The sequence below is a fragment of the Punica granatum genome, chromosome 6 (genome assembly GCF_007655135.1).
Source record: "Punica granatum isolate Tunisia-2019 chromosome 6, ASM765513v2, whole genome shotgun sequence".
NCBI lineage: Eukaryota > Viridiplantae > Streptophyta > Magnoliopsida > Myrtales > Lythraceae > Punica > Punica granatum.
Window position 1 is genome coordinate 5,478,254 of NC_045132.1, and position 64,731 is coordinate 5,542,984.

A 64,731-nucleotide genomic window follows, 5' to 3' on the forward strand; every position below is an offset into this window, starting at 1 on the left:
GAACTGTGATCATCTTTTAAATAGATTTCTAGGATATGAACGGTCGTGCTTCTTTACTTGGTCCAACTAGCACGTGCATATCCCAATGCTCGACTTCATGCCATGCCTCGTCATCCTGGAATGCTTCCGCATGCCCGTGCGAAGGGTTCTCTAACTGGATCATATCAATTGATTAATAAGAATTAGATGCAAAATCTCTGTTGTAGTCGGGTTGAAATTGAGCGACCCTATACTGAATCCTCTCCTCAAATGGTTATTTGATTCAAAGCCAATTCTTTCATTTTATATAACAAAAAGCACTTTCAAGTAAATGAGAGTTTATTATCTACGAGTATGTTAGAAAACGAACTATTTTTGCAATATTATAGATAACTTACCATCAAAGGTAAAAAAAAGGGGGGGGGGGGGGGGGGGGGGGGGGGGGGGGGGTGGGTTTGCACTTCTTGGTAAGTAGAAAACAAGGACTCAAACCCCCACCTAATGCATATAATTAAGGGTTCAACATTATATTCGTTTCATGATTATTGCAGTCTCTTTTTATTTATTTATTTGTTTCCTATTTCAACTATTAATTCACTTAAAATTGATAATGACTAGATTACTCAATTGAGATTTGAAAATTGATCACTTAAAAATGGTCAAAAGTGTTGGCGTGTTCCACGTGCATGTGGAACCATATTTCAAGTCTCTGGTCATGTCACCTATAGTCCTCCTATTTTATATGCAATTTTTTTTCATTCATAATAAAAGCATATAAACTTACTACGAAATAAAAAAGAGAGAAAATGATAAAAGGAGTACGAGAAATTCTATCGATAAAAGTTGTATTCTTTTAGTTCTAATAAAGTCGAAAGCAGAAGTTACTGCACTAAATTCATTCTCTTTATACACAATATTATTAGATTATAAATGGAAGAAATTAAATTTGAATATTGACACTATCACAAGAAATTTAATATGGGGCTTTCCAAAGTTCCTGTGTATCCTCAATGAGACAAATAAATCTTTACTAGTATGATTAGTTTCAGAGTTAAAGTAATTTTTATTTTGATTTTGATTTTGATTGTAAAAAATGATAAATGAGATGAGATTATAAATTAAACTTGGGAAACGTATATTTTTGTTATGTAATGTGTTGAGTTAAAGTTAAAGTTAAAAAACTTTAACTTACAATCCAAACATCATTTACATATCTCTTCTACCAATCTATGACCAATTCGATCAAAAGGGATTACTTGAGCAGTATCCTCATATGCAAAATCTGTTCTCGTTTGCTTACATCATGAGTTTGCTTCCAGCAGAAAAAAGCATGAAATGAATCATAGCGTGCTATGATGGATTCCCCGAATTGAAACACGTGCAAAATTTTCTTGTACATCTCTCAATTATTTACGCCCATCCACGTGGAATCTCTCTTCGGGCAACAAATAGATATCCAAACCAAGTCTCATTAAAACCATAGGATCCGCTTTCCAACATAGGACTTGTTTTTTTTTTTATTAATATCCGTACATGCTCACAATGGCAAAGAATAAAAGCTCTTGACGTCGGGTGTTAGTATGAAGCATGCGATACTTTTTCGTCAGAACTGGCCGTGAGGTACTTATGCTCTCAAATTAACACTGATGTCATGTGATGATACAAATCAGTACTGAACTCCAGATCTAGCTGAGGGCAAAACTTCTTCAACACAGCGCTCACAATTACATTTACGCTCTGATATGTTATAAAAGATTTATTGGGCCTACAAATTCTAGAAGCAAATTAGCCATGAATTTTGAAGTGGAAACAAGATCCATATTGTTTCTTAGGTTATTTGGTATAGTGTATCTATATATATATATATATATATATATTACTTGATACTGTTTTTAGCAGTCAAGATATCATGAATTCTCCCTCTCCCCCAGTCATGTTCATCTCTCATGTTTTAAAAATAAAATAAAATATGATTTTCCCCTTGACATCCCATGAGCCGACGTCTACAATCAGAATCAAACTTATATTAGTGTGTTTGATTTTAGAGTTGAGTTGAGTTAAGTTTTGATTTTAATTGGTTTGTAATGATTGTGATGTTGAATTATGAGAAAAAGTGTGAAAAAGTAATAGTTGTAAAAAAGTAATGATTATATTGTTGAATAATGAAAAAAGTAATGAATAATTGAGAGAATTTATTATTAAAAATTAAATTGAATTGTTAAAAAAATTGAAGAAGAATGAAAAAGTAATAATTGTGTTGTTGACTTTTGTTGTGTAGGAAGTAGAGTTAAAGTTAGAGTTAAAATCTTAAAATCACATTGCGAAATCAAACGAGAATAACTGGTCTTTCTTATTTATGAAGAGGAAAAGAAAATTGCAAGAACGTGGCTTAACGGCAAGGGCGGGCTTTACCGGTAGGAGGGGTTTTGAACTCATTAAAGGCACCTCACAGGGAGGGCCGAGTCCACAACCAAACGGGAATAGTATCAATCTCACTGTGGAGAATACTCGTGCTTTCGTTAAAATAAGAAAAGAAAGAGGAAAGTTCGGTGAGATACTTTCGGTGCGTTTGATTTCAGAGTTAAAATAATTTTGATTTTGATTTTGATTTTGATTGTGAAAAAGGACAAATGAAATGGAAGTATAAATTTGATTTGAGAAATGTGTGTTTTTGTTGTGTAGTGTGTTGAGTCAAAGTTAAAGTTAAAATTTTTGACTTAGGAAATGTGTGTTTTTGTTGTGTAGTGTGTTGAATTAAAGTTAAAGTTAAAGTTAAAGTTAAAATTTTTTAACCAAGGAGTTCAATTTTTATATACAGTTAAGGAGTTCAATTTTTCTTTTTTTTGGGAGGACAATATATAAAATCATTCAAGAAAATATTTATAATATATATAAAAACTAATGTATCGACAAAACGAAATGCATTTTATTTAGATATGAAATTTTGGAAATGTCTCCACGAATTATATAACAAGGATTTTCATTCTTGGGAAATAGTAATCTTTTAACTAGCTCATAAATTTTCCAAAACTCAAAATTAAGAAATAAATAATTTCACTCTCGATTAAATAGGGAAGCTAAAAGTTTTTAATTTTTTTAACCTAGCGAAAAGAAAGTTTAAAATTTTGTCTAGGACTATTAAGAAAATCTACGCCAAAATTAATTAGAAGAGTATCTCGGGGGTATATAAAATTTTTATGGGGCCAAATTTTTAACTTCAAATTTAAATTAAATATTGCAAACTATCGGAGGGCCAAACAGCCCATTTTAACAAAGATGCCCGCCCCCCCAACTCAAATTATATAATACGATCAGAGTCGACCTTGATCAATAATTTATGTATCATCCCTCGGGTGATTCTTTTACCTTTTTGATTAAGTAGGTCATTTGACAATTAATTTGATTAAATATCTCTCCTGTAAATTGTATTCTATATTCCTGAAATAATTATTTATCGATATTATCCCGCAGCCACATTAAAAGCGTTATAATTTTAAAGAAAAATAGACCGATCAACGAAAATTAGAAAGACGATTTATTTGCTAGCTCTCGACTTGAAAAGTCAAAGTAATGAATTCATTTTGCATCGGTAGAATTCCATGTCCTCACTTTTCTTCAACAAAAGATGTCGGTAATTTGATCAGGATAATAAAATTTTAAACTTTTAAATTACCAGGCGAATGCAAATGCGCTACACTATACTCTCTTCTTTGTAAATAGTGATTTAGATTCACTTATAATTAAACAGCTTAAAAAGGAAATTAAAAGGCATAAAGGAAATTAAAAATGGAATATATATATATATATATATATATATATATTAAGGGGTTCTGTGGTGCCTTCTTATCCTGTTCCACATGTCTGTTGTTAACTTATGGGAACGGACAACTCCACTTTATCTTTTCCATTCTCAATTTACCGTCAAAAAATCGCGATATCTCACCGTTTTACCAAAGAAAAACCCATCCGCTGTCACTTTCACCCGTTCCCGACCGCCAAAAACTAAAAAAAAAAAGAGGCCACGCTGGCACAAAAAAGATTCTCTGTCCCCGATTCACCGCTCCGCACCGCCAAGCCGAGCCGGTCCGCCAGTTTATCGGCTCACATGGCTGGCCCTGCAGCTCCAGCCGCTTCTTCACCCACGAATTTTTCCTTTTTTTTTTTTTAAAGTTTCCTCTTCAATTGCAACTTGCAAGAAGGTCGATGCACATAATAAAAGATAGGAGTTCATTAACTACATATCTACTCGACTCTATATTCTCATCAAAAAAATGAAAAGAAAGTTCTAAGTCATGCTATTAGCTCAAAAGTTCGAGTTTATTGTGACTCAATTTAGTTCTCTAATTAATAATAATACATGATTAGATTGCAAATATGAAATCTAAAAATAGAGAGTTTGTATAGGAAATAATTTTGACCGGTTACTATGTTTAGCATAGAATATTGTCTACCTACACCTACTTTGAGAAATATTAGCGGTTGTAGCATAGATTGTTTAGCTAGACCACGACTGATGCCAAAAAAGAAAAAAAAAGAAAAGAAAAAAGATCAGGTTGTAGAATTATTCATAGCTATGATGAACTTGAGTTAGACACCATTGAGTATCAACTTTGCCTCGCGCACAAAAATTTCTCCAAATCAAACTGAGAGGTTTTTGGATCGGACACACGCAATTTTTGATCTTCTCAGATTGATTTGATACGTGTAATTTCTTTTTCATGGATATGCCTTAAAATTTGTACTTGAATTCCTTTTGAATAACAAAAGACATTTAGGGGGTAAGCCACAGGATCTGGATTGGTATTTGAAGATCATCACTTGTCAGGCAAGGACATTGTAGTCGACCTAAAACTTGTATCATTCACGATATTTGGTATATCTCATTATTCATTAAAAGAAAAAGATATTCGGTATATATTTGCATCTCGTTAACCTTTTTTCCCTCCTTAAAGGTTATTTCTATGAGTCAATTGCCTAGAAGTCCTAATATTTGTTATCAATTTCAAATGTATCCTAACATTTTATTTATTCCAAAAAAAATTATGGTATTCCATATATTCTATTACTGATCTTGTTAATCTTGTTAAGGTAGGTAGAGGTTTTAGACCTCAACGATGTTTAGGACAAAAATCTGGTGGTCAGCTGTGAACCATTGTGATCATTTAAAGGTTCAAAGGTTGGGATTAAAAGTTCAGATTTTTTACGCAATTAACCCTTTTAAAACTGAATCACAAATCAAGAATGATATTTCCCTATTGTCCAATATTCTCGTACGATTGCGATGTGTTATGTCAAGAGGTGGTTGTGTTGTTGTATTGTTTATTCCAACACAACCACAACTACACCCACTGCATGAAAGTACATAAGAGTTTTTCTATTTATCAAAAGAAAAGGACAAAAAACAAATGAAAAAGTGGGGTTTTCTCCCCAAGAAGTAGAAATGAAAGCAACAAGGTCCAGAAGAATTAAAATAGAAAAAGTAGAATTTGTCCCCACACTCACAAATTAGTTCAAATAAATGAGGTCATAGTCAGAAGAGAAATTCGATATTAACTCTACAAGAGATTATGGAAATGGAAGCATGAATTATTGGAGTTTGACAAAGAAATATGGAGAGGGATGTTCAAGAATATGGAGGCAAGAGATGGGACCAAACAGGATATTAGACCACTGGGGACGACAGGGAGAGAATAACAAAGAAAATGACGGCCACGATTTTATTTTATTTTTTTCGTTTTCGTTTTCTTGTTTTAATCAAAATATGAAGCATTAATAATATTAATTAGCTTTTGAAATAATAAGCAAAGGAGAAAGTACTCTTGTATATGATAAGCATATCACATTAATTATATGCGTCTACATATTCTAAATGAAATAGAAAATTTTGCCTTTCTAATTATATTCTTTAACTCAACGGATAGAAGAGAATATATTTCAAAAGATATATTTTAGTTTCGGACGGCTAAGTATAAGTTTACTATATGATGTCTAATAAATGGAAAAGTAGTACATGTTATAAAATGATGTAAAGGTAAATGACAAAATAAAAGTATTATGTGTGGGAGTAAGGATTAAAAAATTGTATTTTTGTTCTCTGAATTTTAAGTATGTTTGTCTCTCTAGGTCTAATTATTGTTTTGGGTTGTCCATATTTTACTTAGTATTGATATTAATCCCTCCAATATAGCTGCAATCTCGATTTTCAAATGCCAAATTAAGATATTCTACTAAGAGAATATATATGCATTCAGGTTGAAATCTTCTAGCTGAAATTAAGAAAGCAAAGTCACTCTTCTGAATTTTAATTTACAATCATATTCTCTTGGAGAACAAAATTTAAAATTTCCTATTCGCGTGATTATGTAATGTTATTTAATTAAGTTTATAATATTAGTAGTCTATTATGTCGTGGGTAATAGGGAGATACACATGAAGAAGAGAATGACTTTTTTTAAAAATCAACATATTGATGTAGTATTTGGATTAATACTTTTGCTTCTCGAGTTCCATGTCGGTATGGTCAAATGGGAAACGCAATGCATCGCTTACAAGAGGTTGGCTTTTCGTCTCAAATAATTAGGTGGTTCTACATTATATGTAACTTCAATTTAAACCTCAAGTCCTTGTCTCAGTTATGCTACATTCTGATTAATTTTCAATTCTCAACCAATCCCATGTAATTTAGGAGAAAGTGGTCCATCAGGAAGGAATATTTCTCGAAATGCACCATCTCGCTGTTTAATGAAGGAGCTGCATTAATCACGCAAATGACGATATTTTGGATGATTAGACGGCACATTAGGGTCCATTCTTTCATTCAACGAAGTGACATCATCAGCAGCCAACAATTTGGTAGTTCAATTAATCAACACAATCAAAATCGTTCACTAACAAAGTGAAATTAGCCCCAAAAACTCGGTAGACCGAAACGAAATAAACAATAAATCAAGTCTTAATGCAGCACTACCTGGAAGAACTCGAGATAGCAACCTCATCAGTTCTGTGATGGGTTAGTTCATCTATCTATACTTCCACAGACATTTCCTTGTTGATAATATTTTGTTTTATGAGAGAACGAGGTATATACACATACTAATCACCGTTGATATATCGGTTTAACCCGTACTACAAGGTGTTTCCGATGATCAATTTCGAACCTCTACGCAAATCTAAAATCAGTCTAATAAGATGATTTTTTCTCAGCAAAAAAATAATAATCTGGAAGTCCAATGAGTTTTAAATAATTCTAATCCGAGTCAACTTTTAAGGGTAAAAACTCTCATATACATTGATTTTCCTCATTCATAAGATCCGAATTCAAAATCTTGTTTAAAAGGAAGAAGTGTTAAGAGGCTTGAAGTTGAACTAATCCACATTAATCGTCCTCAAAAGAATTTAGTTTGCTATAAATTACATTCTCATAATTCCCCTTTATTTTTTATTTTTACGGAAGGATTCCGAGTGAACAATCACGGGAAGGCAATGGAGATGGAGGACTGAAAATATCTGTCTCCTTTTCCTGTTTTGATGATGCGTTGATGATATATACTCGATGTTCCATTACCGCCCTCCTATGATGTCTCGACAAGTATTTGTTAGAAGGAACGTCGTCGGTATACAAAAGCTAGTAGCTAATAAAATATCGTAGGTTTCACTGAGGACGACGTGGCAGGCACTGGTTGGTGGATGGCTTGAGGACTTTACGTAGAAGGGAAACAAAGGAGGGGTTCTTTGTATATTTTATATATTTTGTTCAAGTACCTTATTGATCATTAAGTGCCCTCATCTGTTATTCCTCCCATTGTGCAATTTGTGCTCCTTTTGTTAGATATTTCCGTACCATTATGCTGGGGCATGCATGTGTATGAGATACTTACAATGTGCTGATGGATTGTTTGAGTATACATATTCAACGTGCGGGGACCTATAGCGTGGGGTCTCGTGGCCAAGTGGGCAATTATCTACTGAAACTACTAAGATTCAAATATGTTGGGGGACAGCGCAATAATTTCCACTTAATTTCCTAATATGGGTGTGGATGGAGTACTTTTGCCATGCTAAGGAACAATGCGGATCAATTAAGGTACGCACAAGCTAGCTAAGCACAGTGACTGCAATTAGAAATGAGATTTAATACGGTGACATTACTCTTGACTTAAGATTAGAAGGTTTTAGGTAGAAATAGTACTGGGGGTCCGAAGTGCAAGGTTATTAGAGACTTATTGGATCTCTGGCTACCTATTCTGTAGGGAGTTGTCGGTTGGAAGCTGGTACTTGTAGGGTGCCCCCCGTGACTTTTCATCCCGTCAGCTCTTTTCCTTTTTTTAATTTTATTTCTTTTTACTTTTTCAAATAGATTTTAATATATAAAATCCACGGCGGCGAGACTTGATTGCACCGCGTGAGCCCAATTACAAACCATCTGCTCCATATGAATTGACCTCTCAATTCCGGATTAAATGAACTTCTAACATATTTCATTTGCGTTATATTCAATATATTTCGAATATGCACATGTATCCTTTATATGTAATAATATAATTTTTTAAAAATTATTGAAAAATTTTAAAAAATTTCAATAAAGGAAAAGACTCCTTGAGATATGTGGTACATTTTTTTGTTCAATATGCTAATAAATATCTTATAAAACAAAGACAAAAAAGCAGTGTTATCAGAGTCGGACAGGATGATGAACCGAAAGGGATATAGGTTCATGGGCTTATGGGTCCAACCGGGGGTTCGATAGGTCAGACCGTACATTTAATTAAAATAAAATAAATATTCATATTATTAAAAAATTATGATAATTAAGATAGAAGTATGATGATTTCAAAGAAATATAAGGATAGTGTAAGAAAATATCTATATTTAATATTTCTTACTCCAAAATAAATATTGGATTTTAATAAATACTTAAAAATAGAGTTAAAAGAACAAGAAGGTAGTGGTGGCTTAATTGGTAGCATGGTAGTATGAGAAGTAATGGATCATGGGTTCAAATCCTTATACAACCTAGCAATTTTTATATTAAAAGAACTAAATATGAGACCCATAAAACCCATAGAACTGGCTGGTTTAATGAAATTTTACTAAAAAATCGACTGGTTCAATTGGTCTGACGGCTCAAATATGCAACTTGAGTCTTTGGGCAGATCGGACCGGACATGGTGCAAGTTCCTAGTCCGACCGGTTGAATCGGTCGGTCCGATCCGGTTCTAATAACAATGCAAAAATGTTCATTTTCCTATACCGTAACCTCTACATGGTATTGCCGCTCTTCATATATACCTATATATATTTCAAGTTTTATCGTTTTACTATATAGATGTTATTTTATTTAGATATAGCCATTTACATATTGATTCGTCGTTGATCAAAATTTTTAATTCCCTAACTCTCATTCACAATTTGTAATATTTACCGTTTATTCTTGGTAATATATATAATTTAATGTCATTATTTAGAGTTTTAGGGTATCAACTGGTTAAAATTATACAAATAATGATAAGGGGTCCATGTGAACCCGATGCGTCTCATTCCCCAAAAATTTCTTTATAATTTGAAAAATTCATATGAATAAGCGGTTCGACACTTGTTTTCCTTAAGCAGGGTATTTGATTCGAGTATTGTGAATAGAGAAAATCCATACTGGTGCTAGGAGAGCTTTATCCCTTTAGTGGACTGACATGACTCAAATTTAATTAATTAGGGCACATTATGCTTCCAGAAATCAGGGTACATACTGAATATATATATATATATATATATATGTTTAATTACAATTCTCATTTGTTTTTCTCCTTCCTTTCCAAGCCTATCTTCTTGAAAATTAATCAAAATAGAACATGTGCTATTTATATTCTAATAAGTTACATTATAATTGTTTTAGTGTATTATATATAGATATACATGTTGTTACTGTATATGGATATTTTACATGGTATCAAAACAAATTACACTTTCGCGTGCCCATGTAAACTCACACCACGCCAATGCAACGTTGAGTGCAGCTAAAATGCGCATCGTGTTAGTCCCCTCGCCCGAGAATAGAAGAGGAGTTCAACTCGATGTTAATTGTTGAGAACATGTGTTTAAGGGCACTTGAAAACGTGTAAACACGTGAAAAGAGAAAAATTCACACGTTACACGTGAAGGTGGGTGTTGAGAGGCAAACTAGCCTAAAATCCCACATCGAAAAAATGAAGGAATATCCATGGATTTATATGTGATTTAAGTACTACCACTTAATAATTATAGCTTTTAAACTAGAGATGAGCCAAATTACTTATTAGCTTAATGAATACTTCACATGGTATCAGAGTAGGACGATGAGACTTGTTGATGGTGGGGCGACGAAGACAACAACAACGAACCTCTTAAGCCAAAAAGGCTCAAGTCAATCTCGATCGGCCTCTAAAGCCAAAAATGCTCAAGTCAACCATTATTTCTTGACTTCTAAAGCCCTGGAGCTCGAGTTGATTTCAATCATTGTCAGGCAAAAGAACCCAAGTCAGTTCATTGTTATTCTCGTCGGAGGAGCGCATGCCATTGTCATACTCGATCTCCTCTAATTTAGATATCGGAGGTAGTGCGAGCAAGATGACCATTTGACTGCGCAACATGAGTATTGGAGATCATAATATTTTATTTTAGGAAATAGAATATTTGAAAATAAGATTGTATGGGATTGATTATGTTAGTTGAAATCTTTCGGATTTTCCACATCCGATTGATATTATCTTGATATTATTAGATTATTTATTTCATATCTTAGTTACTGTATCAAGACTATAAATAGGTGAGTTATCTTTTATATCTTATTGAGTTAGTCATCCTGTGATTTTAGCCTATAGCTACCACGTTTTGATAACTCCATTATCTACTCTCATCTTATATTAAATTTTCACAGTTACACCTTTTTTCCAATGTTTTACACCATAGTCGAAAGTTTTTTTTTAACACTTCCATCTAACCAATGTATCAATTTATCTTGAAATAACATATCATCTGTCAAGCAACACTTAAAATTATTAAACTAAACCCATTTCAAGTAATAATAAATGAAGTTATATTTAAATAGTTCATATATAATTTCTTAAGAAAACTCATTTTATATATATGTACTTTTACGCTCCTTTTTAGTTAAATACTTTTTATCATTTTTCTTGCTCTTTTGTTTGCATCCTCCAAAATAATTTAGGAAAGAGTATATTCTATTTACTTTTCAAATATATTGAATTATAATAATTTTCTTGTTGGTTATTTTTATATTTGTTTACTACATTCCAATATTATTAACTTTCTTTTGATCATTTTCTCTCCCAATCATCAATATTTACTATTGTCAGTAGTATTCTTTGTTACCAAAATAATATAAACTTCTTAAATTAAATGCATTCCCAGAAGACTTAAATAATAAAAAGTTAAGAAAATGATTTGAAAGTAGACAGATAAGTTAAACTATATTGTGAACGGATGATACTTAAAGATTGAGTACATATTTAATAAGTGTATGAATTTTCTAAGATATAGAGATTTTTTTGGAACAATAAACAGTATGTGAAATCGTTAAAAAAAGTAATAAAATCAAGAATAATTTATTTAAAAATAATAATGTCCATATTAATTAATTAAAGTTTGATGATATGGCAAGATTAACAATGCGATGCAACCTATTTATTGAAAAATTAAAAAAAATCCCATGCAATTGAAGAAATAATATAATACACACCTACCATGAAAGTTTTTAGGTTATAATTCGGTTATTTTCTTTATTATGGAGTATTGAACAATATGTAATCTAAACTACAGTATATATAATAAGGATATAGTTTTTTTAGATTAGACAGTTGTGACACCTTAAAATCTCATATATAGTATCGAATCGCAGGTTGGATACACGTTGTGCACGCATTTGCGCCCCCCCCCCCCCCCCCCAAAAAAAAACGTTTAATTGATTTCATGTGATAGGCTTTCAAAATTAATCCAACCCATAATTGAGGGGATATTAAATAATAAATACCTAAATCACATGTATCTAGCAAGGTTAATAGTTTAAATTAGATAGTTGTGGTACCTCAAAATCTCAATTTTTTTTCATAAAAAGAAGAATAAAAAAAATAATTAATTTGCCCTTATATATTCTTAAAGCTAATTAGGGAACATGATTTTTTACCCACGGCATCGCGCGAGTATTACTACCAAGCATAAATTGAAGTTTCTTATTAAGATATAGGGCGCTTGTGGCGTCATGTCAGTCTGGGGTGGTTAATGTCCTACTTTAAAAAAGAAAGATTGTGCTTAACCTTTCCTTTTATATATGAAACTATAAGAGTTGTGCAAGAAATTTGTCCTAATAAAATTATTCACAGAAAAGTAAGATGGCCATATGGCCTTATAGGGTAGAGAGGAAGAGGGAATGATGATGGAATAGGAAAGAAAATAGGAAGATGCAGGAAAAAAATGAAGAGAAGGAAAGTTACATTAGCCACTTTTATTTTCCCTTCACAATTGTATTGATGCGCTTTTTTATTTAATAAATCACAACTTGCATTAATTTTACGATGTGCATTCTTTGAAAAGAAAAATTTATATCAAACTCCCCTTAATTCATATAAATATATATATCATACTCCCCTTCTTTAGTATAACAGTAATAGATAATATTATAGAACAAAGAGCCGGATTCATATAGTTTGCAAGCAAATAGAAAATAGAGAAATCTTAGGATTTCAATTAATTTTTACGAATGACCTCATAAGAAATTCAAAGTGGTTTACGATGTAGCATCTCTCTGTATTCCATTTTCGATATGTGGTAGATGTAATCTACACCCTCATACATTGAGCCTAAGATACTTAATATGTGAATTTTTTTTAATGGACTACGAGATGTTCATAGTTTGTCCTCTAAGACTAAATATCACTGCTTTTGGGGTCCGCTCCCCCTTGGCATGAAATGCTTACAATGTGTATTGCATGTAAAATCTGCGCAGTGACATCCATTAAATCCGATTATAAGTTCAAGCAAATATGAACTTGTTGCATATAAATATATGCATTTTGAGAAATAAAGACTATCGAGTTCAAAATTCAATTGAAAAATATGAATACATAGAATTGTAGACATTTTCAAAAATAAAAAGTAGACAATAAATTATAATTATTTATTGTTTTAAGAAGGTGACGAAATCCTAAATTTAAATCTGGCTTAATTCTTCTGCATGTGTTTGTTTTAATTTAATCAAATAAGTGTTTAAAAGTTACTCAATTATAAGAGAAAATAAATGGGAGAAAGAGGAAAAGATGAGAGATCATGGTCTAAACTATATAATCATTAAGTCAAAAACCACTTAATGAATAAGTAGAAAATTTTGACTCGATGAAAAAGGTCATTTTTCACTTATTGGTGCTCTTAACCCTTTCACATGTGTGTTTGATTTTAGAGTTAAGTAAAGTTGAATTTTAGTTTTAATTGTGTTATTGAATTATGAGAAAAATTGTGAAAAAGTAATGAATAGTTGAGAGAAAGTAATGATTGTGTTGTTAAATTGTGGAAAAAATAATAAATAATTGAGAGAATTTAGTATTAAAAATCAAATTGAATTGTTAAAAAAATTGAAGAAAATGAAAAAATAATAATTGTATTGTTGATTTTTGTTGTATAGCGAGCATAATTAAAATTGGAGTTAAAATTTTAAAATCTTGATTGCAAAACCAAATATGGATTCTCATCCTTATCATTCATCATTCTTCCTATATACATTTCATTTCTTAACTAATTAAATGCTTCATTTCTAAAACCTTAATTTATCAAATACTAAAATAAATTACCCGTGCAAGGCCTGAAGCATTTCTGCAAGAGGGATTAATACTTTGGTGATCGGCTTGGCTTGGTTGAGCTTTGGCTATGGCTGATAATGGGCGCTTAGACAGTGATGTGGACGGGGGGAGGCCACGTAGGACGGTGGCTGTCGGCCGTGGCCTCCAATCGTGCGACGGACCGCATCATTGCATTCATCAGACTTCTGGTCCCCACCCACTAATTATATATACACTATTACACACACTTTCTCTCTCCAAATTAAACCGAAAGAGCTTGGGCGGTGAGGCGAGTAGAGAAAATATATCGACCACCAAAAAAAAGGAGGGGCCGGAAAACAAGAAATGTATTTATATTTATATATTTATTGGATGAACTTAGACATAAGGATTATTATATTCACACAAATTAACTTGGGCTATTTAATTGGAAGTGATTTTTAAAATTGTAAGCGGGATGAAGCGGTTTAAGAATAATTCAAGTTTGAGTTCGCTCAAATCTGTACGAGTACAAATGAGAGCATAGTTGAGCCAAAGCTCCTTTGCTTTAATGAACCGGTCTTTTCGAGGTCGAATTCGGATGTTCATATTCGACCAAGGTTGAGCCTCACAGCTTGTGAGGAAACAATTAAGCCAAGCTCAAGCCTTCTAGATTCAGGCTTGATTCAACTTGTTTATACCCCTAATATTTAGTAAGAGGTCCAATCGAACTTTGGGAAGTTTCATGTAAGTTGACACTTAGTGATTCAATGGTGGATTCCTATAACAGTTGCCATGTTGGACAAAGCTGTCAAAACTCACGCTGTAACCGTCTACTACTCCAAACCCTCTATTATAATCGACAAAAAAAATCTTTAAATATGTGAAGACTCTTCATATCTGGTGTACATGTTGAGAGAAATGAACTGAAAATCAACCAACAAAATGTAAGCAATTGATTCAACTGGTTCCATTTTATTCCTTTTGGTCATGCTTAACAAAACATGCACATAATTGAGTCATGAGGTCACTCTTAGGCGGAGAATTACTCAAATCAAATATTGAAATTAGATTTTCAACGCTTAATCAACTTGTTTGATTAGCCTTAACGAAATTGCCTTAATTTATTAAGTTAGAAAACCTGTTAATCATTAAATAACTCCAAACCTACTAATTACAAAATCAATCAATCAATATGTACAGTAAAGGAGAATTGGCATATTTAATGTGCATCAATTAACCCTTGTTTTATTATTAAATTAAATTAAGTAAAAATATAAAAATGTGTAAAATATGCTTATTTAGTCAAGTATCTTAAGTATCTAGACTCCATAAATCATGAAATGTATCAATATATATAATTTACACAAAATATTAATAAACTTTAATTTTGTTCTTTAGGAAATAATAAGTATAAAATCTTGAACACTTTATATTTCAAAAATAAACATAAACTTTTTAATATAACTTCACACTCTAAAATATTTCAAATATAAAAGGAAAATTGTGTATGTTGTGAGGAGTATTAATCTATAATCTATAATAATAACAACAACGACGAAAACGACGACGACATTATAAAAGTGTAAAGCTCAAAAAAGTGTTTTTCAATTTTTTAAAATTTCAGTTTTATCCTTCAATGTACATGAACATATTTTGTCCATTAAACGTATTTGGACAAATTTTAGTTTTTGTCGCATTATTATAACTGAAATACCTCTTCGAATGGTATGTCTTGATAACTACAATTTTTAGGCCTCTTCCTAATTCAATAATTTAATTCTATTATTCTTATTATTATTATTATTATTATTATTATTATTATTATTATTATTATTATTATTATTATCATCATCATCATCATTATAATCATATTTAAGAATAAAAAACTCAATAATTGTTTCTCCACATTTCTTAATTCTAATTTTCCCTTTTGTATATATTTCTATACACATTTTTCCTCCATTGTAACATTCATTGTATTTAGACGTATCTATTGATTCTAATGGCATCTTTTTCTCCCATTGTAACATTCATCGCATGTAGACGTGACTATTGGTTCTAGTAGTATTCTTTGATTAAGCATAAAAAATGCATACCTCTCCATGATGCCCTTTCTAAGCATATTAACCATACATGCCTTTCCAACTATACGAAACACAAACCTTGGAAACATTATTTAAATATCATATCATCTTTTATATTACTGCACAATGTACAAATATGAGTGTGAACGCATTAAAATATTTATTTATAATTAAAAAATCTAAATTTTTTTATTAATTATTTAATACTATACAAATTTTAAAAAATTAAGACTTATTAAATAATATGTAGATAATAATTTATTAAAATTAATTATAAAAATTAAGTAAGTTAAAAAATCGAGAAAAAAATCATTGAGTAATCCATGCATTTTGAGGCCTTCAAGTCGAGCATACCTCAACTCCATTTTCATATATATACATATATATACACACACATACATACGTATGATCTGTATTTACTATAATAATAATAATAACAACAACAATAACAATAACAATAACAACAATAACAATAATAATAATAATAATAATAATAATAATAATAATAAACAAGTGTCACCGTGTACCCAAAAAAAAAAAGGTGTCACCAAAATTCGTAAACGCTCAGGCTTAAGGCACTAAATTTTTTCCCACAAACTAACATTTTTTTTGTCTTTTGAAAAGACTTGTTTCTCCAATTAAAAACGATTAATAGTGGTAACTTTTTTTGTTTTTTTGCTCGAAGGTTAATAATGGTACCTTATCACTTGTCTTCCTCCATGTAATTTCAGATGTCAATGGTGCTCTCTCACTTCATATAATAATCCAAAATTAACGATGAAACCTAACACTATGGATAACTTTGAGTAAGGGGTTTCGAGGGTTTCGGAGGGGAGGGGTTTAGACGGTTATGGAGGTTTTAGGAGGGGAAGGATTTGGAGGTTTTTGAAAAGGTTTAAAACCCTTGTTTGGTTAGACTTCGTAAAGGATTGGAGGATTTTGGAGTTTTTCTATAATTTAATATTAGACCATCGTGCTCTCATGATCAATCAAAGAAAAAAGAAAGAAAAACTATTGTTATATGCAACCAAGCTACGTACAGGATATTTTTTTTTTTGCTGAGTAAGCTACGTACTAGACAAATGTTATAATTGGATCATTGTATAATTGGACCCTTCTAATTAGTAACTAATTTTTATAGGCATATACTTATGAAGAAAATGAAATTTTTCACCTGCAAAAAAAAATTAAACAAAACAATTGGAAATAACAACTCTCATAATAATAATAATAATAATAATAATAATAACAACCAATTAATAATGTATGCCATGCAATTTAGAATAAAGAACTGAGTCATGAAAGCAAATACATGGGCCAAAGTAGCCCGTACAAATGCGAATACTTATTAAAAATAAAAGTTTTCAATCCTTTAATATGACTAGAAAGAAGGAGATCGAGCATATTTAATGACCGGAAGGCATAGGACCGACCATTTCCATGACCACTTTCTTTAGCTTCTCCAATGGAAAACTAGGTACTGCCCTTAACATCTCAGGATGCTTGAGAAGGTAAATACAAACTTGAGTAAACTCCATCCTCCTTAACAGGCAAACGTTTGTAAGCATCCTTTAGAACCTCATTCCCATCTTGTTAGGCACATTCTCATCTCTTATTGCCTCGGCAACATTGTCTAGTGCTTCTCCAATGACTATGACTTCCTCTTCCTCTTTGGTTTTCTTAGCTTTCTTTGTCTTTGAACTATTTGCACCTTGTGGAATACGAGAGTGCACCTCTTGTTCTGAAAACTCCACATTCGCATCCACCTTATTCTCAAAAGGGTCAATTGACACTTCCTTTTCAGCGACCAAGCGATTGATTCCCTCGATAGTATCGTCGAACATTTCTTCGGTCATGGAGGATTGGCGCTTTTTCATCTCTTTTGCTGTTTTGGCATGCTCTCCAGTAGCTCTGTCCTTACCATATAGGATCACCATCTTATTATAGTTCGGGATAGGCTTGGTTATCCATTCTTCAACTTGAAGTTGTGCCCATCACAATAAGAAGAAACAGATTAAGAACAACATATTGTGTGTGCTTTTTTTTATTGATAAAATAGAAACAACTTACCTCAATTAATTTCTCCTAAACTTCAGGCTCTGCGCTTCACATATTGGTGTTGGGATCCCAAGCAAATCCACTTAATCCATTCTTAAAAAAAAATAGCACTTGGAAAAATTTGCCATTAGATCTTCCAACGATTTTTTCTATTTTCTTTTGTTAGATTCTTGTTAAGCTTAGAATTTAGCTCTTTCACAAATCAATCAGAGTTGATCAAAACCCTAAATCTTCAAGGATCACAGGAGGATTAACGAAAGAATGAAGGAGAAAGGTCTCGATCGTTGAAGGGCGTCGAGTCCTTGAGAGTAGAGGAGCAAGCGCTGGTACATGCCGCAACAAATATAGCGATCAATAGTTGCAAGATGGGTAAAACTTGGATAAAGTTGGTGGCTTGTGACATAAAAATAGAATATTTGTGAAATAGGGAGCAGTTGCTGTCCTCCTAGTGAATCGTGCCTTTCTCATCCCATAGTCGAAGACAATGTAAGTTCAAAATCATTACTTGATCCATTAGTTTGGCATGGTTTTCTTGTCTGCTACCACGGGAGGATTAAGTGGTGTTTACTTTGAGTAATTAGTTTAATTCTCTGTCTTTTGCTATTGTAAGGTCAGAACTAAGTTTGGTATGTAACTATACTACGGAGACCTCATGAAACTAACTTTTCTAGTTTAGTACATTGGTGGTACAAGTTATATATTAACTGTGGATGTTGATAAAATGTCATGGCATGAGATGAAGGGACATCTAAAAGACTGACTACAAAAAACCTAAAGGAATGTGGTATTTACTTCCTGAAAGTAGCTTAGATGATTGTTTGGTTGACATGAATACTGATCCTGAGGTGATTTCAATGGTTGAGCTTGGATTGAAATTAGAATTAGCTACTGTGTATACTGAAGCAGATCGAATGAAAGATAGTGATGATGAAGGTCATGAGGACTTTGATGTTGAGACTCGTGGTATAAGGAATGTCACTGATGATGATGCTATGGAAGCAAGGGAAACAGGGGATGGTGAAGATGATGACACTTATGATGATGTTTAGGAAGTAGAGGATAGTGAAGCGGAGGAGACTGAGAGGAATGAATATGATATAGGTGGGTGTGGAGGTGTTAATGATGAAGACAATGATGAACCAATAGAAGTTAGAGAGCAGAGGAAAGCATTTAAGATGCAAATTGATGGAAGGAAAAAGAGACATGCAATGAGGAGGAAGAAGAAACAAACAAGGCAGTCCAATGATCTAGGGGATGATATACATATACCTAAGATCCCTATAGATCACAAATGGGAACAAAGTAGAATGGGAAAGATGAAGAAAAAGTACAGATCATTCATTCCCAACTACGATATTACTAATATCACACTAAGTGAGGATATGATATTTGCCAACGATGAACAGTTCAAGGAAGATGTGAAGAGTTATGCCATTGTCAATGGCCTTGAGTTATGGTGGAATAGGAGCTATAAGATCAATATTGAGGTTCCGTGTAAAGAAAAGGATTGTCCATGGAGAATTTATGGTAGTTGGACTCGTAAAAATGAAGGATTTGTTGTAAAGAGATTTACTAATTAACACACATGTTCTAGGGTTGCACGAAATAAGGAAGCAACATATGAATGGTTGGGAAAACATTTCAGAGACAAAGTTAGGGAAAATGTGAATTGAAAGGTTTCAAACATGATGCGAGAGGTTAATGTCTAATTTGGAATCCAAGTGTCAAAAGTTACTTGTTACAAAGCACGATCACATGCAAGAAATCTTATTGTGGGGTTTATAGAAGAGCACTATAATATGTTGCCAACATATCTTACTGAGTTGAATAAGGTTCATACGGGAAGTACATTTGAATTAGTTCTTGATAGGTATGGACTTGATTGTGTAGCTAGGTTTAATAGGTTACATGTATGCTTTGAGAGTTTAAGAAAGAGGTTTCTTGTTGGTTGAAAAGCGATCATTAGTGTGAATGGATGGTTTTTTAAAAATTCAGCTTAATGAGCAATTATTGAGTGTTGTAAGAAGGGATGAGAATAATCAAATGTTCCCTATAACATGGGCATTGGCGAATTATGAGAGTGAACATTCTTGGAAGTGATTTTTTTAACTCTCGATGAGTGACTTAGGAATAAGAGGTTGATTTGGCCAGACATTGATTAGTGATAAGCAAAAGGTACTTATTTTGTTCAAGTAATAATTCATTTGCTTTAAATTTATACTCTTAATTGGCATTCTCCTAAATGATTGAGTTCATTTAGATATGTAGGGGCTGAAAAAGCTTTGAAGGCACTTTTTCCGCATGTTGAACATAGATTTTGTGCCAGGCATCTGTATTTTAATCGGAAGAAGAAGCATAATGGAATTGCTTTGAAATACTTGTTTTGGAGGTCAGTCATGAGCACCGCTGAGGCAAATTATCTCAAGGCAATAGGGCAGATGGAAGTTTTTTCAATAAAACCAGCTGATGCATTTAGAGGTGTTGATGTTAGAAAGTTTTGCAGGGCTTACATAAATGACTGGAATGCATGTGAGGTTGTTAATAACAACATAAGTTAATGTTTCAATGACTTACTGGAAGCTAGGACTCTCCCACTTATAGACATGAGTACATTTGAATATCAATTATCCAGGTGATAGCTGAAAAAAGAGAATTGTTTGCTGGTTCTAATGGAGATATTTATCTTAGAGTATTGAAAAGACTTGAAGAGGCAAAGCAACAAAGTAGGGTGTGTTTGACACAAAATGGGGTAACAGGAAGTATCGAATTGTTGAATATGGGAACAGATATATTGTGGACTTAGACAAATGGACATGTTCATGCAGAATGTGGAATTTCACAGGAATTTTTTGCAGACATGCTATCAGTGCTATCTATTATCGATGTGAGCAACTTGAAGACTTTGTGAATGGGTTTTTGAAGAAACAAATGTACTTAAAAGCATACCAGCAACTTATTGAACCATTGAATGACAAAAATCAATGGGTTCTGGTTCAATTTGTAACTATATTATCGATGTGAGCAACCTGAAGACATTGTGAATGGTTTAATTTGTGAAGCTATTTGCTTTGCCCCGTTTTCTTTTTTAGTTGGGTCCTTATTCTTGGACTTCTTTGGTTTAACAAGATGCTTCTTAGCTATTAGAGGAAATACAGTTACAGATTGAACTAGAACTCATTGATTTTTGTCATTCAATGGTTTAATAAGCCGTTGGTATGCTTTTAAGTATATCTGTTTCTTCAAAAACCCATTCACAAAGTCGTCAGGTTGCTCATGTCGATAATAGATAGCACTGACGATATGTCTGCAAGGAAATCTGGTGAGATTCCACTTTCTGCATGGATATGTCCATTTGTCTAAGTCCACAACATATATGTCCATATATTGAACAACCTAGTACTTATTGTTACCCCTATTTTGTGTCAAACATACCCCACATTGTTGCTTTGCCTCTTCAATTTTTTTCAACACCATATGATAGATATTTCCTTTAGAACTAGCAAACAATTTTTTTTTTCAAACATCATTTACATGATTGGTGTTCGAATGTGTTCCAACATATTTATAAGTGGGAGAGTCCTAGCTTACACTACCCAGTTATTGAAACATTCACTCATGCTGTTAGCAATAGCCTTACATGCATTCCAGTCATTTATTTAAGCCCTAAAAAACTTTCTAACATCAATATCTCTAAATGCATAAGTTGCTTTCATTGAAAGCACTTGCATCTGCCCCATTGCCCTCAAATAATTTGCCTTAGTGGTGTTCATGACTGACTTTCAGAACAAGTATTTCAAAGCAATTCCATTATGCTTCTTCTTTCAATTAGAATACAAATGCCTACACAAAATCTATGTCCAACATGAGGAAGAAGTGTCTTCACAGCTTTTTCCAACCTCTACATATCAAAATGAATTCAGTCATTTAGGAGAATGCCAATTAAAAGTATAAATTTAAAGCAAATGAATGATTATTTGAACAAAATAAGTACCCTTTGTTGATCACTAATCAATATTCAGCCAAATCCATCTCTTATTCCCAAGTCACTTATCAAGAGTTTAAAGAACCACTTACAAGAATGTTCATTCTCACCCTCCACCACTACCCATGCTATATAGGGAACATTTGATTATTCTCATCCCTCTCGACAGCACTCAATAATTACCCCTTAAGCTGAACTTTTAAAAAACATCTATCCATACTAATGACTGCTCTGCAACCAGCAAGAAACTCATTTCTTCAACTCTCAAAGCATACATATAGTCTCTTAAACCTAGCTGCACAATCTGGTCCATCCTTATCAAGAATTAATTCAAATGTACTTTCCTTATAAACCTTCTTCAACTCAGCAAGATATGTTGATAGCATATTATAGCGCTCTTTCATGGACCCTACAATAAGATTTCTTGCATGCGATCTTGCTCTGTAACAAGTAACTTTTGACACTTGGATTCCAAATTGGATATTAACCTCTTGCATCATGTCTGAAAACTTCCGGTTCATATTTTCCCTAACTTTCTCTTTGAAATGTTTTCCCAATCATTCATATGTTGCCTTCTTATCCCTTGCAACCCTGGAACACGTGTGCTCATTAGTAAATATCTTCACAGCAAATCCTTCTTTTTTACGAGTCCAGTTACCATAAATTCTCCATGAACAGTCATGTTCTTTGCACAGATCCTCAGTATTGATCTTATAACTCCTCTTCCACCATAACTCAAATCCATTGACAATGGCATAACTCTTCACAATTTCCTTGAACTGTTCATTGTTGGCAAATATCACATCCTCATTTAGTATGATATTGGTAATATCACAGTTGGGAATGAATGGTATGTACTTTTTCTTCCCCTTTCTCATACTACGTTATTCCCCACTATGATCTACAGGGATCTTAGGCATATATACCCCATCACCTGCATCATTGGATTGCCTTGCTTGTTCCTTCTTCCTTTTCCTTACATGTCTCTTCGTCCTTTCATCGGTTTGCATTTTAAATGCTTTCATTTTCTCTCTAACTTGTATCAGCTCATCGTTGTCTTCATTACTAACACCTTCATACCCGCTTATATCAAAGTCATCACTCTCAGTCTCCGCCTCTTCACCATCCTCTACTTCCCAAACATCATCATCAGTGTCATCCTCGTCACCATCCCCTACTTTCCTTGCTTCCATAGCATCATCATCAATGTCATCCCTTATACCATGAGTCTCAACATCAAAGTCCCCATCACCATCATCATCATTATCATCCATCCTATCTGCTTCACTATCACATTCTTTTAGATTCTTTGTAGCCAAAGTCTTTTAAATGTCCTTCCATCTCATGCCAGGACATTCTATTAGCATCCACAATTAATATACAACTTGTACCACCAATGTACTGAACTGGAGGAGTTAGTTTCATGTGGCCTTCGTAGTATAGTTGATTACCAAACTTAGTTCCCACCCTACAATAGCAAAAGAAAGAGAACTAAACTAATTACTCAAAGTAAACACCACTTAATCATCAGTTGTGGTAGAAGACAAGAAAGTCATGCCAAACTAGTGGATCAAGTTATGATTTGAACTTACATTTTCTTTAACTATGGGATAAGAAGGACAAGATTCATTGGCATGACACCAATTGCTCCCTATCTCACAAGTATTCTATTTTTATATCACAAGCCACCAACTTTATCCAAGTTTTACCCCTCCTACAACTAAGGAAATGATTTTTTATACCATCATGAATTTTTATGTCATCATTAATACCAAATCAGATCGACGACATGCAAATAGATATTGAGAGTACTTGTGATTGATCGTTCTATTTGCTGTGGCATGGACCAGCGCTCACTCCTCCTCTCACAAAGAGTCGACGCCCTTCAACGATCGAGACCTTTCTCCTTCGTTCTTTCGTCGATCCTCCTGTGATCCTTGAAGATTTAGGGTTTTGATCAACTCTGATTGATTTGTGGGATGAGATAAAAAGATAGTAGAATAACTTGTAGAGATGGGCGGGAAAGACAGGAATAAGGGAGGAGGAAATAAGGGAGTGAGACCAAGAAACTGAGCTCATGTGGCCAGCTGGGCACCGTATGTCCAAATAACGTGCCACATCATCGTTCCGTCAATCTCTTAACGAAAATATAACGATTTGATGAACGGTGAAAAATTAAACAAATTTCGTGATGCATTGTGAAATTGTTTTAAACTATGATATGTGGTGAAATTGTTTATCAAACTGTGATGTATGGTGTCATTTTCCCAATCTTATATTGGCATACCGCTGCACAACAATTTCATCTTTACTTAGAACTGCTACATCTACTGAAGGGCCTTCATAACAATATGAGGTTATGGTCAGCCCTCTTCAGCCTGATTCCTTCGAGCATATTACCTCACTTATTCCGCTCTCGATGCATCTCATTTATTTAGTGTTGATTCTCATTTGGAGCCAAGAACTTACGAGCAGATAATAAGGAACCCTAGTTAAACACAACAAAAGAAATTCAAGCCTTGGAACATACTTGTACACGACTAGTTGAATCTCTCCCTTCTAGGAAACACTCCATAGGTTGAAAGTACATACTTAAGATCAAACGTTGTGTTGATGTGAAAATTCAGCTACAATATCTATTTGGCAATGAATAGGTTTACTCAAGTTGAAGGTGTTGGCTTCCAAGAGAAGTTTATGCATGTTATTGTTCATTCCTTGCTGATAGTCGTAGCGGCGAAAGGTTGGGAGATGAATTAAATGAATGTGTACATGTATTTCGTCATGGTAGCCTTTATAAGGAAGTCTACATGCCATTCCCCCCAAATTTTTGTCCTTGCAATATTTGTAAGTTTTGTAGCTTACGCCCTTTTATGGCCTTCACCAAGCCTATTGTAATTGGTCTTCTAAATTTGTAAGTTTGCTACTCTAACATGGTTTCCTACCATTTAAGGTTGGTTGGTATCATCACTAGTCATTATACATACTTTAAGGAGTACTTTCATCAATGCTTTCGCATTAATGACCTTTGTCCTTTGGCATATTTTCTTAGAACTGAAGTTGTTCAACTGGATTTCAGTTTAATTTATTCTTAAGTTACTAGGGGCTTGTCAGACATATTTTGAATGGAGCAATGACATTTTCTCCTAGAGGACTTCGAATCTCGGTTATCTAGCATGAGCCAACAATGACGTCTTGTCGACCACCTAAATCTATTTTACTATTACTCAGCCTGACTTGAGCTATTTAGTTCATATGTTTTTGTAGTTTATGTAGGATCCTAGAGGTGGTCATTGACATGCGACTATCCGAATGATAAGATTTCTCACGAAATATCCAAAATATGATATCTTCTTATAGCTCTCATAATCATTTTTACAGCCTATTGTGACTTTAGTTATGCAAGTTGATCGATGACTATGTACTTGACCAATAATTTTGTCACATTCAGTGCAATTCGAATTTCTTGCAAGACGAAGAGCAAACTATGGTATCAATATCGTCTGTTCAAGTAGAATATCAAGCGATATGGCTGCTACAACTAGTATGTTATTATGGTTGCACAACCTAATTGCTTCGTCAGGAGTTACTCATCCGGCATCTATGAAGTTATCTTGTGATAACCGAGCCAAACTGCACATCACTTTTAATCCTGTGTTTCATGAGAACACTATCAAGATCGATTCTTATTTCATTCAGCAGCACATTGGATCTCTTACTAATGTCATTGCCCATGTTTCGGCATTAATCGTATGATAGTTTGTATTTTCTCCTCAGCAAAGTGAGAACTTGCAATTTTCATTCGCCAACTTAGTATTATAGTTAGATTAAGTATTTGATGAAATATTCTCTCTTGCAATTAGGATATTGTGTAAATTAGCTTACAGTGCCATATTTGTTAGCTTATATTTTTTCTTCCCTTATTTTGAGGGATTCTTCATTATTTCACAACCTTGTATCTTGTCTTGCATTTATCTTGCTCACTTCTAAAAACATAATTTTTTCTTGCTAAATTTGGTTTTGATACATACATTAATATGTTTGTGAAGTTTTAAATCAAGATCTTAAAACCTATCATCTTTCAAATCTTAGAGGATTTTCGATCGTCGATCTTTAAACTCATTTCTTTGATTTAATGAGAAAATCAGCTAACTGCCTATTAGTAGGATTTGATCCTCGAGAAAACATGTTCACAATAATATATTATTAAACTGAAGAGATTTGGCCTAATAGTAAGGACAAATACAAGTATCAAATTCGTCCCTAGTTCGAAATCCCTTGAGGAAAGCCCGACTCTCTGAGTTTACCTTGTTCCATGCGCTTAATGGGCGTACGTACGGGGCTGTGAGAATTAGTCAGGCAAAATCTAGATACTTCTGCGTTATAATATAAATATATTGTTGTCCCTAGCCTATTGCATAGTCCTACGTATATATATTAGGATCATTGGTTCCCTTTTAGATTTTTCTTCGTTCTCTGTTCTATTTTATGGGCTATTTAGCCTTGTATTCGCATTCCACTCTTTGGCTGTCACATGGCGTTTAGGTTGTCAAGCGTGCCAGGGCGCAGTTCTAAGATGTGAGTGGGAGCGAAATTAGCACCCGTCCTCACCGGGCTAAAGCATTGCACCACAGTCCCTGGGGTCCATAGGAATAGCCAGTGACTAGGTTTTCAGTGTTGATGTCAATCGAGGGATTGTATAGATGGTGCAGACGATGTCACGACTTCAAGGGTTAAGCCGTTTAATTTCTTCCAAACATGCGCGCGATATATTTACCAATATTTATATGAAACTGCCTAGAAGCTGGTCTCGTTGTCAGCACCCCATTTTAGTTCACCAGTTCATACAATGTTCATCAACAGCAATTCGAGCCATGACTTGAGTATCGATATAGAAGAGGGCTCGACAGAGTAGCAAATTGTTATTCATTCTCAAGTCAATAAAGACAAGCAGATGATTCAAGCACATGACAAAAGAACTTACAGAATCATCCAGCTACATACAGACCAAACAGAGGGCCCACATAGCTTCCAAACCGGCCTTTACAAAATACAACACCGACATTGCTATTTTCTACTGGCTCACTCGACCATCAGAAAATAGTCAATATTGGGCTTCAAAAATCCCTCGCGGTGTCAAACATATGAAAAGTGTCTTCAAACACATTTCGCAGATTATATGTTCTATGCAGAGCAATTTTCTAAATACATACAACTTTTCAGTGGAAATCCAAAAATGCCGGTTCATCAGACAAAAGCTAATGTCCGATGTTAGACACAATAATGCCCCGCAATTCTACAAATCATGAGTATCGCTTCAAATCATTTCTCGGAAATCACACAGACTTCTCGAATGACTCCTGAGTGACAGAAGAAGCATACCTTTCAACGGAAATGCGTAATTGGAGACTGGTCTGACAAAATATCGGCAAACGAAGTTAGCCATGCATTGCCCTGAAAACTACAACGGACAGAAGCAATTGGACAAATCAGATTGCATAATCCCTTTCAGTTTCCCGAATAACCACTAAAGAGCAGAAAAGGCCGTTTTCAACGGAAATTCATAACCGAAGGTCCTTTTGGCAGAAACTTGACGCCAGACGATTGCCCTACACAGTGCTAGCCATCCCAAGGCTCAATATGGAATTCTCATACTGAACTACATAAGTTATCTAGGCCTCACAATGGTTCTAGAATGATTTCAAATGCCCTTTAACAGTCCTTCTAGACATGTTTTCGACAAATAGAAATCGCAGCGATCTTAGGCTCGCCCAAGCAACTCAGAAGGGAATTTGAGAAATCCGACTGCAGACTCCTAGGACGTCTTTGGCTTTACGTTTGCAATACCAACTTACTGGTCAATTATTCAATCTGATTGACAATGCACGTCAAAATGACCAACGCGGAATGCAGACACGAGATACAATTTTAGAAATGGCTAACTCCGCTTTGATCGTCTGAAACTAGCAAAACCGGCATTCGAGCCTCATACCCACATGAAGCATTATCTTATGCAAAATGAGCAATCTTGGGCTCGTTTGAATCGTTTTAGCTCGCGCATCGACAATTCGACGTTTATTTGAGCCACGAACTTCGAACGCGCGACCAATCGAGACCCGAACTTCTTCCCGACTCTCCCTCGCAACCCGTGGGACCCATGGTCTGCCCTAGGGCAACCGCCCCTTGCCCAAATCGACCTCTCCTTGCTCTCTTGCACACTTAGCCCATAAATATCCTAAGTCCTCCAAGATTGCACTCCAACCTCACATCCAAGCCAATTAATGCATCTTGGCTCTTCTTCAAAAATTCCATGGTTCAAATTCATCCTCATTTCCATTAAGAAACCGCCCCTTGCCAATCATGTCCTTAATCAAGCTTTGTTTCACTTAATTTTACTTAAGTTTTGCCTACATATTTCCTTTATGTCATTAAGCTAATCACTTACCTTCTAGCCATCTCTCTCAAGCTTTCTCACTTATCAAATGCTCTCAAACTCCATGAAAACCACAACAAGCTTCAACACCCAAAAACCAAGCAAAACTCTTGAAACTTAAGTTGGAATCATGGTGAATAAATTAGATTTTTAGTTTGAAGCCTCTAAGCCATAGAACCAACTTAGCACATATCCAAACTGAGTTTGGTTCTTTCTAGGCCGGTTTTTCCATCCCGAGTTTCCTAGCCTTTCGGGTCGGTTTGAGTTGCCACAACCCATCAACCATCTTCATACACGACCTAAGAGATCTCAAGATAACCCGTTGGTTATGACCCAACGAGAAGCAACAGCCTGATTATCCAGTCAGGTCAAATTTTCTAACTTTCCTTACTTTTCCTTGCAGATCGAGTCGACCCGAGACTCTTTTCTCCAAACAACCACCACGGTCACCTCCAGGGGTCCCTCAGCTACCGTGGGCCACCAACCTTGTAGCTAAAAGCCATCAGAAGCCACTACTGTGCCGTTCGACCCGAGACTTGCCCAGTTAGGTCTGTTCATAGGTGTGCTCTATTTTGTCTGATCTTTGCAAGGTTATACGGGTTAACCCGACAACCTGTGGTTCAAGTGACCACTACCACCACCTAGAGGGGTCCCTTGGGGGTCCAGAATCGACCGGACATGTTGCAAAAGGTGACCTGAATAGCCTTGATCCGCCAGTTCTTTCCCGAGTGCCAGTCGGGTCTGTCCAGCACCCAATCGGGTCTAAAGCTTCCATTCGGGTCTGTTCAAGCCAAAACAGCCTGAACCTGACCCACCAATGGTCAAACTCGATTTTTTACGGTCCCATCCCGCATCCCAGGACTAGGTATAACCATTCCCGACTTAGAGGAGCTAGGACGTTTACATTTTGTTGTGTTATGGAGTTATAAGGTGTTTCAAGCATGATTTACTTGCAAGATCACATTTGTATGCATTTCCATATTATCTTATGCATGTTTGTCATCATGCGATGTGCTAGCATATAAAAAAATGTTCAAATCGGAGTCGAGGAAGTTGTCTTGAATCGGAATATCCAAGGAAGTTCATGGCTTCTCCTCAAGAGAGATGACCGTGAGCTATTCTTCGTCTTCCCGGATTATAACCGGCTTTCTTGCTCCGATTTAAGTCGTTTCCTGAGTTTTTATGTTTTTCCCGCATCCATGAAGTTGATATCGTTTTATCGATTCCATAAATAACATGTTTGTGCATACTTGTATGTTTAAATGTGTTTTCCAAGATCATGATGATACCGACTTTGCAAAACCATCTTATTTATCATGTTTAACGTTTGAGCATGCGAAAAATAGTTAAAATCAGGTTAAAGAGACCGCTTGAAATTCAAAACGGGTCAAGGAAGCTTATGGCTATCTTCAAGGGGAAAGGGCCGAGAACTCATTGACCTTATTCGGGTCAAGAACAATCTCTTTACCTCGATGAAATCCATTTCTTGGATTTTGTGCAATCGCAATTTCAATATCATAGCAAATCCCGCATTAAAATCCTTTTTAAAATGTTGCTTTCCAAGCAAAATGTATGGATTCGTGTATCAATGAATCTTTCGAGGTCATTTAGGTTCCAATGGTATTATGGTCATTTTGACCAAATTACCCTCGACCTTCCTGGATCCGTCTTGGTCGTCGTGTCATGAATCGTTCTCATTAAATTAAGCTTTTTGGGTACTCAGACTCTATTCAGTAGATCAATTCATGATATGTCTGATTGTTTGTAATCCACACATTTACTGCATTCGGCAATAATCCTTATGTTGTAATCCCACCAACCGGTTAATCGGGACGCTTACACAATTAAATCCACTTGACATTAATAATCTTGCACGAATTGGCCGCTAACTAATAACTCGCGTCAGTGAGTTGTCAAATGACGTTAGTGCCCTTTCCAAAACTTGCATTTTTCTAAAGCTGAGATGCGTGGTTTGATGTAACACGGACGTCTAGAAAGGACTTGTATATCTTGATTTGAGTTTCTACCTGATTTCAAATAACTGAGGTCGGGATACAAAAGTGCTTTCTATATCACTTTTGAAGAGATCAACCGGTTCTTTGGTTTTTTCGGGGTTCTTGTATAACCCTGAAAGACCTTTGGTCGGCACCAATTACAGGCCGAGGTGGCCCACATCGTGTTGTTTCCCTTTTCTGAAAATAATTTTCAAGACAAGGGCAAAATCATCATTTTGCAATTTAGCGGCACCCCGAAGGTTAGCTTGACAGGAACACAACAGTATCAGAATGAGAACGGGCTACTTATTCAGGCGTAGGTTCATCTGCATAGCCTGATCTTATCCAACTGATGAGTTCCTGTCATCCTAGCATAGTTTCGGGTATTTAGTCGGGTATTATGGACCAAAACAGAATTACCTAACTAATCATACAGTGAACATAAGCACACATGAGCAATAGTGGATTAGGGCCTTAAGTTATAGGCTTTTCAGGCAAAAATACTTGTTCTAGAATAATCTGTAAGCATTGCAGTGTCACAATACAGAATAATTTTAAAAGTAATCCACAATCAAAGGACTTTACTACAGACATCATGTCTGTCAGGTCCTTGAAACAAAGCCGAATGCAAAATGCTTTGCACGCGTTTGTCTGCTTAGCATAGATCATTTGTATGCCAAAATATCTCGGGTTAATAACTTGTTAATCCACATACATTTGGCAATAACAAACATCTTGTCTGCAATTCGCATGTTGTTTGTTACTTTTATGCTCTTATTTGTTCAAGCGGGTCAAGCCTGACCCATAAGACTCATAGCACTTGGGGTCCAATGCCCTAACCATCGATCACAGGATCCAATACCCCATTCACTGATAGTTTATTTGAATTTCAGTTTTCGGTTTTTCCTTAAACTCACTGCGAGTTGGAGCGGAATAATAACCGAACGCAAACTAATTGAGATTCAAGCATTTGTAATATGTTGAATTATTTTGAGAGCATTGTGAGGAATTTACTTTGTACATTTATTCTGTAAGAATCCCAATCGATGAGTGAACGGTCCGAGAGCCGAACTAATTGAATCGGTCCAATGCTTGCCTAAACGAGAGTAAGCCCAAGATCTCGCGGTTCTGGTTCAAACAGAAATTCAACCATCATGGTTTGATGAACTGTAATGCTAGGATAGTGAACCAATTCCCCGACACACGTGCCTACTTTTCTCTTGGTTTCTCAATCCGCATCGTTTAATTCATCGAATTTTCGGTGTCAAAAAGTATAAGTCGAGCGCAGCCTAATTCACGAGGTAAATAAAACGGCAAGCCTAGCAAGCTAAAGTACCGAAAGAGCGTGCGAGATATAGATCCGCACGTAACATGAACCCCCAAACTCGAACTTTCTGGGTCCGCACAAACTAATGCCTTAGCAAGACTAGGTGTATCATTACCCCTAGACTCGGGTAACTTATCGGCCCTCGACCTTCGAGTCATAAACAGGTAGTGGCGACTCATTTTCACGTGTGTCTATCACGCATTCCTCGGAAAGGTGGACACTCCCAAGCCGTGCGATTCAGTCGCGCGCATGCTGGCCCGGACGAGAGCACATTCGAGTCTGTACACTCGTGATGTCGAGACGGCTCAAGAGCCAGTCTAGTGAATAGTGGTCACGGCCTAGGGAAGGCCCGTGAAGGATGTGTCTCGGCTAATATAGCCGAAACGGATGAGATTTAGCTAAAAAGTCGTAACTAGGGTGATGCCTCCTTGTAGTTGGTCTCGTCTAGAGGCAGCCGAAAGTAAAGTCATAGCCCTAAAGCTACTCATGGAAGGATAGGATCACGGTTCCCGGAAGGTTCGTGTTGGCGGGTCTCATCTACAAGGTAACCAAAAAGAAGAGCCTTAGGCACGGAAGCCTTGACCTGATAAAACCATTTTTAACCCAGAAGCATCGGAATGGGTAGAAGGGATAGAATGGAACCGAGGGTTCCGGTGAGGAAAGGTGAGAGAAAGAACGGAACAAGATGTTCCAAGGGATTAGTAAGGAAGACTGGAACCAAGGGTTCTGCAGGGTAAGTGACAAAGATCAAAGATAGAAAGGGTGCAATATGTAGATATTGAAATGCATGTGCAATAAACTAAAAGGTAGATGAAGGTAAATATAAAATAGATAAGCATTGTATTGTTGTGTTTGTCACAGACCTAGATGATCAGAGATTCAACCTTATTACGAGGAAATAAATCAAACAAAGCAATAATTCGTGCAGCCCCAACAGCCAGCTATACTAGAAACCATAAATATTATATCTTGCAAAGATATGAAAATTGCTAAGCTAAGAAAATCTTCTTGTCAAATCTCCACGAAATGCAATCCTCTGTCCAAGGAAACACCTCTAGATGTTGGACAAGGGCACCGGCTATGCTCCTCTTGCCTTGCACGCGCAGCAACTCACATAGGAAAGAAATAATCGCAATTTCCTTACGTGAGCTCCCTTCCCTCATGTATCCGGCTATTCCCATGTCCGATTTGTTTTGCCAAAAAAATAATCCCCAGTAGCCATGTAGAATTACCATCCTTCCCGTGTGTAAGTCCAAGTTCGTGTGTCGATCTCGTCTTCGAAAGAATCAGGACCATTTCCTTGTGAGAGCTGTTCAACTGAAGCTCTCAATTAATTCGAACACATCAACCTAGCTAAAGGTTACCCTAATCTCCTTCTCAAATAACCCACCCTGCAGCGACTATCCATATCGGGTAATGCCGCAGATCCTCCAATTTGGTCATCAAGTGCTCAATTATGGGCTGGCTCCTTACACGGCCCCTTTGTGCGTTCAATGGGTGGTGTCGTATACCTTTAATTAAGTCCAAATTCGACTAATTAAGCTCAATCTTAAGTAACGTACCTCACGTCCTTCATAATTACCACTAGGTGCAAAAAATGGCTATAAACAATACCCCCCATGTCTAGTTATGCAAGTAAAGAGTCGAGCACGACTTGACATGTAATTATGAGATTTTTCTCATTGAATTTTGAAATGATGTGAGGATGAACTCTGAGTTGTAGGATGTCAGCCTCACGACTTTGATAGCTATTATGACCCTTTCCGCCATAAGCTATCTATCCACAAGCTTGGAGTAGAGTAAACTTACGCAATTGGGACTTTGTTGAGCCTCCCAAACGTTCCTCGCAACCTGTGAAGAGATGACATCAACGACTGATTGTAGTTAGCCTGCCTTTATTGATGAATAGTCTCAACTGAATGATGTGTTACAGCTTGGAGTTATTGCGGCTGATGCACTAGCTAAAGTATCGCAGTTGGATGATATTGTTGCCGCCGTTGTATTGTTTGGTTAGCTGGTGTCATTAGCGGCACTTGTGGTATTAGCCATTGACGAGTCTCAGGTCCAGTTGATCGATACGTCATAATCGACTGTCGTTGTTGTAGCTAGGGTAGCTGAAGTTGCTTCAGCTGAACCTTTTGTTACCCTAATGGATAAACCAAATGGGCATTATGAATTGTTTGTGGCTGCCACTGATTAGTTGAATATGCAAGTTGAGGTGCTGGCTGATATATACCGGCAGCTGAAGGCACAAACCGTTGTAGCTAATACACCGCCGGCTAGCTAACCAATAGCTACGAGTTCAGCTGATTCATGTGCTGGCTTCCTTGTGGCACAAAAAACGACACCATTTGCTCTTGTAACCCAATCCCGCCATGCTGGAATGATGGCGATGGAATTTCTTCTACCTGCTGGGATGTGAAAGGAGCCAACTGCGAGTAGGTAGCTTGCGACTCAGGCATGTTGTATGCTAAACAAGAAGAGAAGGCCGTTGATGAATCTGATGGCGACCTATAAGAAGAATACCCGTATAACTTTCGATGTCGTTCCTCATGATCATGGCGTCCAGCTGAACTAATTTATCAACTCGTGATAGCTAGATAGTATATGGTTGAACTATCACCGGCCATGTAGTGCTCGGCTGTTTGCCGTGGGCTGAATCTTCTTTAATATTATCAATCAGCCGTATGGTATTCGGCTATGTCCTTGTGAAAGGTTGCAGGTGTCTCTGCAGGTGCAAGATAGATTAATATGGGCACAAGATCACTGTACAATGGATCCCACCAGGCGTGCTAGAAAGTTGTTTCGCTTGGAATTCGCGATCCACTCTTCAGCTGACGCGTGGCATTTAGGTTGTCAGGCGTGTTAGGATGCAGTTCCAAAATGTCTGTGAAGGAGAAACCACTAGCCGTCTTCATCTGGCTGAAGCGTTGCACCACGACTCTAGGGTCCATAAGAATAACCAGCAACTTTGTTGATGTCAGTCAGGAGGTTGTATAGATGGTACAGACGATGTCACGGCTTCGAGGGTTGAGCCGTTTAAGTTCTCCCAAATGTGCGTGCGATATATTGCCTAATTTTTATATGAAATGGCTCGGAAGCCACTCTTGTGATGTCGAGACAGCTCAAGAGCCGGTCTAGTGAACAGTGGTCATGGTTTAGGGAAAGCCAATGAAGGATGTGTCTCAACTAATATAGCCGAAATGGATGAACTTCGGCTAGGAAGCCGTAACTCAAGTGATGCCTCCTTGTAGGTGGATCTCAGCTAGAGGCAGCCGAAAGTGAAGTCACAGCCTTAAAGTTGTTCATGGAAGGATATGATCACAGTCCCCGAAAGGTCCGTGTTGGCGAGTCTCAACTACAAGGTAGTCGAAAAGAAGAGCCTTAGGCTTGGAAGCCTTGACTTGATAAAACCATTCTTAGCTCGAAAGAGTCAGAATGGATAGAAGGGATAGAGTGGAACCAAGGGTTCCGATAAGGAAATGTGAGAGAAAGAACTAAACAAGATGTCCCAAGGGATAGGTGAGGAAGAATGGAATTGAGAGCACCAGGAATGAGGAGAAGAATCAAACCAAGGGCTCCGCGGGGTAGATGACGAAGATTAAAAATAGAAAAGGTGCGATATGTAGGTATTGAAGTGCATGTGCGATAAAGTAATGGGTAGATTAATGTAAAGATAAATTAGATAAGCATCGTGTTATTGTGTTTGTCGCCGGGGGCTTACAATGAATGGCTTCGTCTACTGTTATAGGGTGAACCTAGGAACTCTAATGAGCAGATATTCAACTTTATTACAAGGAAATAAATGAAAGAGAGCAATAAAATTCATGTTGTCCAACAGCTAGCTAAACTAGGAAATATAATGAGGCGTTTGGTTTCAGAGTTAAAGTAACTTTGATTTTGCTTGTGGAAAAAGACAAATATTGTATAGTGTGTTGAATTAAAGTTAAAGTTGACTTGGAAAATGTGTATTTTTGTTGTGTAGTGGGTTGAGTTAAAGTTAAAGTTAAAGTTTTTGTAATTTTAACCCTGAAAACAAACGAGGCATAAATATTCTATCTAGCCAAGATCTGGAAATTGCCAAGCTAAGAAAATATTCTTGTCAAATCTTCAAGCAATCTCCATGAAATGAAATCCTCTATCCAAGAAAACACCTCTGGACGCTGAGTAGGGGCACCGGTTGTGCTCCTCTAGCCTTGCACGCACATTAACTCGCCTAGGATAGAAAGTCATCTCAATTTCCTTACGTGAGCTCCCTTCCACTTGTGTGTCCAGCTATTCCCATGTTCGATTTGATTCGCCAAGGAAATAATCCCTAAAAGTCATGTAGAATTGTCATCCTTCCCGTATGTATGTCCAGGTTCCTTTTGAAAGTTGTTTAGCTGAATCTCTCAGCTAATCCGAACAGATCACCCCAATTAGAAATTACCATAATCTTCTTCTCGAATAACCAACCCTCCGACAACTGTCCAGATAGGGTAATGCCGCGGATCCTCGAGTCGAGTAATCAAGTGCTCGATCATGGGCCGCCTCTTTACACGGGCCCCTTGTGCGTCCAATGGGTCACGTCATGGATCTCTAATTAAGCCCAAATTCAAGCAATTAAGCTCGATTTTAAGTAACGTACCTCACGGTTTCTATAATTACTGCTGCGTGTGAAAAATGGATGTAAACGGGGGCAAAAGAAACAAACTTTCGTCCTCTTCCAATGAATCTGGGACTTACTCCAAGGAATTCCTTTTCCTTGTTTTTACCAATTACTAAAATAAATATAAAAAACAAAAATTGAAAAGAAATATCCTACTTATGAAGAAGTGATGCATGTTAGCTCCATAGAAGAACTTCCATGTGACATTTTTTTTTTTACATCATTAATATTCAAAAGTTCAATCGACCCCGATAAGTTTAGATTCAAACCAAATCTACTTACTAAAAAGTAAAAATCTCCCAATTTTCTCTATTCATTATACCGAATCTGATACCTTACTCTTGGCTTGGTTTGGGAGCGTTGTTGCTGATGGAGAAGTTTTGAAACAAAATTGCTGAAAGAGAAAATGTTGATCTCAGAATAAGTTAAAGTGTTTAGAAGAACCAATTTAAAACTGTTAAAAGTAAGAAAGACAATTATTAATACTTAAAACAGAATAAGCAAAAGCATATTTCACAAGCACATATATTAATATGTTTGAGAAAAACACGTTTATAACTGTAATTGTGGTCCAAATCGTGGTTTCAAAAACTCTTACCAAACACCAAATACACTTAAAATTATAAGGAAAAGCAATTACGGAATCTCTCACCGCACTCCCACACAAACTATATAGAGGGAAACAAAAAAAGTCGCCAAATCACCTTAACTCACACTGGTCCATTTGTGAAACTTTCATCCAGACGGACCTCGTTACTCATTGCTAGATCCACATTACTCGATAATTAATTAATTATCAGAAAACCTTGGCTTCTTGTAGATTTCTAATTTTTCCTATTGGCATTCCCGTGATATGTCGTGTCTTTTGCATGGTTTAGAAGACCTTTCTGAACCGGTGGAGAAACAGATCAATTTTGTAATAAACATTAAAATATATACCTAACGGGGAAAAGAACTATTAGATTGTGTCCTAAAGAAAAACATGTAAAATATATCTTTACAAAATGGGGAAAAAAAAGAATATTAATTAAAGTGCATTAATTAATATTATATGTTCGAAAAAGGTCAATTGTGGACAAAGAGAGCTAGCGTAACCAGTTAAAGGATATCCTTGGGGGGTCCAATTGGGATCCATAACCTTTGACATTGACCCACCTCTCTCTCTCTCTCTCTCTCTCTCTCTCTCTCGTGCTTGATGGTAGTTGGTGAAGAGAAATCACCATGAAGAATTCGATTATAAATATTGAAAAGACAAGAAAAAATTTGATCAATAATAATAATTGATCCTATAGCCAAAGTACTCTTCAACATCACTCCTCTTTCTCTCATCGATCACCCTGTATATGTTGCTACACATGTTCTCTCTTTATTCTTAAGGTGTGAGAGACAAGCTTCTCTCGAGGGACATGAACTATGATTACACTCCCCTAGTCGGTGCCACTCACATATGATATCTATATATAATTATACTAACATAAGAAAAAAAAAATGAATAGTACGAATTATAAACTTTTCATATCTTGCCTCTACACTAAAATTACCCTACGATAATAATTTTTATTTTTCACTGATTGGAGCAGGCCGGCTATCAGTCGTGATCAATAAGAGAGCTAAAGTTAGAGAATGGACAACCTTGAGATGTTTATATGAGCCATAGAGATGTGAAACGTGAAATTTTTCAGACCAATATTAACAGGATTTTCTAAGGGAATTTGGATGAAAACCATACTGTTCTAGATTTAGTAATGGTGATGGAAGCAATAAAAAGGTCAATATTTTTTTTCTAGTGATTTGTCATTGTATGAGAGCTGATGATTGATCATCATCATACAAGCAAGAGTGGAGATCCCGTGGCTAATCAGTGTATGATCAACCTGAAGAAAAGAACTAGTAATTGATTGTAACCAGTTTGACTGTAACCAGTACTTTAATTTTAAAACAAATCGTCATCGTTTTATTCTATATGCAAAATTTCACTAGTTTGCTGGCTAGCTAGTGTTCCATGAGAATATTATCATTGGAATTATATTTCACGGGACTAGCTAGAAGAGAGATCTGGTGAAAGAAACTTTGTTTTTTCATCTTATGAATTTGTATTACAATTAGTGGTTTCGGGGGTTTAATTTCTCCTTTAGCCGATCCAAGCCTGTCATTTATGTCGTATCTAGCACATTCAAAGGAATCATTTTCCACAGTTAGCCAAGTAGACTTGAATACACGATACCTAAAGAAGATGATCAAACTCTCTAGAATCGTTTTCCACGGTTTGCCGACATGATTTGAATATATGATACCTCAAGAAGATGATCAAACTCTCGTACCATCATGTCACGCATGTTAGTGTTGACTGTTATTTCAGACACATATTGATGAATATATCATATATGCAAGCTTTTGTTTATTACAAATCGTGAAGTAATATAGAAACAATAATAACAAATGGGGCAAACGACCATATGAATACTCAATGTTATTAAGCTTGGATAATATACCACGAGAGTTTGAGTCCAAACCATTCACTGGTAGCTAGCATATATATACGAGCAAAGGAATGTAGAAGATCGCATCGTCGTACATGTGTTTGGAACTAAGGAAATAAAGAGAATACAATCCAAATTTGATGGAGTTATTCATATGATAGAGCTGTACTTACTCATCATAAATGAAATGATAATTAGTGATAAAAAAGAATCTTTGCCGTCAATAATAATCCAGGTCGTTTAAGTGGGCACGAAACAGTGATATCTACATGTTTCGTTTTCGTTGCCATGACTCGGTGTTGCGAGGTAGAAGATGCATAATTGCTACAATGATTCTGACGGGTAGAAAGTTAACTTCAACATGAACTCTCTAGGGCACAAACGTGGGGGTGAATATGGGCCAACTGATTGAGACAGAATTGAGGAATCAATTGATTGCTCTGTTGGCAACAGATGATTGTCTAGCTCAAGGGTTTTGAAACATACATATTACATACCATGATCATGACCTATGAGGCTGGCACTGGCACTGGCACTGGCTTTAATTTCTTTAACAATGGCCGGTCGGGTCAGGTCTGATCGATTTTGCAGCTTCTTCCTCACATAATTCGTCTCGTTATTAAGAATTTTCGGCTTGTTCGATACATTCATTCAAGAATGAGTGAATGTATGTACACGAAGAACACGCTGTGGAGGGTCCAATCAAACAATTATAAGTATTGATATTGGAATTGACGGGTCTGTTCTTTTGCTTCAACTTCACTGACATTTCCCTTTTACGGGTTTCTAGAATAGAAATCCTTTTTCTGCGCCCCCCGATCGACAAGACTTGCAACTTTGTTTTTGTTAATTTGTCAAAAAGCAATGCTCTACATTTTTCTTTGGTCCATGATTTTAACCTTTTCCTATTGATTATATGTTCACTTTTTTTTCGCTAACCCAGGGTGTTCAGATTTCGTCCGACTAATCCCCGGGGCTTTGTGAACCCATGGCGGCGCATAGAGTGAGTAATCAAGTCAAAGGCGCACCGGTGGTCCCAAGGGGATTCGAACCAGGGATAGGGGTGTAAATTTAGGCACACTTTAACTGTTAGGCCAAACCCCTTGGGATTATTATATGTTCACTGTTAGATGTATTAGAATAGACCAAAAACATTTTCAGATGTTTTCTTCAGAGAAATTTGGCTTGAAATATCCCAAAGTATACGTAGACAGTCATTTATCTAAGTTGTTATTCGATGTCATCGAGATCACTAACATTATCTCAGAAAAAAATAGAGATCACTACATTACTCACTCATTTATAGAGTTAAAAATTTTATTACACAATCTTTTAGTTTGAAGATATACTGGAATCAGTCTGTGAAATTGAACTTGGTAGGGGAAATATTTTATAAACATTACATTGGATGTGTTTAAACACATCCAATGGCCTTTCTTATGCAGTTCGGTTTCCAATGATAAATTATTATCCTTACAAAGTAAGTGCTAAATAAAATCACGAGGATGCTCAATGATATATTGAGCTTTCGTGAGCAGAACTTAATTGTAGTGTAGGGGATTGAAAAAGACCTCGTGGCAAAACCTAACAGATGTTGAAACATGATTAGTCTCATATAATAAGTTGGATATACATGTGATGAAAAAAAAAAAAAGAGCAAGGACTAAATATCTCGATCCAAGATAAAATAATAAGATTGTGCATGAGGCCTTATTCAAGATGAAAATGGTGATTGGGTCTTTGCATGGATGGACTGAGAGAGGGTTGATCGGGGCCAGTCTCTCTCTAAAATTTGAATGTTCGAAAAAAATTTATATATATATTGTTCTTCCAATTTTGATGAAATTTTTTATAATCGAAACCACTCTCATGATGAAATTTCTTATAATTGAAACAACCCCCAACACACAACTTGAAAGAAAATATCTTCTTATCATCCCCTGAAGGAGAGGCCAAATCCATCCGTCAGTTTGTGGTTTCAATGCGAACAGTACTGCGTCCAGGTTTTTCAATTTGTGCTTTACGATTGGGAAGGAGAACGAGACCAGAACTTGCTTGGCGTAATAATGGCTTTCGAGGACAAGGACTTGAAGTGGATCGCCTGGTGCTGGGGGATCTTATTCATCGGGCAGTCGAGTGAGCAATCATCTTGTTCGGGGTGCTACAAGATATTCGGTCCTTACTAAGTTGAGGCCCAGTACTCGACGACACATGCCTGCCACATATTTCAGGAAGGAAATTCTTATGTTGAATGGTTGAAAAGGAGAATTCAATCGTTAATATATGTGATATCATAGGAGTTTCCACACTCTTCGGTTTCATTTCATTTTTTCTGAGATAAAAAGTAAAAAAAGTGAATTCTTTTTGGGGACTGCTTAACCAAATCGGGAGTTAGAAGACCCATAGATTTTGTTGCTTGATTTTGATGTTCGCCTTCTACTCCATCTGATTGATCGTTTTATTTTTTCCCCTGTATCTTTGCTTTAGTCCCCTTTCTCTAATGAAGTTTCTCATGAGTCATAAACAAGAAAAAAAACTTTTCTCGAGGATCAAAATAAAAACAATGCCCTCTTTGGAAAAGTTCATTGAGAAGAGGGCAAAAATTATTATACTTCCCATTTCGAAATATGCACATTATCACTCACACCCGATTCCATAAATTCAGATGACCTTCGCTCATCGACCATCTCCTTTGTAACGACGTCTGCACACCTTAACTTCTGGCCCCACCATTCGATATGTCCTGGCTTTGAGTAAAAATCAAATTTTCGAACGTGTGGCTCGATGACTTCCTTTTTGCAATTATTATAATGCCTCGAACTAGAGATCGATATAGACATCTTTGTAGTGTTATATATATGATATTAATCATTTATTCACCAATTCATATCAACTTTATTATTAGATTAATTGATTAAATTTAGCCCTTATGTTTATGGATATGAGAAATGATAACGTTAGCTTTTATGGTTGATATGGATGGATATGTGAATTACAAGTTTTTTCTCTCTCTCTCTCTCTCTCTCTCTCTCTCTCTTTTCTTTAAGAAATCATGTACAATGATGGAGATGCGAATAATTATGAATAGTGATCTTTGACATGGCATTTACATTTACTATTTAGTGCAATTAAATGAACCGACGCGTTCATCCAACCATGAAAAAGGTCATAATTTGTTTAACGTTGCTTTAATTTTGTCTTATTAAAGTGCAAGATAAGGCGAGCAATTGGACCTTTAGTTACCTATTAAAGAGGACATAAAAAAAGAAAAGAAAAAAAGGCGAGCAAGTACCAAGATCACAGTACCAAGATCACTTATCAAAAAGCACGAAAGCAAAAGGTAAGTAGGGCTTGCAAATCGTGCTTCCGATGCTTGTAGTTTGCCGTGAGCCCTGCCTTCGACGAAGCCCATACACGAGCCATATTTTGATTAATTGTTTGTTCCATATACTTAGATGTGCATGATATTAATAAGAGGGAGATTAATAAACCACGAGTGATGGTGCACTCAATAACAGTGCGCTATTAATGATGAATTTTACTTACAATACAAGAATTTGAGATGCAGCAAAAAGTATTTTGTGTCGGGATAAACTGACGTTGGAGCGAAATTTAGTGTTATATAACAAGCTGAGAATATATATATATATATAATATGATTGACTGAAAATATAAGATGGGTATGAATTAGCATGAGAATGCCTCTAGAAAACCCGAATCTTCAGCAGTATTAGAGTGCCATTACACAATCACGGGTTAAACCGCTTAAATTAACCCATGTTTAGGAGAGCAAGTCTATACTGATGGCTGTAACAGTGCAGGTTTTAACATAGTTTGCAATGTCATGACTCAATTGAATGGCTTTCGTGGTCAAAAGGAGATTTTTCAAACCTGATACGTGTAGAGAACTCAGCCTTATTTTGCGTAGAAGCCCAAATTACAAGTCCCAAAACAAGGGCTTGGACAGTCCTCAGTAATGCTCATTATTAGATTTTATGGACCTTAGAATTTCACTTGAATGATTGCTAATGTGTTTATATGGCTTTAATTGAGAAACACAAGTGCTTTGGCAACACACACTCCTCATCTACATGTTAGGACTGTTTAGATTGGTCACTGACAATGTGTCATGGAATCACAACTTGGTTACAGTCCCAAACAATAATATACAAAAACTCACGTTTAGTTTTCACATGTGGAGCTAAAAACATTTCCCTGTTGGGAAAAATCCATGGGCTTACTTGAGACTCGGGCCCATCCGCAACCCAAAAGCTTAAGCCAATGGGTTGCTAGACCATTATCTCTTATAAACCTATGGATTTCCTCTCAATTTTTCCATGTGAGATTACTTCCATCACCCGCCCTCATCATTCTCCATATAGGAGAGAAACCGGCCCAACATTCCCCAGCTCCATGTGAGGGGAATGCTAAACAATAAGGGTGACATTGGATCCTTCAACTCAAAAAGCTCTAAAAGTAAATGTAGCTTCGACAACTAGGAGCATTCGACAATTAAATTTCTCAGAGGAAAATGCTTTTTCAAAACAAGAAGTTTAACAGTCGAGATTTTTCTAGGAAGATGAGCTCTCATCAGCTTGACATTCAGATTCATCATGAACATCCTCATCCAAATAGATTTCAAAACATGAAGGGTTAAAATAAAAACATCTCTAAACTACAAGGACTGCTTAAGAACTCATTTAGAGATATAATTGCCAGGATCTCGGCCCATTATGGCCCTCTCCGGAGCCCAGAGCTCACATAAGCATTCGGTGGCCCGGCCCATATTCAGCCCATATTCGTCCAGTCCAGTCCAGTAGCTTACGGTACCGTGGCCCACGGACGAAGCTTCCTTCTCGTCCCGTCGTCTACCCTCTCCAATCAACTGATCCGACAAAAATCAGAGTTGCAGAGAAGATTCCCCCGACCTGCTTCCTCACCCCTGTCGTCTTCCCCAATCGTCATCTTCCTATAATCTCCTCCGATTCCTCGCTCCCCTTCATTACACTCACCGGAGATGTCGTCGACGTTCAGCGGAGATGAAACCGCACCGTTCTTCGGCTTCCTCGGCGCTGCCGCGGCCCTCGTCTTCTCCTGTAAGTCCGGGACCTCATCTATCCTTACTGAACCCTCGTATCTTCTTTCAGTTGTTGGGTACAGTCCCAGGTTTGGATTCTGATTGACTTTGATTTGATCCAGGCATGGGAGCCGCATATGGGACAGCGAAGAGCGGGGTCGGAGTGGCCTCGATGGGCGTGATGAGGCCGGAGCTCGTGATGAAGTCGATCGTGCCGGTTGTTATGGCCGGAGTTTTGGGTATTTACGGCTTAATTATTGCAGTTATTATAAGCACAGGGATTAACCCAAAGGCCAAATCGTATTATCTGTTCGATGGTTATGCCCATCTGTCGTCGGGGCTTGCTTGCGGGCTCGCGGGTTTATCGGCCGGCATGGCCATTGGTATCGTGGGGGATGCCGGTGTTAGGTAATTCCTTTGCTATGCTTCCTTCTAATTCTTGCTGCTTTTAGGTGCAGAATTGAGCTTTCTTGCTATGACATATTCTTGTTTGGGTTCTTCTTGTTCTTAACTTTTGTTTTATTTCCTGTTGTTTTTGTGTTATTTGTTTGGCTTTGTTGGTTTTGTTTCATTTGCTGAAGAATTATGTCTTAGGGTTGTATGGTAGTCTTGTTTGGAAGATTTCTGTTGGTACTCGTATTCTAATCAGTCTACGGTTCATAAAAGACCTCTCTGATGTGTCTATTAGTTTATATAATAATAACTTGTTTCATAATAAATGATTGACATGGAAGAGTAGACCGGAAATTCGAATGCTACCATCACAGCCTAGTGGTTTAGGATTTTCCTGTCTTTTTGTTTTTACCCAAATTCCTACATAAGAAATACAGAATCAATGGATGGCATAACCTTCATTAACAGAGGAGCATAAACTACAATGTTTTGAGATGCAAATCAAATCCTAAAGTGACAAAATTCCTGGTTCTCTTTGATATGCCATGTTCGTTTTGAAGAAAAGTTTAGATTTCTCCATTTACAGGTTGATTGATTATTGCTATCTGATTTAGTGTTTGTACTTTCATGCGTGCATACATATTATGGCACTATACCTTCCTGTTAGCGTTCATATATGATGGAAAGTGACTCAGCATTATTCTGCTGGGAATCTGTTTGTCTTGTGTTGTGCTTACAAATTTAGGTTCATTATAGTTGACCGTTTCAATCTTTCCTGCTGATGCTGGTCATTCACCAGTAATCGTTGCTCAGAGTAGCCCATTAATGTAATTTTATATAATTTGGTCCAACCGTTTTACCAAAACTTGCATCAAATCAAATCCAGTGCATACAGTTTACATTTAACATGATCAAATTCAGTTTTTGATAGGAGTAAGAAGGGAAGGGAATGCTACTGGCAAACTGAAATGATTTAAGATTATAATGTCGTTTTACTTTCCCAAACTTTTCCTTTTTTATGTAAGAAACATGGGAGTGCATGGTCTGTTAATAGGGTGAAGTTTTCCAAGACCTCTTCTTATTAATGGCTGTTTTATTTATTGAGGTCCCTTAATACTTTTTGGTGATGTAGGCTGAGTATTTACAGAACTAGACCCTAGGCTTACCTTTTGCTTGGTTCAAATTTAATTTTCATGATTAAACTAGCTATATCTGGAAGTTGGTACTTTCAAAATGGTTCATTGGTCATAGTAACTTTTGTATTGCAACGATAGCGGGTGTTTGCCATAAAATCTTCCAATGGGAAGGGTGTCATTTGTCAGTGCAATTTACCCATACTTGGGGAATTGGTTTTAAAAACACCTCCAATAATATTTACATCAAGTTGCTAGATGATTGGCGTGGATTTTGTTTTCTTTCCCTCTTTCTTTTTTGTGTGGTTGAGCTCGTCCATTTGTACCGCAAGGTCCTTGAATTCTTTCCTATTCTTCAATGTATAAGCTTTTCTAGTCATCATGAGCATATGATAGATCATTTAGAGATGAAGATTGAGTCTCGAGGTGGCAAAGGTTAAGGTGCCTTCGCGATCTGTTTCGTTAATATGGAAAATCAAGATCGATCTGGTTACAGTACAGGTAGATCTGTTGATTACTATCTGAACAGGACAGAACCCAGGCTTTGGCTCAGTCTTTATATACTTTGTTCTTTTCTGTGTCATCCATATTATGGCACCATGCCTGTCTTTTAGGAGTTATATAACATGGAAAGAGACTTTCTTAAAATATTCTGCTGGAAATTACTTTTATTGACTGATGAATACAAATCTAGGTTCACTCTAGCTGAGATTTAATCGTTCCTGCTGTTCCTGGCCATTCATTCAGAATCCTTGCTCCCAAAAAAAAAAACAAAGTAATAATGCCAATAACTTGGTGAAATGGTTTTATTAGAATATTTATCAAATTGAGTGCAATGCGTTTGGATTTTAGTAAATGAAGAAAATAGTGATGACATTTTCACTTTGGGCAGAAAGTTGTTTTGAGGTGAGCAGTAGATGCTTAAAGTCAGATCTACAACTGTTTGAGCTGCTGCGTCTTCCATGTTTGTTGGATTTTGATGTTTTCTGAAGGTTGGAAAAGAAATCTAGGAATCTTGGATCTGTGTGATTGATTTTGATTTTGATGTTCTGCACAATTATATTGAGCTTCTTGAATTTATATTTCGCTTCTTGTTCTGTTTCTTCTGATTCAAAGATTATGATATTTCCCTTTATTCAGATAATTGTTGTGTTGAAATTCTTCTTTTCGTCTATCACTCTCTTATTATCGCATATGTGTTACGTCCTATTATCGCGTATGTGTTACGTGGTTGCACACCTAAATCTGGTGGTTATGCATTGTAGAGCTAATGCACAACAACCAAAGCTTTTCGTTGGAATGATTTTGATCCTCATCTTTGCGGAGGCGCTGGCTTTGTACGGCCTTATTGTCGGCATCATCTTGTCTTCCCGAGCTGGACAGTCCAGAGCAGAGTAGGTCGTCTTCCCAAAGGCCCAGTATCTGGTCCTCCCCTGTTTCCCCCTGCTTTAGTAATTTATAGCCCAAGTTGCGCTGCATTGTCTTTGTTGTCTGCCCGATTTTCTGTTAGATGATTGGACACCTCAACTGTTGTATAATAAAGAGCATTGATTTCGAATAAGAGCTTCTGTTTGCAAGTTTTCGATCTACTCAGCGCCAGCTCACTCGTGCTAATCATTACATTGACGCGTGATATCGGGCTAGAACTAAAGTAAAACTCTTTTGCTAGGTTGTGTCAAGTAGACTTCACATCATTTTATTCCGAGAAATTATTGCATTCTCTTTGAGCAATGCTTTCGAATAAACCACATTGAGTTGTGGCCATTGTGTGGATGACATGGTTTCCCAACTGTCTGACCCAGAGCCCCAAATTTTCCGTGCTCCTAGAGCAGCAGATAATGAATCAAGCCTGTGTTTGGACTGTTAATGATTAATCGATTCCAAAATGATCAAATGGTACTTTAGTGACGCGCAACTTGAGTGGACACATGACCCCTCGTGTGTATTTTCCTAGTCGGCAATAGATTAGGTAGGGTTTGCATTCGGCCAAGGTGGACACGGTCGACTAAATGCAAAAATAGTTCCTCCTCTCTCGGTCTGCTTCTTTTTTCATTTGAGAGTCCCTTTAGAAGCCAACTTAAATGCTGCACGATGCCCTTGGACTCGATGATAAGTTCATGTGATTGGTGCCATGATTGATATTGGTCATGCTTGGTGTTTTCCGGGCGTCCGTAGTCACTCCCAAGTGCTATTTATTTCTCACAACCAACCCCACTTGCACTTGATCTTTAATCCAAGTATCAAGCACATGATAAAATTTCCAACACCTGTGTCTTATCTCATTCCACTTTGTTCCGGACCTTCCGGTCAAGTGAACAAATTCGTCGTATGAGAGCTCTAGTCGTGAATCATGATTGAATGGGGATGACATGATATAGCCTTTAATCCGCTTTAAGCCGTAAAGATTTGCGAATTTGTGTCCCATAGCTGCTCGGCCTTTTATTTCTCTCTTCTTTTCTTTCGCGAGGAGCTTGGTTTCGAGTAGGGACGAGGATTGAATGTGACATGAAAGGCCTTGTGCAATGAATTCATCGATTGCTGTCAGTGTTTGATGCTCTCAAAAGCCACTGACATGAGAAGGGGTGATAATGATTAGGAATTGGAAAGGGACACATTGTGGCTTTTGCTGTTTTGCAGTGCTTGACTGAGTCCGACGAGTTTTCCCGACACTTGGAAGTGTGATTCAAATGGTATTTTGTAATTTAGTAAGTTGTTAGTTTGTATTAATTCAAAATTTCAAAATGTTGTCCATGTCATACGGAGGTTAAGGGATTTTGTTTGCCCGGGCATTCCAGTTTCACTTTTCATTTTCTTTATACGATTATTTGAACCTTTTAAAAGTTATCTTTCACAGTTATCTTTTGTTTAAATTGGTGATGTTTCTAAACACTTTGAAGGCTTATAATTGTTCCACGATAGATTTTCGACTTTTTCATTGACGAAGTTTCATATTCAGAACATTGTGCTTTGAAGATGTTGGTTCTTGGGGTGCCTTTGTTCCACAAGAAAAAATGTGTTTCTCTATGATCAATTTATAGTTCAATATACATAAAATATACTTCGATACATCTTAGTGAATCCCGTATTATATTGTGTGCCCAAATAACTATTGAGCAAAGTTTTTAGGTAGGTCAGAACAGATCATGCCTTTTAGAAATATAGAGATTCCTACAATCTGCATAACTTGAAATGTTTGGGTCGTAATTAGTTATTCTGGTTTTTCCGGGTTCAACATGAGAGGTGGTGAATAGATCACTGTAAAAGTTGGTCAGTCATCCGAAGATTACCTCATATTTTATCAAAGATGAACTTAGGGCTATTCATTCAGCGCTTTAATACAATGTTTTTAAACCCAGCTCGGGTATTGAACTGGACTCTTCACTGCGTCATGGGTCAATCGGTGCAATCGATTCAACCGCTGGTTTCATTATGTTTTAATTTTAGTAAATTATAAGGAACACTAAAATTGTTCAATTTAAAATTTGGAGTCCTTAAAAAAGTCATCCATTGCAATTTGCATTTTAATTTAAAAATATAAATCATCAGTACATAACAAACGGCAACAAAAGTTAAGAATCGGTATCCGAATGTGCAATTTTATTTTATATATCAGTATCTTATATATATCCTAATGTGAAAACATAATATTGTATATATACCAATTAGTAAATCTAGCAAAGATTAGAAAAGAAAAGATTTTTTTCTCGGAAAAAGACGGTCCGATCGTAATGAACGGGTCATTTGGATCGACAGGTCAAATGAGTTTACCGGGTTTGACTGGGTTTCGACCACAATTCAGTTTCTATAAAACTTGGCCTGAACAAGTTAGTGGGAATTGAGTTAATCGGTTCAACCGGCCGGGCCGAAGCGGATTTAAAAACACTGCTTTAATATGAGAATTCAAAACGAACCAAACCATTTGGTAAGTTCGAAAAGTTTCCTTTAGCAAGTGGTTTGAAATGAATGGAGTTCAATTTAAAATTCTTATGAGGAACGGGGTCTTAGTACAGTGACACAAGGCACCACCCAGAATCAAGAGGTTCTGAATTCGATTATTACCAGTGGAACTTATGTGATGTTGCTTGCTTATTACCGAAAAAAATTAAAATTCTTATGCAAAAGGATATAGGTTACAATTACATACACCCAAACTAAAATCTCAATAGGTTACATAAAAAAATATTTTAAAGGGAAAAATACATTTTTTAATCTTATAAATTTAACTTTCAGTCAATTTTAATTTTATAAATTTTAAAAGTGTCAATTCAGTCCTATATATTTGCTCCGGAAGACATTTATTTATGTTCCATTCCTTAATCAACTGTGATGGAGCTGTTGACATAGACTTGGCGCTGTTAATTTTGTTCACGCATTAAAAGAAAAATAAAAACAGAGCGAGGGAGAGGAAGAGGCCTCCGATCGAGGAGGCTCCCTTTTCAGGCCACTACTCCCTCCTGACGACCTCACACAGTCGCCAGCGACATCCCTAGGAGAGAGGGATGACCGAAAGGGAATTCCTGATTTGGTCCCCTTCCTTTAAAAAAATTATATATTTATTTTATTTTATTTTTCTTGTAAATTGTTAATTTTTCAGCCAACAAAAAACTAACACGTGGGTAAAATATACAGCGTCAAATCCACATCAACAACTCTAAACATTTATGACTGATTCGGTACTTCTGAAACTTATAAGATCAAGTTTGACTGAAAATCAAACTTATTGGACCAAAAATGTCTTATTTTCATATCCAATCTCACCATGACGTGGTAAGGAAAATTAATAGAAAAATATTTTGACCCATGCGATACTACGGTTGAAAAATTACATTACATGCATGATTTTGTTAGATAAATCTATGTAGTCAATAATTACTTTTCATAATCACTTATTTATATAAATCATTCAAATGAGGATAGAATAGTAAAAGTTCAAACAATATAGTATATAGAAGCCGAAGCCGAGAGGCATAATGTGATTGCACCAAATCATCCAAATTTACAACTCCAACTCATTGTTTATCGTCTTTTCAGCTGCCGGAAATAATATCATCAACTAAATTATGATGACAGTTAATTATATTATATTAAAAATAAAAAAGACTTCACGATTGTCAATAAAAAATAATTATTTTCTTGTGAATAAAAGTTTTTCGCGATTAACATATAAATATTAAAAATAATTTTCAAAAAACCGTCTTTACAGAAAAAGTTTCTCTATAAATATCACGTAAATTAAATTTTATAAATATTTCGCATTCTTGTACATTGCATGGAGTGCATCTAGTTACCTATTTATCCGAAATCTTCTATTTTCTTTTCTCTTATATTTTTACTTTTTCTTATCTCTTTCATTACCGTCACTCTTTTTCCTTTTCACAATGGTGCAACTTTCAAGATGACTAGCATGTATATTACGTTCAATCTCTAATTTAATTGACTCTTTTAATCTTTTAGTAACTTATTTATTAGTATATATAGATATTTTGTGTCAACAATTTATTTTCTATCGATGAACATTTATCTTAATAACTATTTGAGAACTGCATATATCGCCATGCATAGCGTGGGCATTAAGTATTGTAATCTACTAAACAAAGATATAAGAATTAAAGAAATCCCAAAACATTTTAGTTCTCTTCCATTCTCCTTCTTTAGCTTCACTCAACACTTAGAGAATATTATTAGCATTCCAACTCTCATCTTACAGTAAAATCAATGAGGGGATAAGGTCTCACCTAATATATTATGGTTTAATTCGCTTAAAAGAAAATTCAGTTATTCGGTAATAACTTTATTTTTAAAAAGCTTTTTAGATATTAATATAGTTTCCAAAATTTTAAAAATTAAATTTATGATTTATTTTCTATTTGAGTCAAATCAAAGCAAATTGAAAGCGAGTAGCCCTACATCTCATTATGCCATCATCTCTTTTGAATATCCAAATGTTATCATAAATATAATAAAAGAAACCAATATGAGTTGGTTTAAGTGATTTAACTTGTGCTTCTTAAATAAAATTTTGAGTTTCTATCTTATGTAAATGGAGAGAATCAACAATTTAGAAACGTTTAACTCTTAATAGGCCAACCCTAGTTAAATGTGGATTTGTTGGAGTCCATTGGGCTTCTTGATAATACGTGGTGTATACTAAATATAAAATATATAGCAAAGGATAGGAAAAGGCAAAAAAAAAAAAACAGAGAGAGAACCAATGTAGGTTAGTTCAAGTAATTCGTCACTTATTACCCTTAGGGAAGATTCCAGTTTCGAGTCTTTGGTGTATGGAGAGAACCCACAATTTGGAGAGGTTTACCCCTTAATATGTTGACCCTGCTCAAAAATTGATTCATCGGGATCCATTGGGCTTCCAAATAATAGGTGGTGTACATCGAAAATAAAATTCATCACAAAAGATAGAAAATGCCACAAAAAAAAAACAGTATTGTGGATTGATTCAGATGATTCGACGTTTGTTCCCCTTAGGTAATATTCTGAATTTGAGTATTGTGTAAATGGAGAGAACATACGATTTGGAGAGATTTACTTATAAGTGGACCGATCCTACTCGAATATTGATTGATTCAGATCCAATAGATTTCCAGATAATAGGTCGTGCACATTGAAATTAAAATGCAATGCAAAGATAGGGAAAAAAGGAAAAAGGCCAAAAATAAATTAGGCCGCGCGTATGGAAAGGGGTAGCACTCGCCCTCTCACACTTGTGAACCTATAATAACATTTTAGTTAATACTTATGGCAATTGATGGCGCTCGCAATATGATTGTATTCTCTTATACCAAAGGACAAGATATGATCATTGAAAAATCATTGCATACTAGAAAATTGTCCAACTTATACTTATATTGGATCTTGAGCCTCATTTATTACCGAAAAAATCTTATTGAACGAATACCAACTATTAGTTCATGTGGTTCAACACTTCTTCCCCTTGGTTTCCGATTCGAGTCCCCATTTGGTTTTACAAACCAATTTTAACTCTACTCCATTTATGTTTAATTTAACAACACAATTATTACTTTTCTTTTTTTCTTCAAAATTTTAATCATCAAATTCAATTCAATTTTTAATACTAAATTCTTTCAACTATTCATTACTTTTTTCACAATTCAACAATACAATCATTAATTTCTCTCAACTATTCATTAATTTTTTTATACAATTTAATAACACAATCATTACTTTATTTCAACTATTCATTACTTTTTCATATTTTTTTCTCATAATTAAACAACGCAATCATTACAAATTACTTAAAATCAAAACTCAACTATACTCAACTCTAAAACCAAATACAATAATTGAGACTATTTTATCACCTAGTGGTCCAAATCTAAAGTTAAAATCCAATGGACTTTTGAATTGTAGACCCCATCAAACCGATAAGATGGAGTTCCATTTTCTTTTCCAGCCCCGGCCATCGAACACGCAATGGGAAAAAAGGGCAGGCCCTTTCTTGAACCGGTCCCACATCTTTTCCACTGTTTTCAAAGCTCAACCCCTTTTTTCCTTCTCTCCATGACAGAGAATTCTCACCTCTTAAATAACTTTGTGGCCCATCACAAGGGGATCTGAATTGAACCCATTGGGACAAAATCTACAATGAATTCATAAAATATTTCATTATTCTTGGATGAATTTGAGCTAATCCAGCTAGATCTGGTGCTGTTGGCAGTCAGTCCACAATAGATCTAAATCTACGTAACACTCCTTTAATTTGGAAGAAATTTGAGGTAGAGAAAATACATGCAAAGAGCTCTCCTCTTCTTTGCTTGGAAGAGTTCAATGGGGGAGATGAGGTGATATATATGGATCATGATCATCATATGACTTATTGGGCTAACTTATCTCGCCTCGTGATGTAAAAAAAAATTAGTAGACTTGCAGTAAATCAATGGATGAACTTATTAGTACATAGAGATTGGACTATGATTTTGTATAATACAATGATATTATTGGTTATTTGTTGTCCTATCATTGTGAGAAAAAATCATTTCAAATTCTCTCATTCCCTCAATCTCTCTCCTTCCATTAAGATAATTGTTTTCGTTTAAATTAGAACATTCGGGCCGTATGATGCAGTTGTCCTTGTTTGGCAGTACCACACTTCAAACATTTCTTACATCGTGTTGAGAAATTTTTAGGTGATGTTGTAATTTTCACGTGGCATGAAAAAGTTTCGATTAAATTGTTTTTTTTATGGGCAATTTGATTAAATTGTAATAGATAAGAAAATGGGCCTTAATAAATTGTTGAAAACAAAGAGGGGGAAGAAGATTGGAAGGGAAGTGGGAGGACGGGTAGCTAGAGAAACGAGAGTTTGTAGGTGTAGACGAATTAAGTAGGTGCGAGGGGAAAGGGTATCGTAATCCCTCCACGCACCCCCACAATGTAATTTTGATTTTTTGACAGTGGGAGATGGAAAAATAAACTGAAAAAAAAAGCAAATATGCATAAGGGTTCAAAATTAAGGTTCTCAAATTAATAACAACAAAAAGAAAAAAAAATGATACATAATCTGATCAACTAACTGTCAACATGTCAGCTCATGCAGTTACTAGGCGAGTGAAGATTAATATTTATATATTTTATATGCAACATAGGAGTAACGATATCATCTCATGCAACAACAAATCTAGTAAAATGGAATACGTATATATTGCATACTCGACGTAGGAGCAACGTAAACATTTTCATGGAATGAATAAAAGATTCTACGACAAAGTCGTATTCTCCCAATCAAAATCATAAGTTACATCTCCTAGGAATCCTCCCACAATACTGAAAACCAGGAAAAGAACACGAGGCTCGGGTACGCGATTACATTTTTTAAGGATAATACTAAGACTAAACAAATACTCAAGCATTGCCTTAACGGTCACTGCATTGTGCTCTTCGCATCCTCAGATTGGCAAATAATTGCACTGTCCTCTACAACATGTATTTAAATAAGAGTAAATTGACAAATTGATCCTCCAGAGATGTATATTACATCAAATCCGACCTCAAGAAATTTTTTACATCAAATTGAACCTTGAGAGATTAAGTGTACATCAAATTAAACCTTGAGAGATTAAATGTACATCAAATCCGACCTCAAAATTTTTTTTACATCAAATTGAATCTCGAGAGATTAAGTGTACATCAAATTCAACTTTAAGAAATTTTTTGCATCAAATTGAACCTTGAGAGATTAAGTGTACATCAAATCCGACCTTAAGAAATTTTTTACATCAAATTGAACCTTGAGAGATTATGTGTACATCAAATTAAACCTTGAGAGATTAAATGTACATCAAATCCGACCTCAAAATTTTTTTTACATCAAATTGAATCTCGAAAGATTAAGTGTACATCAAATTCAACTTTAAGAAATTTTTTGCATCAAATTGAACCTTGAGAGATTAACTGTACATCAAATCCAACCTCAAAATTTTTTTTACATCAAATTGAACCTTGAGAGATTATGTGTACATCAAATTCGACCTTCCATCAAAATGCTGTCAAAAAATGGATGGAAAAATCCGATCTGGCATTTAATAGCTGATGTGGTATTGTTTGATTATTTTGTTTCATTTTTTTTATTATTCCTCATTTCTGTCTGATTTAAAAAATTATTTTCTACAATTCCTTCACTTTTCAGTCGGAGACGGGAAAAACTTCCTCCTCTCGGCGCATCCTCCTTAATCGCTGATGCTCTCGGCGTAGACTCGCCAATTGTTATCGTCGTAATCTCTCCGAGAGCACTAGCGATTGAGGAAAACGCACCGAGAGGAGGAAGTTTTTTCCGCCTCTGACTGAAAAGTGAGAGAACTGTAGGAAATACTTTTTTTAAGCCAAACAAAAATGGAGAATAATAAAAAAATGAAAGAAAACATCAACAATGCAATATCAGCTGTTGAATGCCAGATCAGATTTTTCCATCCATTTTTGGACGACATTCTGACAGAAGGTCGAATTTGAGGTACACTTAATCTCTTAAGGTTCAAATTGATGTAAAAAATTTCTTGAGGTCGAATTTAATGTATATTTAATCTCTCAATGTTCAATTTGATCTACACTTAATCTCTCAATGTTTAATCTGATGTAAAAAATTTCTTGAGGTTGTATTTGATGTACACTTAATCTTTCAAGGTTCAATTTGATATATAAAATTTCTTGAGGTCAGATTTGATGTATACTTAATTTCTCAAAGTTCAATTTAATATAAATAATTTTTTGAGATTAGGTTTGATATAACATGTATTTCTGGATGATCAATTTATCAATTTACTCATTTAAATAATGGCCGCAAATTTAATATTATTGAGTTTTCTTCTTTTAATTCCCATATATCAATGGCATCTTCCCTTTCTTTTCTTTTTCTTTTTTTCTTTGGGGTGAAAATCAAGGGCATCTTTTAGGTGGAGTTTGTCCCCCGCAATTGGGCGAAGGGATGAGGAAGAAGCCAAAATCAAAGCTGGAAAACAGCAAAAGGAAAAGGTAAAGGTAAATGAAAATTTGAGAAATGAGGTGTGATCAGTATTGTATCCTTTCATGTTTAAATAAGAATTTGTAACTTCGATTTTCATGGAATTAATTGTAAACATTTATTAACTATTAGAATTTTAGAAAAAAATAAAAATAAAAGAGTAAATGAAAATCTGCTCCAAAATTGGCAAATTAGATAGAGAGGGAACCAATCAATCTCAACAACAACAGATTCAATTTCAATTGAACAAAACAGGTCCCACCCCACCCCCTAACCCCACACAATGGGGTCCCACCAACCAACAAAAAGGTTTTGCAAGAAAAGGAAAACCTCGGCCACGCGGGCCCCCCACTTGACCCCAGCTGCCTTGAAAAACCCTGTGCAACAGAGGTCCACGTGTCGCCCTCTCAACGGGGGAGGCCGAGGGTCCTCTCTTGTAGCCGTACTTACACCCACGACCCCCGGGTGATCTTATCGAGCCCCCCATTCACTCCCACCCCCATGTCCACTGTTGAGAATACGACAGTTCCTTTAACTGCGCCAGGCTGTCAGTGGGACCCAGCCCCGAAGTAATAACGGCTACATTTGTTGCTTCCTGAGCTCATGCCACGTGACGCCCCTTGTCTTTTGGCGGGAAACTGCCACGTGGACCCCCGCCGGTTTAATTGACTGGCACTGTTGACTTTTTACTCCCCCGAGCCAGCCGGCAAAACAAGTGAGCGAGACAGAGAGAGAGAGAGAGACGAGCCGTAAAGAAGACAACCAAACCCATCCAAAACCCTAATTGAAAAGAATTTAATTTTTAAAAAGAAAAAAAAAATCAACCTAGGGGTTACATGGACGTGAAGTTAACGGCGGATACCCGGGTTCCGGGTCAGTTCGGGTACGTTACGCCGGCGACGGCTGGGAGGTCGGGTCGGCGGATGAGGGAATGTCAGGCCCCACCCGGCAGCCCTCGAGCATGAAGACTACGTCGGACATGGTTGGCCTGTCGAGCGGGTCCGGGGCGGTACAGAGAAGCCCGACCTTGACCCCGAGCAGGAACTCCTCCCACTCCGACGACTCCGGGTCGAGCTCGAGCAGCCCCGGCTCCAATAGCTCGGTTATCTGCCCCTTTTGCAGCTGCTTCTTCACCCACTTCACTATATCCTCGTCCTGGGTGAACATCACCGGCCTCTTTCCGGTCAACAGCTCAAGCAAGACGATCCCGAAGCTGTAGACATCAGACTCCTTTGTTGCCTCCCCCGTGAGGATTGCTTCAGGGGAAACATACCCGAGTGTCCCGACTGCAGTGGAGGAGGAGGCAGCCTCAGGCTGGCTGGTTGCAGTTGCTGCAGTGAGCCGCTCGAGGCCAAAATCAGATAGATGGGCCTCAAAGTCGGCATCGAAGAGGACGTTCTGGGGTTTCAAGTCTCCATGGACTACCGAGCATGTGTGTAGGAAGCTGAGGCCACGGGCCACTCCGAGGGCAATGAGGTGGCGCATTGGCCAGTTGAGGACATGGCCATCCTGGTGGGCTGCCTCCTGAAGGAGCGTCGCCAGGTTCCCGTTCGGCATGTAATCATAGACCAGTAACCGCAGGTCGGGCGGACCTGCATAGTACCCTCGTAGCACGGTCAAATTGCGGTGCTTCACCTTGCCCAGTGCCTCGGCCTCCTTCCTGAAAACATTCTCCTCTAGTATCTGGGCGCCGCCTGGGAGCCTTCGGATGGAGAGGACCATCCCATCATGGTAGCACGCCTTGAACGCGAGACCGTATCTCGTCCTGCTCAACACATTCTCCTCATCAAACTGTCTGGTGGCCTCTATTGTTTCGGCCAAGGTGATCCTGTTGTTGAACATAATGAGCTTCGGGACCCCATTCTCGGAGCTTCGGCGAGCTCCTCCTCCGCTAGACCTGGAACTTGCCCGGGCCGGGCTCGATTTCTTTTCTCCCGATGCCTGTTCCCTGAGCCTCTTCCGCCACCTCAGGAGGCTGAAGATGTAGAAGCAGCAGCAGAGCGAGAGCAAGACTGCCCCAGAAACAACCACGGCAATCAGCATAATCAGCCTCTTCCTCCTGTTCTTCCCCGCCGCATTCTTGCACTTTCGGGCCAGGGGCTTGCCACACAGGTTCTGATTATTCGCAAACGAAGATGAGTTGAATCGAGATCCAAGCGGAGTTGGGATCTCACCCTCAAGATTGTTCCCAGAGACATTGAAATACACCAGGCCCGAGATTCGCGTAAGATTAGCAGGAATCTCCCCGCTGAGATTGTTCATTGAGAGGTCGAGTGAGGTTAGATTCGACAGTTCAGTGAGAGACTCCGGTATGGAGTCTGAGAGGTGATTCGAGTCCACAGTCAGAGAAGTCAGAGCAGAACATTTCGATATCTCCGCCGGGATTTCACCAGTCAAATTGTTGCTTCCCAAGTCAATCACCCTCAAGTGTGATAACTCAGAGAGATCAGCTGGAATTCGACCAGACAGAGAGTTCAAGCTCAAATCAAGAACTTCCAGATTAGAGCAGTTTCCAAGCTCCTCAGGGATCGGACCGGAGATGTGATTCCCAGATAGAGACAGAACGACCAGCGACTGGAGAAAGCCAAATGTTGGCGGAATTCGACCGGAGAATGAGTTCGAGCTCAGGTTGAAGTACTGCAAACCCATCAAACTGCTAAACCCTTCAGGGACATTACCAGACAACGAATTCTGCTGCAGTGCAATCACCTGCAAGTTTGGCAACCCGGCAAGCTCCATCGGTAACTCACCCGACAAATTCTGTTTGCTCAGATCAAGTGTTGTCAGCTTAAATAGGTCTCCGATACCAATTGGGATCGACCCTGAGAAGCCATTGCCGCTCATATTCAGCTCCAGGAGCCCACTCAGTTTCCCGATATTTGCTGGAATTTGACCCGAGAACTCATTTTGGCTGAGGTCCAGAATGGTCAGATTGCTCAACCCCATCAGCTCCTCAGGCAAACTCCCACTCAGGCGGTTGCCGCTCAAATTCAACGTCTCAAGCCCGGACAGACTAGCGAAACTCACTGGAAACGAACCCGAAAAGTGATTACCTCCTAGCGATAATACCCTCAAACCTCTGATTTCTCTCAAGAATGCAGGAATCTTCCCATTGAACATGTTGCCTTCTAGATCAAGAACTCGGAGCAAGCTACATTTCCCGATTCCAGCAGGAACTGCACCTGCGAAGGAATTATTCGCCATCCTCAACTCTTCGAGCTTAGATAAATTCCCAATCTCATCAGGCAATGGACCGGAAAACAAGTTCCTCGAAAAATCGAGCAGAGTCAAGTTCGATAAACCGGTTAACCAAATTGGAAAGCCGCCTTCAACCGAATTCTCCTGTAGATCCAAAATCTGGAGGCTGCTATAGCAGGGCAGGCTCTCCGGTCCAACAATGCCTGTGAGCGCATTGAACGCAATTCGAACGATCCTAAGAGACGGCGAAGAGTTACCGGAGGAGTTGCAGAACAGAGAGGACGAGACCGGCCCGGAGAGATTATTCCGCGAGAGAGAGACTACCTGGAGCTTCGGTAGGGCTCCAATGGCGGCAGGGACCACACCACTGAGACCATTGCCCTCGGCGCTCAATTGCACTAGCGAGGAGCAGTTGGCGAGAGCAGACGGCAGGGTTCCGTCGAGGAGATTGTGGTCGAACCAGAGGTACTGGAGGCTCTGAAGCTCGCCGAAGAACGGAGGTATTTGGCCGGAGAAGTTGTTGTAGGAGAGATTGACGAGCTGGAGCTGAGAGAGGTTAGCGATGCTCCGTGGAATGTCGCCGGAGAAGGAGTTCGACGACAGGTCGAGGTACTGGAGTCGCGGGGGTAGGTCGCTGGAGATCTCACCAGAGAGGCGGTTCTGGGCAAGGTTGAGAACCTCGAGGTTAGTGAGGTTGCCGATCTCCTGAGGAAGGCCGCCGGAGAGGGAGTTGTACTGAAGGAAGACGGACCGGAGGAGGGTGAGCTTCGAGAACGAGGGGGGGATGTTGCCGTTGAAATAGTTGGACCGTAGGCTGAGCTTCCAGAGCATGCGAAGGTCGGAGAGGCGGTCGGCGATGCGTCCGGAGAGCTGCAGCCGGGGGAGGCGGATCTCGGTGACGCGGCCGGCAGTGCAGGAGACGCCGCGCCAGTCGCAGGGGGCGGCGGGGGTGGAGGCGTCCCAGCCAGAGAGGGCGCCGAGGGGGTCGCGGAGGCCGAGCCTGAACGCGGTGAGGGAGTCTATCTCGGCGACGTTCTCGGGGCTGCGCCGTCCAGCAGCGAGCAGTGGCGAACAAAGAACGGCGAGGAAGAGAAGTGCAGAGGCGGCAGCAGCCATTGAGGGGTTGAATAATAAGAGTGTGGAAAGGGTATACGTATTGGTTAAAGAGAGAGTGAGAGGGAGGGAGGGGGGAGCGGGGTTGTCGCCATTACAGGAGCAGAGAGCTCAGTGTTGCAGAAGAGAAGAGACCCCCACATGGCATGGAGGGGAAGAAGGTTAGAGAGTGAGAGAGAGAGAGAGAGAGAGAGAGAGAGAAGACTGTTTGAAGGAGAAGAAGCGCTTTCGCTGTTTCTTTTTTTTTTTTTTATTTAGTCCGATGTAGACAACTTTATAATTAAAAATTTAATAAATTCTCACTAATTCAATTTCGAACTTCGAACGAATCCGATTTATTATAAGAAAAAACTCACTCAACCATGTATATATTTTTTATTTATAGAATTCGAATATAATATTTTATTTAAGAGAAACAAGGTTGATTTAATCAGGAAAGGGAGTAGAATGATCACTTTTTGTTCGGGGGTGTGGGTGGGGATGGGGAGCATCATTGCATTGGCCGTGTCAAAGTATTTGCTGTGTCATTTTATCTTTTGCCCTCTTTCTTATGTTTTTCTTATTTATTTTTGGAGGCAAAACAGACGGAGATTAAATTATTATGCCAAATGGCATGCTAAGGATTTTCGATTTTTGACTGGTTTGAATGGGCCATGGACTGCCTTGCCCCAAATGGGATTCTTGTCCCATTTCCTTTTTTCTTTTCGAAAGTTTTTTTGGTGTATGGACCAAATCGAATGATAAAAAAAAAATTCTTTTACATGCAATATATGGAACTAATTGATTGATTACATTATTGCCATAAATCTTAAAGTCCCAATTTGCAAAAGTTAATAGTTTTATATATGCACTGAGTTCGAAAGTTAAACGTGTTCTCAACAGTGAAAATGTTCAGTGAACTACCGTCCCAAGAATTCGTGTTGTTTGATTTTTCTTTTGATTGATGCGATTCGACCTCCATATTACCTAAAAAAATGTAATGCACCGATTCAGTAGGAGTTTTCTGTCATTTTTTAATCAGATAATTCTTGTCCGGGGAAATACATGGCACAGGTAGCGGGCTCATCTACCTGATTATCTCATTGAACAATTGCGCTTTTCATAAACAAATTATATATCTGTTGATAGTGATAAATGTTACTTATCCTCTTTTCTCTTTATGTTCTTTGTTTTGTCACCTAATCCTTTTACTCACTTTTCATCATGTTCGTGTCAATGCCCAATTAAGTTGTGAATGGGTCGTGTAGATAAGTGGATTGTGACGGTAGTGCTTGACGTTCCATTGGATGGGACAAACGTTAAATCACTATCTGTAGGACTGATTGTCATTAGAAATACTCTTAGTTATGGAAGCACGAACCTCAAATTCAAGATGAGCGGTAAGACCTGGATTTAATTGAGTATTAAGTTCATGGAAAGTGAAATAATTTTTCCCTTGATATTTTTTCTTGTAACAAATTATTCTATTATAGGACAAGAACAGAAGGATGGACCTGATCTCAACTGCTTCGAACACGAAATCTTTCCGCTATGTTTTCGACAGATTTGTGCTATTTAATTAGCTTCGAACATCTAAGTGGGAGATATTCATTAAGTGGAAGAAACAGGAAAGTAAAACTACTGCAAAAAAGTACAATATCTATATTAGGAGTTAAAATGTGAAGTAAAAGTTCCCCCAAAATCGTCAAAATCATTCCTTCTCCCTTTTTTATGCTGAAAAGAGAAATTCGATCGTGCTTATATCCATATCGATGACAATGAGGCTCTAATATATATACACACACATATATATATATATGGCATTTAAATTTACCCACACGTATATACGAATTAGAGTTATGGAGAAAAAGATTTGATTAATAAACACTATTTCAAAAGACAATATTCGACATGATCGACATAATTCCATTATTAACTTAATCAAGAGAACAAAATCTTTCTTTTAGCAGCAATAGAGAGATAATCACCCACTATACATAAAACTTCTGGACATAAGGGATTTCCGAACTTCCGTGAATTAGAACTGTTGGACTTTGATTAGTTTGAATTTGTGGACTTCTATATCTCATAATTTAGACTATTGTGAATTAGTATCCTTTGGACTTTTATAAGTCAGAATTTTTGGACTACCTAGATTGTGGAATTTCTAGATTTCCATGACCGAGGTTGCACCATAATATTGTGCTAGTCATCGTATCTTTATTAATGGTGACTTAAAAAAAATTACTTAATTGGAATACGCTTTTGTCATATATGACATATTCTTATTAGTTGCTTTTATAGAGAGGGAAAAAAACCATTTTTAAAATATCAAATTACAAAAGGGAGGGATGTTAGTGCAAAGTATAGGATGCTAATTTAAAACCAAGAGGTCCTGAATTCAACCCTCACTAGTGAGAGTTATGTCCCCCTTTGTTTCGTTTTATTTTTTATTCTTGTATTAGACTCATGAGCTTAGCTTAAGCCAAAAAGAAAAATCAAATTGCAAACTTTTGAATCTCAAATTGCAAGCTTTAAAATCTACCATAACAATCGGATTATGACATTGTATCATATTAACATCTTCAAAAAATTGGAAAATATCAGGATATTTTGGAAATAATAAAATAATAAAGATTAATGAAACCTTCGAAGGTTAACTCGGGTGATTGAATACGTTTTGCCCTCCCTTGCACAACATAAGTGATCGCAAAGGTTAACGCGGGTGATTGAATATGTTCGCCCTCCCCTACACAACATAGGCTATCGCCTTATTTTCTATCCTTGTATTAGACTCATGAGCTTACTTTATACCTAAACGATAAAATAAATTAAAAACTTTTAAATCTCATATTGTAAGCTTTAAAATCTAGCATAACAATCGAATTATGACACTATATCATAATTAACATCTTCCAAAATTTGAAAAATATCAGGATATTTCGGAAATAATGTAATAGGAAAGATTAATGAAATCTTCAAAGGTTGACGCGGGTGATTGAAAACGTTTTGCCCTCCCCGCACAACACAAGTGGTCGAAAAGTCGATCCCCTGTAGTAGCAACCCTTTAGATGCCACCCCATACATGAAATATCACGAGTGATACGCAACTAGTCCCATGGGAGGTCAGGGTTTCACGAGACCGAATTAAATCTAGGTCATACAAAATTAAATAAATAAGTAAAGATTAATGAAGCCCGAAGAATTCCATTTGTCCCTGGTTAGTAAGCTTTCATAATCTTTCGGTCACCCTTTTATAAACTTTTGGACCCTCCCCTTTTGACATTCTGGTTTGTTCTTTTTTTGTCTCAATTTTTCCCTCGATTGCTCCTTTGAACTTTTGCCGATTTGTGGACAGGAAATCTCTTTTTACTGTTCTTAGAAATTCTTTATCTAATAAGGTCAAACATCAAAGGTAGGAACGTGTTTCAAAAGAAAAACAAGACACGTATTCTTCGGAAAAAGGCTATAATCATGCGGCCCTTTTGTTATCATTTTAATTTATTTAATTTAGATAACAAAGCAGGTGGTTAATTATATGGGAGAAAATTGCGAGTACCCAAAGTATGTAACCCGTTTAGCTCTAACTTGAAAATTGACTGTACACCGAAAAGGACAAACCGAAATTGACGACCATACCCTTTTTTGGGAAAAATTTTGCCCAATAACTTTTTTTTTTTTGGCATTATAGTTGGGGAGATTATTCATCCATCTTCATAAACACTTTGCAAATCTTTTGAGTTCTTATGCATGCAAATGTGTGAGTAGCCTCATAAAAGGTTCCATGATCCTGTGAATTTGATCATAAGGCGTGTGCACGTTTGATCCAATAACACTAACGAATGGTCAATAAGATAATTTTTCAAAAAAAATCTTTTGGTGATTCTACCCACAATTAATAGATGTACTTGTTAACATCCCGTTTTGGTCCACCAGTACTCGAGAATCGTCAAGGAGACCTTCAGCTACGATCCCCAACAATCATGCCTGAAGATGTCCTTGCAAACCCCATGTCACTTTTCATAGCCGGGTCAATGGGGTCAACCAGGTGAACTTGAAGAACAGCCACGTGAAAAGGTCTCGGGACTTCACGTACAGGCCCCAGAGAACATCCAAAGAGTCCAAACGACCAGCCTGATCTCGAGCAAACAAGAGCTAGCCCTAAAGGACTCTACGGGTCACCCGTCCACCGGGCTACTAAAAGGTACCCAATATGGAGCTCTAAAGATCTATTAGAATGCCAAACGGATGGGTAGCCCATCCGGTCGATCTTCGAAATTCATGTGCTCGAGCCGAGGAGCTCCTTAGTGATTACAGGTGCATTCCAACTGACCTCTCGGGTCACCTATCCACAAGGCTACCGGAAGGTGCCCAAAATGGGGCTTTAAGGGATTGTTTAGTAATGGAGTCGAACTCCATTTTATTTTACTACAAACTTTTTAAAATTTTTAAAAGACCTGGCCTATTTGACAAACAAAAAGTTTTTAACTCTACTCCACATATCTTCAATTTAACAACACAATTATTACTTTTTTCATTTTTCTTCAATTTTTTAAACCATTCAA

The 64,731-nt window shown here is 37.0% G+C and overlaps 3 protein-coding genes across 3 annotated transcripts; 1 reads left to right on the plus strand and 2 right to left on the minus strand.

Annotated features, from left to right (window-relative positions):
• Positions 1-22,462: 22,462 nt before the first annotated feature.
• LOC116212083 (serine/threonine-protein phosphatase 4 regulatory subunit 2-like) lies at positions 22,463-23,179 on the minus strand. Its single transcript, XM_031546669.1, has 2 exons — positions 22,832-23,179; positions 22,463-22,684 (listed from the first exon to the last, which is right to left on the minus strand). The coding sequence occupies exons 1-2, from the start codon at positions 23,177-23,179 to the stop codon at positions 22,463-22,465; spliced, it is 570 nt and encodes a 189-aa protein (XP_031402529.1).
• A 20,484-nt stretch (positions 23,180-43,663) lies between these two features.
• On the plus strand, positions 43,664-46,976 carry LOC116211541 (V-type proton ATPase 16 kDa proteolipid subunit). Its single transcript, XM_031545983.1, has 3 exons — positions 43,664-43,880; positions 43,984-44,269; positions 46,653-46,976. The coding sequence occupies exons 1-3, from the start codon at positions 43,802-43,804 to the stop codon at positions 46,783-46,785; spliced, it is 498 nt and encodes a 165-aa protein (XP_031401843.1). The 5' UTR covers positions 43,664-43,801; the 3' UTR covers positions 46,786-46,976.
• A 9,652-nt stretch (positions 46,977-56,628) lies between these two features.
• LOC116211439 (probable LRR receptor-like serine/threonine-protein kinase At4g36180) lies at positions 56,629-60,495 on the minus strand. Its single transcript, XM_031545828.1, has one exon. It carries the CDS (start codon positions 60,188-60,190, stop codon positions 56,765-56,767), a length of 3,426 nt encoding a protein of 1,141 aa, XP_031401688.1. The 5' UTR covers positions 60,191-60,495; the 3' UTR covers positions 56,629-56,764.
• Between the last annotated feature and the right edge of the window lie 4,236 nt (positions 60,496-64,731).

What these genes read in the sequence shown, in the direction of transcription:
- LOC116211541 (XM_031545983.1), top strand. Translation starts at nt 43,802, where the DNA reads ATGTCGTCGACGTTCAGCGGAGATGAAACCGCACCGTTCTTCGGCTTC. An exon ending in CGCGGCCCTCGTCTTCTCCT is followed by an intron (nt 43,881 to 43,983) that starts GTAAGTCCGGGA and finishes GATTTGATCCAG; the next exon opens with GCATGGGAGCCGCATATGGG. An exon ending in GTGGGGGATGCCGGTGTTAG is followed by an intron (nt 44,270 to 46,652) that starts GTAATTCCTTTG and finishes TATGCATTGTAG; the next exon opens with AGCTAATGCACAACAACCAA.
- LOC116212083 (XM_031546669.1), bottom strand. Translation starts at nt 23,179, where the DNA reads ATGGATGATAATGATGATGATGGTGATGGGGACTTTGATGTTGAGACT. An exon ending in CCAATGATGCAGGTGATGGG is followed by an intron (nt 22,685 to 22,831) that starts GTATATATGCCT and finishes AACAATGAACAG; the next exon opens with TTCAAGGAAATTGTGAAGAG.
- LOC116211439 (XM_031545828.1), bottom strand. Translation starts at nt 60,190, where the DNA reads ATGGCTGCTGCCGCCTCTGCACTTCTCTTCCTCGCCGTTCTTTGTTCG.